Source organism: Dermacentor silvarum, chromosome 1 (assembly GCF_013339745.2).
Source record: "Dermacentor silvarum isolate Dsil-2018 chromosome 1, BIME_Dsil_1.4, whole genome shotgun sequence".
Classification (NCBI taxonomy): domain Eukaryota; kingdom Metazoa; phylum Arthropoda; class Arachnida; order Ixodida; family Ixodidae; genus Dermacentor; species Dermacentor silvarum.
Genome location: NC_051154.1, coordinates 427,697,903 through 427,769,991, shown reverse-complemented (window position 1 = coordinate 427,769,991; position 72,089 = coordinate 427,697,903). Strand labels below are relative to the sequence as shown.

Sequence of the window (72,089 nt, the reverse complement as noted above, 5' to 3'; positions counted from 1 at the left end):
TGTGATTAGTGGAAATCGTCGTTTAACTGTTCAATAACTAGCTGACGGAGTGGGCATCAGCGTAGGATTGTGGCATCCTATTGTGAGTGACAAACTTGAGATGCGTCGTGTGAGTGCAACATTAGTGCGTGTTTGTTGACTCGCAGTCAGAAACAGACCCATGTTGAAATCAGCCAGGAACTGCTTGCACTGACAATAACAATGGAGAAGTCCTTAACAACATCATAACAGACGATGAGACGTTGGTTTATTGCTGTCATATTGAAACGAAGGTGCAGTCGTCGCAGGGGGTGGGCGAACGGTCTCCTCGTTCAAAAAGAAAAAACGCATGAGTGTGTAAAAGATCAAGGTAATGGTGGTGTTTTCTGACTGCAAAGGCATTGTCCATCAGGAATTTCTACCACGTGGTCAGATGGTAAACAAGGAAGCCTACCAAGGAATCTAGCGCATTTGCGGGATGCTGTGCGCATTAAGAAGCCTCGTGGGAAACCCAGACTTGGTTGTTGCAACATGACAATGCGCCAGCTCACGCGTCGCTCCTTGTCTGCAGCTAACTAGCAAAACATCACACTCTCGTTGTGCCTCATCCACCATACTTTCCAGACCTAGCCCTTGAAGACTTTTTCCTGTTTCCTGAATTTAAAACCACGTTGAAAGGATGTGGTTTTCAAGCCATAAAAGAAATTTCAAGACAATGAGACATGAGACCTACCTGCCATCCAAAAGTGTTCTAAAAGTCACACGAAGTTGACCAAGCGGAGATGCCGCTGCTAGCGGTAAGCAAATTGGTCAGTGGTGCGATGATAGTGGCACAATTGCGCACAAAACGCCAAAAGTAAGATCAGAGCGCTATAAAGCTGCGGAGTGCTTTAAGAGTAGTGGGCATCGGAAACTCTGCGACCGCGCGACGCTTGGCTGGGTCAGGAAGTACACCATCCTTCGAAACAACGTGTCCCAATATTGTTAACTTGCGGGCAGCAAAACGGCACTTTTTGATGTTGAGTTGGAGGCCGGCAGAGGTGAGGCACGTCAGGATCTCACGCAAGCGAACGAGGTGCGTCGGGAAATCGGGCGAAAACACCACAATATCATCTAGGTAGCACAGACATGTTTTCCACTTGTAGTTACGAAGGATGGTCTCCATCATACGCTCGAAAGTAGCGGGCGCGTTGCAGAGCCCGAATGGCATTACGGTAAATTCATACAAGTCGTCCGGCGTGACGAAAGCGGTCTTCTCACAGTCGTCTTCAGCCATCGGCACTTGCCAATAGCCGGAGCGAAGATCCAAAGATGAGAAGTACTCCGCGCCTTGTAGGGAGTCGAGGGCGTCATCTATCCGAGGCAGCGGATAGACATCTTTACGGGTGATCTTATTGAGCTGACGGTAATCCACACAGAAGCGTATTGAGCCGTCCTTCTGGCGTACTAAGACTACAGGAGACGCCCAAGGACTGTGGGAAGGCCGAATGACGCCACGATGCAGCATATCGTCGACTTGCTCGCTAATTATCTGTCGCTCCGCTGCCGACACTCGGTATGGTCGCTGGCGTAATGGTGAATGGGAACCAGTGTGGATGCTGTGAGTGACGGTCGCCGTACGTCCCAGGGATGGTTGGTCACAATGAAACGACGAGCGAAAATTCTGAAGAAGCGCGAGGACTTGCTGGTGGTACGGAGGTGGCAGATCGGCGTCCAAGGCAGATTCAAGAACGTCTGACGATGACGACTTCGACAATGATGATGATGATGCGCACAGCAATAGAGAGGTCAGGGCGTCGAGCTCATAACAGGCCGTGTCGTCATAAGTATCGAGAATCTGAAGCGGGTCAAGGGGCTGAACATGACCAAGTGATTCTCCACGCAGTAAGGTCACAGGGGATTGAAGCGAGTTACAACCAAGCATAGTGCATAATCCAGATACAGTGATGAGGACAGCAAACGGGAGAGGTAGAGCCTTGCGACGTAGAAAAATAGGCGACGGCGTAAAAAGCATCGTTACGTCTGGCGCGGCGGAACAAGATACGGGCACAAGAACCGACATTTCAAGTGGTATGTTCGTATCGGAGACAACGGTGAGCTCGGCGGCTTTACTTGCAGAAGGCTCAGGCAGCGGGGCTTCCGAAAGAGGGAAAAGCGCCACTTCGGCCCGAGCACAGTCGATGATGGCACGATGATGAGACAAGAAGTCCCAGCCGAGAATGATGTCATGTGAACATGAAGGAAGCACGAAAAATTTAACCACATAAACAACGCCGCCAATGAGCACTCTGGCGGTACATTGAGCAAGCGGTGCTATATGCTGCGCACTCGCGGTACGCAGTAGCAAACCAGACAACGGCGCGGTGACCTTGCGGAGCTTACGACAAAGCTTTTCGTCCATAACAGAAACTGCAGCCCCAGTATCAATAAGCGCAATTGTGGCAGTTCCTTCGACCAAAACGTCCAGTAAATTGCGTGGCGACTGTGCAGGCCTTGTAGAAGTCGCGAAGCTGGCAGTTCGTGCCTGCAGAACTGCAGCAACTAGTTTACCTCGCTAGGTGACTGGCGACGACGTAAGGGGGAAAGGCAGCGACGACACGGTGATGGAGAACGATGGTTGGCGAAAGGGCGTCGAGGAGACGGCGAATACTCTGGGTCAGGACGCATGGAATGCCCGGTTGCATCGTGGCGTTGCCACAGCAGGGTTAGCAGGTGGCATGCGACGATGGCAGAAGCGCGCGACATGGCCGGCGAAACCGCAAGCGAAACATATGTGTCGGTTGTCGCGTGTACGCCAAGGGTTCTGAACTTGGCTTCGAGGCGAAATAGGAGGCGTCGCGGGAGTTGGCACTGCTTGAGGTCGCACTGTCCCAGGAAATGCGAATGTCGGCGGCGCAGGTCGCGCTGCGACTGTGGCATAGGTCAGAGGTGCCGCCACTGGAGGACAGGGTTGAGCCAAAGGTAGAGAGTCGGCAAGTTCCTCGCGAATGGCTCTCCTAATGGGAGCAGCCAGAGATGTGTCAGGCAGAAGGGGTTGATCGCGGAGAGGCAGCATAGACAGTTGACGTGCCACCTCCTCACGAATAAAATCCTTAATCTGAACGGAGAGTGAGGATTCTGGCGAGGAGTTGGAGGGAAGCGTGAGGCCCGAGAGAGAGTGGCCGGGTGTAACAGCGCTGCGCGCAAGGGCCCTTTGTCGACGCAGCTCATCGAAGCTCTGGCAAAGAGTGACGACAGATGCGACAGATGAAGGGTTTCGCGCAAGGAGCATTTGAAATGCGTCGTCCTTGATGCCCTTGAGGATGTGTTTCACCTTGTCCTTTTCACTCATGGTAGAATCGACGCGGGCGGAAATGTCCACGACATCCTCTATGTAGCTGGTGTACGTCTCGCCGGGCTGTTGAGCGTGCTGGCGTAGACGACGTTCAGCACGGAGCTTTCGTAAGGGTGGACGCCCGAAGACTTCCGTGAATGCTGTCTTGAAAGCGGACCAAGTTTGGAGTTCCCGCTCATGATTGTGGAACCAGAGATTCGCAACGTCAGCAAGATAGAAGATGACGGAACGTAACTTCGTCGGGTCATCCCAATTGTTGTTCTCACTGACGCGCTCATAGGTAGAGAGCCTGTCTTCCACGTCAGTCTCAGCGGCTCCGCTAAAGACAGGAGGGTCCCGCTGCCGCTGGACGGCGCCGCAATTGACGGGAGTGGCGGAAGCAGCAGGCGGATTGTCGGTAGGCTCGAGCAGGGTAGCGGCGGAAGCAGTCGGCAACGTTCGGCTGCGAAGTTCCAGGGTGAGGTCGGGGATTGCAGCACCTCCACCAAATGTGATATGACGATTTATTAGACAATGACGTCTCACGCAATCGAGGCAGTCCACGAACGCCGATGGTGCGCACAGCGACAGACACAAGAGCACTTCTTCCTCTTCTTCACTACACAAAGGCTTTCCAAAAGTAGAAGAAATGATGGGGAAAATATATTGCCAGAAGAGGGGACTACTTTGAGGGCGACAGTGCTTAAAATGCTGTACAATAAGCAGTAAAGATGTTATATCAAAAGTGAACTCGACGCATTGAACAGGAAAGCCAGAAACCTACGCAAATCGACACACTACACAGAGGAAAGTGCGTAACACACCAGAAAATTGTTCAAAATAAAACCGTTGTTTGACAAATTGCAACTTCTAAAAGCAATGAATTAATCACGCAAAGCGCACGAAAGGGATGAAATTTTTTTTAAAAGGCACATTTCATGGTAAGAAGGCTACACGCGATTACCAGCGGCGATATAAAACGCAAGCCTTAATGAAAATTCTGGCATGAAATTTCAACATATGGACACCTGCCTACGCAAGCAAAAAAAAATCGCCAGGAATCATACAATTGGAGGAAACCGAAACGGAGCTACGCCTGCAGTTATAGCTACTTCACACGCCAAATCTTCAAATGCGCGTGTTCGCATTAGTACTACACGTTCAGATATTTAAATCACCGATATTCGTTATTTACTGGTTCACAATAATGCAATGGTAAAAATTAAGCATTTAGTAAGCGTAGCGTATGGGAAGCAAAAATCGACCTACCGAATAGGCACACGTTCGCAGCTCTACAGTACGCACTCCTGGGCCCGCCGATCCAGCGCACATGGCGGCCCGCAGCCACTGATCGCTCGTGTGGCCGTCGTACTCGCACGAGTTGTCGAAGTTGCAGTGCTTTTTTGCAATTTCCGGTAACAACGGTGGACTTGAACATCACTGACATCACCGAGAGCATTCATCGACGCGGCCGAATACGGTCGAATACCGTATTCACAAAACGAATACGGTCGCATGAGGTCGCCGGTACAAATATATGACGATAACTGCCGCACAAAACAATCGCCTCGTCCACCGACTCCGCGCCATGTTCTCGTTCCTTCCCGACCGACCCAGTCTTTCCTCCTCCTCCGCCATCAAAGCAACGCAGAGCCGACCAGGAGACGATGACTTCTTTCTCTTCATACTCTCCTTTTTCCTTTCGTTATGCTTTCTTCCTCAAAGCATCTCCCACCGCTTCGTGCAGCTTTTGCTTTGTAACACTCTCTCAATGCTTCGGCGCAGGGCTGCATATAAACGTTGCGTCCACTCGAGGCCGCATATAGCGGGCCTAGCCTGCCGCCGCAGCTATTGTCACGCATAATATTGCTTGAAAGTTCGTTTATATGCAGTACTTTACGCAGGAACGAAAATTTACCGCATATAGGCCGGAGGTTATACGGGACTTGACTAAGAGCGTACGATTTTCTTTTCTATTTTTTGCTGAATTTCGTCCCCGGTCGTCTCAGGAGGTGAACCGGAAGTGCTGCGCAAGAAACAAGAGTGTCACCCTCGATTCTCGTGCCACAAAAATGCTTCAACGACGGACGCGAGAAGTGCATACATTGTTTGGCATCACGCATGCAACATACAGCACAGCATTGGTTTCAATAAAGAACAAGTGCTAAACAAAGCATCCAAACCACATGATTGAAGATAAGGCGCTCCTGCTCAGAATGCGAAGCACATAGCGTTTCCCGCAAACACTTCCCGGCAAAGAATACTGTTGCGCAAGCTGCCGCGGTGACGCCAGCTCGCGACATGGAGCGTGAAGTCACTAGCCTTTCATACATAAAAGAAGCAGCCTTGCAACTGATTTCATTGTTGTTGCAGCGCCGCTATGGGTAGGCAATATATGGTTAGAAGTCCCGAGGGGCAGCGGGAATTTGAGGAGCCGCCGTGGAATTCCAGCACAGGGAAAGTCGGCACGTCCGCATTCTCCTGTGGCTGAATAATGCACCGGAGCAGGAATTGAGCACTACGGTAAGGCATTGCATCACCCCCTCAGCACAAGTAGTGGTGATTATCAACAGCTTAGCTGGACTTCCACTTTTGCATGGCCGGGATGGCGAGCCTTTTTTTTTCACTATATGTGTGCTTTTTTAGCCAGGAAAGTCGCAGTTTCGCCTGAAAGGCGAAGCATTGATTCCGCTAGCAAATTATGCGACATCTATACGAAGTAAGGATAGTAGGTAGTTTTATCGGCCGTATACACCTGTTTTCCTTCGCTTACTAACTAAATTAACTAGCATGGTGTCAAGCGGCCGCAGGCATACATGAAAACATCTCACTCGATGACCGCGGACAATCGCTGTAAGAACGCTCGCTTGAGGAAGCGAGCGAATTGACCTTCGTGCTGCCTCTCGCTTCAACGCAAACAAATCTGCGAGAGCACACGCACGTGAAGCTGTCAGCCCTCAGCGCGCTCTGTTCGCATCGCAGATCCCTTTGAAGATAGGGCCCGCGCGGTCACGCTCAGCCGCGCCCTACGCAGCCGCCGCCAGGGAAGAAGCGTAGAGAAAGAAATTCAACGAGAGCGGACGCTCCCACAGAGCCCAGCGGCCGAATTGACTGTAGCGCACCAATCGACTGATGTGAATACCTGAACCACAGTTCCGATTTGGCCTTTGAGCGCGCGCGTTTTGAACACTACCTGGTATGCGTTAAGACGGTGGCGCGTTTTTTTTTCTTTTTTGTTATTGCGTTACTGTTCAACCGCTCGTGGTATTGCTGCGGAATTATTTCATTATTTAGTAAAAGTGATTTCAAACCATCTTTACAAGTTTACATTGAATCTGTGCCACGTGAAATGTCATAAAGTAGACTCTAGCAAGACGCCTTGAGAAATGATGAAATGCTTATTTTGCTCTATATAAATGCTCATCATTTCTCAAGGCGTTGGGCTTTTTGTGCGTTCATCCAATGTTGTGGCACCAGGTAAGCAGCAGTAGTTGCCGTACGAAGCTCCACCTCAAGGCATCAGCTGAAAAAAAGTAAATAACAAACATATACGTCTTTTTGGTGTTTAGACTCGTTAGGAATACTCCGTGCAGAAGCGAAACATGCGAAAGTGGGGAATGAGCGGCATTACAAACAAAAGCAATTCTCTTTTACATACATGGCCTAGAAAATACCCGGCTCATCTCAAACAATACCATAAAATATGAAGAAAATATCTGATGTCCAAGCATTCCCCCATTCCGTGGCATTATTTCCTGCACTTAAAGATCACAAATACACTAGCGACTGCACGTCTTCGATACAACTTGGCCTCAGCTGACGCGATGGGACGCTACGTACACGCAGGAGGCCACAACACAGGCTCTAGAGCCAGACCATGCTAGACGCTCGCCGAACGCTTTCTACTCGCACTCAACATAAATGCGTGGGTGCAAAGCCTGTTTTTAGTTGTTCAGAAGACGGAATTTTCGAATTACAAGTTCCTGGTATTTGAGCTTCTCGGCGTTATCTTTTGCTCATTGTGCCGGCGCAAGCAACACTCCCGTTTACCACACTTGGAAGTTGCTCGTCGCGTTTTCGACAAGCGTGAGTACCGAAAGAACAGTACACGCCAAACTAACTTTGTAACCACAGCCGAGCTTTTTTTTTGCTAACTGCGTCACAACGCCAGGTGCAATGAGCGTGCCTGAAAAGTATCCCAAAAAGCAACTAAATATTTACAATAATGTTGGGGGTCAGAGAAAGCGTCACGAACTTGCACAGTAAGATTTATTACACGCGAAACTACGTCACAAAGCCCGGTGCGGCGGGCGTACCCAAGAACTACTGAAATAAGCTACATTAATGTTGGGGCCTATAGAAAGCGTTGCAAACATGTCCAGTACGATTCATTAAATCAAGTTGCCTGCGCCAGCACAGCCGAGCAGTTTTTCGTTAACTGCGTGACAACTCACTGCTCCATGCCATAAGCCTAAATGCTTGAAATGTGTCGCAGACTGTTCATGAAAATTTTTCACCTTGCCGTAGTCCAATAGTGCAGTGGTGCGGTGTCGAAGTGCAGAAGTCACGCAAGCATACGCCGAGAGCCTAGCAAACTAGGCTACATAAAAAAAAAACTGAAAAATTGCTACCTCCATTCCACCCTGTGAAATTGTATGTACAGCGAAGCTGTTGCCGACGTTACACAAGCCCCACCACCACAAGGCGTCGCACCGTCGAGATCAATGTAGCGTCCACGACCTCGTTCACGCCCTTTCCGCTGGTGCTTCGACGCCGCGGTGCACGTTCACGACGTCCATACGCTTGCGCGTAAGCCATGTTCACGAAGTGAACGTCACTGTAATTGTTTAACGGTCTTGCCTTGATGTCGATTACGGTCGCATCACACTCTGCACGACCGATGCAGCGGACAGAGCGCCCACTCATCAAGGACAGATACATCGTAGGCACATGTTCGCCACGCGCGCACGCAGGCGTGCCGGAGTGCAGCATAAATCCTCATTCTAGTAGACCATCCGCCTGGCGCAAGGGCGTTATTGAACTAATTCAATTTCTCAAAGTAAAGTGCGTCACAAAATTTGTAAAGTACGACTTACACACAACCTGAAGACATGATAGCATCGGATTGTAATTTGAACATGCGAGAGAACTTAATTCTGTTACGCTGAAGCTCAAAAATTGCACTAGCTCTGGAGACGAAAATTTTGCTCTGTCGACGCGACTATGTACACACACGGACGCAGAAAATTTGCCGGGGTAGCCATACACAGCTTCGCTGCAAAAATAAAAAGAAACGCTCAAATGCGCAGCCGGCCTCACTCGCTTCGGTGGCGTGTCTTACGCCTGACGCATGCATTTGGCGCGTCTGGCGTGTCATTGGCACGTTACTAAGTAACGCAAGAAAAATAACTTGCAAATTATAAGTCCATTTATACGCAAAACATTTTACTTTTTGCGGGAAAAAATAAAACGCTATCTGTTACAGTCATTTCACCTATTTTTTTTACAGCCAAGCTGTTAAGGGCTAAGACAGGGGTAATTGGAGATCGCAGGGAGAGGCCTTCGTCCTGCAGTGGACATAAAATATAGGCTGATGATGATGATGTTAAAGGCTAGGTTACAGGAGATCTTGTCCGCGTGTAGAAAAGCCACGTATACCAACGGGAGATAAGAGGAAAAGAAGAGTTCAACCCTGTGACAATGCTGTGAGAGGGTGCAGAAGAAAAGGAGAACGGGGAGGAGGCTTGACGTGAGTCGCGCCGTTCCATACTCGCATTGGATGGGGAGAACGTGAGGCGCGCCAACCAATGGTGGTGTCCCCGAAAAAAGTAGGTCAATGGAGGAGTGGGGTGTGAGAGGAGTTCGCGTTAGCGTTGGTTGTATATTTGGAGCTTTGGTATTGTCTGAGAACGTCGTAGAAAAGCGTGAGGAACGCGCTGGGAACGCCGTCGCCGGTGGACGCCGAGCCAGTTTTTTCATAGCCTGGCATGTATAGCCATCGTCGAAGTGTTAAAAAATAACTCATTGTGCTACTCGGATCCGGCACCGAAGCCTCTTTCCAGAGTACGTAGCGATGGGGTTGGTTTACCAGTTTGTAGCCAAATTCAACACAACAAATCCCCAATATAGCTAAAAACCCAACATAGAAAATACACCCAGAGCGCCAGCTTCGCTGGACTCTATCTTCACAGGGTCGAATGGTTGTGACTTTTTTTCTGATCCTCGCGACAGTTATCGGCTGATGTGAATACTAGCGGTGATGTATTTCCTGTAGCGAGTTGTCGTCGAGTGACAGCTTCTTGTTGAATTTCTTTGTCTATGGCCACAATACCTCACTGCCATTTGATGTCGTCGCGCTTCAACAGGATGCGCTTGGACTACTTGATGGCAACCGCTACTCAGGCATTCTGACTGTGTACCTAATAACACGATTGGCCAAGTTCAGCCTGTAGATGCTGAATGGTATCGTGCCCCTTATTACACCGAGCCTGAGACAAAACATCAGCTGAACGCTCTGACACCTCACCTTGCGTCCGACGCCGTGCTCTTGGATTGTTTTCACCGTTCCATCAACAGCAGCTTCGCTCCGGCTCAACGGACGCAACTTCTTGCCCTTCTGCGCGAGTTCCACACTTCCTTCGACTTCCCTCTATCAATACACACACACACACATTTATATATATATATATATATATATATATATATATATATATATATACAGAATATTTGGAATCGTATACGGAATGTTTCAGCATGTATCGTGTACTACATTGATCAGCCGTAAAGTAATGCTTTCATCATAATTAGAGCGACGTTGTAGCTTTCAGATTAGTATTCAATTTTCAAAAGTGATTGACCACCGCTTTTGACGAAAGCTCAACATCTGTCGCTCAGTTTTCAAAAGGAAATAATTCACTGTTAACGTGCTAATACTTCTTGCTCTGAATTTTTTATGTCCTTACAATAAAAACTCAGTCATCCCGCTGAAGTATTCTTTGTCTCAAAGCTGTCAGTGTACTGCAGTGCTCCTTTCCACTCAAGTGTTCTATAGGAGCTAACGCACATTAGGTTATTAGGTTTTTTGTATTCTTATTTGTCGATATAGCTCAATTGCACTTTGGAAATCGCAGTTCAATGAAGGTGATAGTGCTGGGGCGCTATAACCAGAAACCTATTCCAAACTTTTCTATTCAAATTCTGCAAGCAGCCCACCACGATTGTTCAAAAGATTTTCGGGCCACTCCCAACTTCGCCTGTCTGTCATGCAGCGTCACGAAAACCGCGATAGCTCCCCATCTGATATACCGTGTACACACTGATTATGCATGAATAAACCGCGCAAAAAAATAATCATTCCTGATTCGACGCCTCTTCACCATTAGCCCTCTGCTATTGGTCCAATGTTTTCTGGCTACGCCCACTTCGCCTGTCTGTCACGCGACCTCACAAAAGCGCGAAAACTCACCACGTCAAAGTGACGTGTACGCGAAAAAAATGCATTAATATGCTGAACAAAACTGAAAATTTTTCTGAATAGCCAGAGACTACCCCGTTCCGAAAGGAATCAAGGATGGCTGCCCAACGATCGCTCAGGCCCTCGCTACTCGCACCTTCCGGTGAGCATGTATTTATTTTCGCATGATAAACCTTTTTGCGTGGGAGTAAAACGTTATCGAGCCCTTTCGGCGCGTATACGACATTGCTCTGCCAAGTCTTCCTTGCTGAGGATCCGTTTTAGGGGCATTCTTATTCTTCTGTTGCACGCCCCCGCAATTTTCGACCAGCCACCGCAAGCTAATTATGGCGAAGCGGACCAATCGGAGAATCCGGCACCACCCTCTTCATGCGATTGTCTATTTTCACTGTGCTGGCTCTGCCCCATCGAAACTGTCTCCACTAGAGCGTGCTCCTCGCCTCTTGTCAGCCAATTAGATAACAAACACCTCTCAGTGCAGGCAATGTTATTCGTTTTGAAAGCGAAGAAAGGTGACCTCCTATAAGCGAGGAGAGCGTTTGATTGGGTTATTCAGACAACGTTGCGGATCACCGCCCGATGCTTACGTCGGTGGTTACGCAAATTTGACATCAGGAGATTGGAATACAAACAGTTTGGAATAGCTTTACGTTGTAGCGTCCCTACCACGTGATGTTGCTTAACTTCTTTTCCTTAGCGAAATGAAAAGAACTTTCCTATAGCATTTCTTGATATAGAGAGAGAAACAACTTTTATTGATAACGGCAAGTGTAAGAGGAGTTTATCTCCCCTCCCTTAGATGGCGGCCAGGAGCCCTTGGGTCCTAGCGGCATCTTCGGCTTGCCTGATGACTTGTAGTTGTGCTTGCTGTCTGAACTGAGCAGCGCGGTCTCCCACTGCTCCGCGTTTGTATATGTGTTGCTTGGCCACTCCACTAAGTTGGGGCAAGCCCAGGTTATGTGTCTGAGGTGTGCCCACTGATTGCTGTCTTTGCATTTATCTGAGTAGAGCTCTGGATAACAATGATTATAAGCGATTGGGTTTCCGAAGGTGTTTGTTTGTAGTAGGCGCCATGCTGTCGCCTGCCGTTTATTTAATGAGGAGTGGGGTGGAGGGTAACGCTGCATCCCTAATCTGTAGTGTTTAGTGACTTCATTATAATTTACCATGCGCTCTCTCTCCGCACTCGGGCCCCACGTTGTCCCTGCTCCTGCTCGGCTCACTAACTCTCGAGCTGGGTGTGTGCGGTTTCGTTGCCCGGGAGGGAGGAGTAGGCGGGCGTCCGTCTGACATGAACGTCACGCTCCCCACGAAAGTTACTGATCATCCTTAGCGCCTCTTTCGAGACTCTTCCCTTAGCTAAGTTATGAAGTGCACATTTAGAATCACTGATTATGATGCTGGCCGTTGTGGAGGCAAGCGCCAGCGCTATGGCCGCTTCTCCCGCGATTTCTGATTTTCCTGTTTTAATGGTGCCGCTGGCAAGCGAGAGTGGCCCGCTTGATTTGAGGCGACCACTGCCATGTGTCGACCGTGTGCATATTCCGCCGCGTCTACATAGACCACGTCCACATCGTTTTGAAACTTCTTATGCAGTGCTTTCGCTCTTGCATTCCTCCGCTCTCGGTGATGTGCGGGGTGCATGTTTCTGGGTAAGGGGGGTATGATAATGCACTCTCTGGTTTCTCTTGGGATGTCGTATTTATCCCCGCTTTGTCCAGCGTACGTGACACCGAGCTTGTGTAGGATGTGTCTTCCCGTGTTGCCTTCGTATTTTGCGATTGTATGAGCCTCAATGAGCTCGTCTAGCGTGTTGTGCATTCCTAACGCTTCTAACTTTTCGTTAGACGGGGTGATCGGTAGGCCGAGGGCTTTCTTATATGCCTTTTTGATTGTGCACTGTATTTTTTGCTTTTCCGCCACGTGTAACTTCAGGTATGGGGTCACATACACTATGCGGTTGACGACGAAGGCTTGGATGAGCCGCACTAAGTTGTGTTCTTTCATGCCGCAGTTCTTGTTGGCGATTCTTCGAATCAACCTGATGGTGTCCTGGGTGCTGTTATCAAGTATTTCTCGAGGATGGTTGTATTGTGAAGTTCTGGAGTTCAATTTGCAATGTTCTTTTTTTATTGCCGAAAGGCGCACTCTGTTGTACGTATAATATTTTATAAGCGTATTCTATCTAGCTTATTTCAATCACAGGAATGTAGCGGGGCGCTTCTTATAGGGAGCATATTAGGAATGGTGATTTCTTGGTGAAAATATCACAGATCTCTTACACAGCACATTGTTCTTGCATAAGTGGAAGCGATTAGAGGAATTCCGCTGGATTCAGTTTCATAGTGTAATTATATTGACAGACTTTTTCGGAATCAGTGAACTGTAAAAATCAAGGTGTTGCCTTCTTTGTGCATGGATTGCTGTGAAGGTACAACCATGAACAGAAAATGCATGGCTGGCGGTTTCCACACATGAAAGTACGTTGTCATCATCCTCAGCTGTCGAAATACTACTATTATGCATACCAAATCAATACACAAAATGGGGTTGCGCTGGGCCACATAGTGCCAAAAATCAAGTTTATTTCATTTGTAACTCATTGAGCACAGCAATACAAGAAGGACAGCACATCAGTGAAACAGCGCTGGTGTTGCCTGCTGTCATCTTTGATTACAATGTGAAATTGCCTGTACTGAATTTCTCTCTTTTTATGAAATAACATGTGTCTCAACAACGTTGATTAGACAGGGCAAAAGGGCTTACAGCAGACAAAAATATATAAGCTCTGTACAGGTTCAGCCTTGTCAACTAACAAGCCTTGTCAAAACGAGGCCCGAGCTCTACAGACACAGTACAACATTGCAGGCCTCTTCACAACATTCACTTATTGTCAGTCTGATTCCCGGTGTCAGCAGTGTACTTTCATTAGGACATAAACTACATTTCCCCCACTCCTTGAAACATCTTGTAAGCTCAGAGCAACATCCTTTACGGAGACAGGCAGACGCTTATGGTGTTCTATAAACGCTCTGTGAGTTGTTTCTGGCATTCATTCCCAGAGTACCTTTTTTGAGCCAGACCGGATTTCAGTTTGACACAATGTGAGACATACAATGAAGTCGCTACTCACGGTAGAAGATATCTTAGAGATATCCTAGAAATACTGTTTACACAAGTACCCCATGAAGCACCATTCTTTCAAACGCTAACAAAGCGCCACCAACAACCATTTATACCCATTTTCTATCAGCAACAAAGTTTGAAAAGTGCTGACGCTTTGTTGAGCTATTGGTGATATCTCAGCGTTTTCACTTATTTGTAGCAAGGATAGGTACTTTACACGAAAGGACTGGAAAGGGTGAATTGTTCAACGAAGCTGTTACATGCAGATACGATTCGGAATATGGTGTACAGGTCCACGAGGGTCTATAATGCACGTGTTTTGCACCAGAATACAGGGCTCACCATTCAGGACGCGCTGGTGGGCCGAGCGATATTCTAGACAATAAACTAGTACCCAATAGAGGACGCCATCTCTGTACAATGTCCTGCAGGAAGTCAAGCCTCCTCCTCATCATGAACAAGAAGCTCGACTAGAAAAGCTGGCAAACATCGATTTTTACTGCGACAGAAAGAAACTGGGTTTGCTTTTTCCGTTCGACTGCTCTTACCGCTTCGCCGATGGAGGTCGTCGTCTCTGTCAAGTCGTCGCCGTTACCCTGTCGTCGTCACGCCAACCTCCTCAAAGTTTTAGCGTTACGGTATTCCGCAATAAGAAGGCGGACTGGTCGTTTTGGCGGATGATTTGGTGGACATTTTCGGCAGCGGCGTAATCGTGAACACGATTACGCCTCTGCCGCATATTTGCACCAGCAGCGAAGTAGAACACACTTTGTAGCTGCAGTAATAGCTCTCTGTTTCTTTGGTTGAGCTCTGCGCCAACAGGTGGCACCACTGCTCCGGCCGCTCGCGCTTACACTCCCGCTGACCCGGCATTCCGCGCGATCCGCCTGCGTTTAGCGGAATCGCAGACATGCTAAAATTATCAGGTTCACCAGCGCCATACGGTGAAAAAATACAAAACTTGTCATTCACTACGGATGGAATCACACATTGCCAAAGGACGATGTGTGATGGGAGCTGGACGCGCTAACCACAGAACAATAGAGAGATTTAGCTGAGCATTTATTCTTCGCTTCCCTCGGAATTGTGTATTCCGCCTAGTGAATGAAGGGGAAAGCGACTGCGTGTGCGCGCAACGCTCCTTTCGGTAGCAGGAGGCAGAACGCTGAGCTGCAAAGTCGAATGAGCAAGTGGACGCGCTGTGACAGTACGTCCGCTTGGTCCTTTTGTCGTTTTGCGGACACGCTGACTGCGCATCACCAGCGTCCTTGGGTAAGCGCAATGGTGCACTTCAAACAGGCGAAATCAACGTAATTTTCAGCAGTGCTTGAGTGCGTGAAACTTCAGCAGAGCGGACCGTAAGGGACGCTCAGCTAGTGTTATCTAATATCGCAAGAATTAGCGTGCCCATGCTCTTTGACTATGTAACCCAACCAGGCTTTGCGCATCCTTCTTAACCTGAATGTACACCAATTTTAGGTAAATTTCGTTAAGCGAGTTTTTGCGAATTTAACGCATTTTTTTTCCTTATAACTTACTACTGAGTAACCGCGCTTGCACAAGCCTCTCTTGACTGTACCGCTGCTCAAGTACACGGGTGTAGCAATAACATACTGTACGAGCAATTTTGGTCCTCGCCGTCTAGACCCGTACGGAGTACTTCCGTAATAAAGCTTCTCGGCAGCACCGGATACTCGCTCTCTACATTGCATGGGACTTTCTTTCGCTGTTTCATTCTCGTTCCTAATATATAGGGTGTCCCAACTATCACGCACCAAGACTTAAAAATACGCAAATACCACGTAGCTGAACATAACCAAGGTAATGTTGTTTGCCGTCGCTTGGAGATACTGAGATTATTTTTTGCATTTCGCCTAATTACATAATTAGACTTAATTAAGTATTCAACTTCTCCAATATTCAAATTAGATGAAAAGTGTCAATGATAAAATTGCAGAGCTACATAAAAAAACTCCCGATACAGCTTTCTGTTGCTCAATACCTGCTACTTAAAAGTGTTTTTCCGAGCGTGAAAGAAGCCCGCGGATATATGCAAGGTGCCTCGATCGGGCAGTCAAGCGGCAATTGGTGCGTGATAGTTGGGACACCCTGTATAAGCTGCAGGCATGGCATGATTTCAATTCGTTTAATTCTATATTTTCTCCCTAATATTTAGCCTATAGAGAAGAGTTGTTATTTACTTCTCTAGAATCTAAGATGTGGGTAGACAAGCATTGGCATCAACTACTGCTTTATTCTGACAAAAATAAACAGAGGAGTTGTTTTCGTCGTTTCCTTGGCGACGGCTATCCCTTTTCGTTTGATTGATAATATAGTATAAAAATTAAGTAAATGCCCATTTATGCAAGCTTTTGTTTTTCAGCCTATTTATAAAAATGTTGAGGCCATATCTATGCGGTATGCCTGCCCATACACACTCCAAGGAATTGGGATACTGGTCTTTCCTACTTGGTTGCCAGTGGATTTTCTCTTCGACAGTCTACTTCATAAAACTTAAGGTAGCTAGACCATCCTCTTTTTGTTTTTTGAAATGCCCCCTTGTAAAGTGTACACAAACAGAAAATCGCCAATTTCGAGATGTCTGGGCATGCACACAGATGCGATTAAGGGTTGCCGTACCAACGTAGTTAGATCTATCACGCGCCTATGATGTCAATATCCTCCGCTTGCTCATAAATAATGTTTGCAATGAAACCTAAATAGTAGATTTAATCGCGACGCTTAAGAAAGGTGAATTATGTGTTTTAGACTAACACATGCAAAATAGCTCAACAGGCAATTTGTTCTTTTCTTCATTCACTAGAGTAATTTGTGGAGCCACTCATCTGCATAGTCTTCAGCGGGTGCAGCGGCTGATAAGAAATGAAAGAACAAAGCGGAATTTTTATTACATTACACTACCCAAGGTATAAAAGTTAATTGCGAGAAGGTTGAGTTTCTATTCAACTGTTCCTAGGAGCCTAACAAGAAGTTGCCTAAGAAAAAGTTCACCGATGATTAGGATACTCCTTAATATGAAATTAGGAATTACCGCGTGAGCGTGATTCACAGCAGCCGTCACACACAGACCTCCGCTCGTGCAGCGCTTTGTTTCCATATCTGGTAGCGGTAGACGCGCACACCGCATGCCTTATCGTTGGCGTCATCGGTGAACAGACGACGCGCGCTACTCTGGCGCCATCTCGTAGCCATCGTCGCCGCAGAGCCCGTCTTGCGCGGCACTATACGCTTTTCTTCTCACGCTTTCTCCAGACCCTCCTCCCGCTCTCTTCGTTCTCGCCATATTTCTTCCCCCGCTGGGCTCCGCGTTCGCACTTTCATCCTTCGCTGTGCTCGTTCGCTCGGTTACGCCGAGGGCGCCGACACTCGTTGCAGGAATGGGCGCCTAAGACCTGTGCTCTAAAAAGGTCGAGCGCTCTCTATGTATTATGAGTAAATTTTGTTCGACCTCCAACACTGTGAGTAACATTATGCACCGTTCCCTCTGTTAGAGAACAATATATGATTCAGGTTCGGCCTATACAACAGCGACCGTATTCCCTGAAGCAGCATTTATGCAAGGGTGGTCCGAAGAGAGGCCAATCGTTGCAACGAATATACCGGGCGATCATTTTTAGGTTTTCCAGATTTTCTTTAAATTACCTGTGGCAGATAGGATATTGCTGTTCCCATTTGCAACCAATTACCAAAAATTCACTAAATAACTATCGCAATAAAGAACTTTACAGCACATATTGCAATTTACTAACTGTAGCTGGTGAGTTTGCAAGACGTATCCACTTATAATCAATTTTCAGGCTGACACCAGCTTCGAGATATTCATTGCCAAAATGTGCGATACGTAATACGTAAGCCTTGCGGTTATTTTTGTGCTTCAGTGCATAAAAGAACGTTTTCTTAAAACATCAGGGGAACCACAGTGTATTTTTTACCGCTAGTTTGTTGGCGCATATCACGAAACCCATACCATCCCCAATATTCATACATATACCTTGCACTCAGCGGCTACAATTCGTAAACTGCAATTTGTGCCGTAAGTAGTTAATTAAAACGTTATTTAGGTAATTTCCGTCGAATAATTGAACATGTCTTTCGGTTTCTCGTGCATGTAATGTCGTTCTCTGAATAATTCAGCTCAAGGATTAGAATTTAGCTATCTGCCACAGGCAATTTTTTTAAATTCTGTAAAAGTTAAAAATAAGAACCCCGTATTTTACATAAACATGGTCATCTATAGTCACGAACAGCTCATACAATAAAAAGGCGATGCAAATTCAGTAACTGCGCTCGGCATCTTAAGTACGCTAAATTAGTTATTCAAATATTCGCCTTTGTGACTGCTCATCTAACACTTCCGTTTCAAATCAATATGCTTGATTCAAGGATTTATACTTTAGTTTCTTCCATAATTTCTTTATAATCGAATATACCCAACTACTGCGGGTTAATGACTTTGCATGGCTGACAAAAAGCCATACTGATGTGCACAGACTCATGAAAGCCGGCGTCCTGAGCTATCTACCCCCGAAACAATTTTTGGCTCTAGCGGCCACTTTTACCAACGTTCTTTTCAAACCTTATATGACCATGTTGTCAGAATTCCTTCCTGTACAGTGTTCAATTATGCAAGAGCGATAATCGGGCCACATAGTGGCCGGCACGTTGACGCGTTTCAATCGCAGAGCAGACATGTCTGCACATCATCACCGTCAATAATTTGGACTCAGTACACTCCCCTCTTTATACGAGGCTTGTGTCATGGTTGTGGTTGTGACCCTTGCCGAAGCCTCCATTATGCGCGGTCACCCTGTCCTTGCTTGACAGGACAGCGTGTGAGCACATGGACACTCTCATCGTGTGCTGTCGGTCTGTCCAGCTGGTCTGGAAGGGTACAGCACGGCCGTTCGCCGCGAGGGTCTTTGTAGCTTCTGGTTTCGGGATGCACCAGCACAGAGCTTGCCGGAAATACGATCTGAACCTGTAAGTAAGGTCGAAAATAATCACTGAGGGCCAAATGCTGGTCTAGGGCTGATACACTCGCCCAGAGTGGGAGCCCGTCAACACAATGTCAACGAAAACAGAATCAAGCCGCTTCGTCATGTTCTCACACACAAAAAATGGGCAAACATAACATTGTGAATGTTAAGGTACAGGTTCAGAACAATCTCATAAATCACCTTACTTTGCTCGATTGACGTCCTCTTCACCAGACACCATGAAAGTATTTGATAATCTGCCTGTTACACACCTCACCGCTTCAGGTGATACAACCCTCGGCATAACAAAAACGAATGTTATAGGAAGATCGACAGCGTGCAAGTATAAAGAGTGACATTAGGATTGCGTGAAATCATTCAGCTGCATTTTATGGCGCTTTAAGGTAATTAGTTGCTAGAACCATGATTATTGCTTTCATGATTGAGCTAACGAGAGAAAATTAAACGCACGCCAAAGCCGGCTTACGTCAATACCGTGATTTATAAGCACTTTCAAAAATGGACAGTCACTTTAGCATACGCCAAATAGTGCGAAGGCGAAAGCCTTGCGCGCTGAAGAGGCATTATTTAAATTAGTTGACATTCCCATTCGAATTCGTTGTTACTTCTCATTACTTGTTTTTTTTCGACAGAGGTTGTGGGTTCGTGTGCCTTAATTGAATCTACCACAATTAACTTCGCCTTAATTAACACCAACGGTCATGGGTTCGATTGCCACATAAGTTCGAGGGTTCGACTCCCACCAAAGGTAGTGGGTTCGAGTGCTTGAATTGACTCTATCTTAATTAACCTTGCCTTTTTGCATAATGAGCGGCATCGGAGCCAGCTGTAGAAGAAGACGACGACGAACGCGCGAGCAGTGGCACGAGCGCGAGCAGTGGCACGAGCGCGTCTCCGCGCTAGGCGAGCTCTCATCACTTTCTGTACCACACGCCGCGTTTTCAAGGAGACCGTCTGACGAGGCCTTTAAGTCTTTCGCTTAGAAGTGTTTTCCTTGTATCCTACTTCCTGCCGCCTGTAATACTTCAAGTGTTCCACTGAGAATAGTGTTCAAGATGTGGAGCGCTGACTGCAACAGTTAGGATTGTTCAGAATGTAGTCTGCGATGTGTGTGCTTGTTGGCCTAATTATGAAAGCATATCACTGGACGAGACTCATACCCGACCGAAACTGAAATAAGAAACCTTACTCATCTCAGTTCAGTATACGAACAGCACTGTTTCTATTAATTACCCCAGTACAGTTTGGTTACATTCCGATAAACGTTTTTTAATACCTTGAAGCCACATACGGTGGTGGCCATTCGCTCTACTGTATAAGAAACCATTACTGAGCTTCTGACAAATCATGCTCCCTGAGCTTTATCCAAGCACGGTAGCTCAGTGGCCATGCAGCTACCATGACCAATGTTGTGGGTTTCATTTTTGGTGAGGCGGCTGTATTCTGCTGGAGGAAGTGTAAGACTAAAGATAATTATCTGCCTGGTATACCCAGTGCATGTATTGAGGATTACTTGAGAGAGCGTGCTCAGTTCGTTTGAGTGGATGGGAACGATTCGAGCTGTCCTCCTGGTCCCATCAGCTGTGCCCCAGGGCAGCGTTCTGGGGCCTCTGTTGTTTTTACTTTATGTAAAGGTCATTGGTAACGTAGTAACACAAGGAACACAAATCACACTGTTCGCGGATGACTGTGTGCTATGGAGTGAAGTCATTTGTACCTGTGTCCAAAACAATTTGAACTCAAGTCTTGATCATACACTAAAATGATGTAATGTATTTGGTAGGGTGGTTAACACTGAAACAAAAACTATCTATCTCCGCACAACCCCGTAAAAAAAACATTTATTTATGCGTACTAACTTGGTTCACGAACCCTAAAACAGGTTAGCAACTACAAATAGCTGGGTGTAACAATAACTAGTGATCTTTTTGGAACCTCTACATCAATATCATCTGTTTTTCCGCCTTTCGTAAGTTCTGCTTTTTGAAGCACAAGCTCCGGAATTCCCCTTTGAACCTTAAACTTCTCAGTTATTTCACGTAAATAATATCGAGGCTAGGATATTGGTGTGTCGCATGGGATCGCTTTACTAACGTTAACATAAAGTTTCTTGAAGTTGTCCAAAGAAATGTTGTTAGACTTAATTATTCCAATTCTACTTTACCGACTCACCGACGGAGATCATGACTGCTAATAATATTAAAAACTCGAGTTACGATGAACAGTCTTAACCTTCTTTATTTGATTATTAACGTTAAGTTAGACATTAAATTAGGAATATATATTTACCTCCTCTGACCACAAGGCATACATGACATCATCGAGCCGATTCTCTAACATCGTATTTCGCTAGAACTAACATTTTGCTTGTTTCCACGCGCTGTATCTGAGTGGAACAGTCTATCTGGGCCTTACCAATTATATGCACATTCCAACCTTCTTTATTCTGTCTTGTACAATCTATTAGCGTCATCTTTTGAACTGTATTTTGTACCTATTTTGCATTTCTTAACGCATGCCTGTCTTGCTTGGACCACATTTCTGTCTACAGTGTGTGAAATAAAAAAGAGCAATACAAATAAATGCGCGTACTTATACAAAGAACACGTTGAGAAGAACACAAGGTAGCGCAAACTTTTTTTTATAACTTGCCGTATTTTTGCCATTGTGGTACACCAATCTGTAACCGACTGCCCTCTAGAATGCTTTTGCGTTTGAGGGTACGTGGTATATTTAAATAAATTATTTATTCATTAGTTTCAAGCTTCCGGTTATGGATAACACATGAATGTTGGTTCTTAAGCGTTAATCCTGAATAAAGATATCAGCCCTCAGCATCCTGGAGTAATTAATGTTATCAGTGAATGCAATCAAAGTATCCAAGCATGCTCACCTTTTGTTCATGCAGTAGTACACGATGGGGTTGCACATGGCATGGGACATGGCTAGCCAGTACATTGCCAGGTACACGTGCTGGATGTGGTCCAGGTATGCCACGTGCGGATTGTGCGACACGTACACGAAGTATGCGTTGTACGGAAGCCAGCACACACTGAACAAGGTCACCACGGCTATTAACATGCGCACCACCTGCATCAAAAAAAGGATAATAAAAGCAGAATTAGTCTATGTAAACATTCACACGATGATGTGCATTCTCGAAAGAAGCATCAAGCCTCAATATTTATGTGTCAATAATTTAAATGCAGTTCCATTACGTTAGCATGCTTTCCTTGAGATGCTTTGACAAATCACGAACCTTTTTTCTCTATGTGCACATTTCCCCAAACAACTTGCCGCCGTTATCAGTCCCTTGCTGGCGTAGATTCTGTTTTGATTGGTTCTTGTGCCTCCTTGGTCTTGACTACATTTTGTCTTTTTCTTTTGAATTTGGAAGAGAAAGAAGTGCTCAGGGCTCACCGGTGCTCTGGGCCTCTCGCTGTTATGCAGTTTTTTACGTTATTGCCATTTTCGGGAAAGTGATTTCATCAATGATGAGCAAGATGACGCTGGAATGACCACGTGAAGGAGGTCAGTCGTTTGCTCCATCGCTCATTTTTGGACGACGTGTCTTTGGAAGGTAGGACCAGCTAGATTTCTGGGAGAGCTCAACGCCGGAAGTCATGGACTCTGACAGGGATTACACTGCAGCCATGGGCCGCCGCATGAAGAAGTTGCGCCAAATGTGGAGTGAGCCGACTTCATCGAACCAGAGCGATCAGGAATACTTTATGGTTTCTTACGTGCCGCTTTCGACGTCAAAGAGCATGAACTCCCTCAGCAGGCAATTTCTAGCAAAATATTTCGACAGTGTGGCACCTGGGCCGGTGCGACACAGTGGGTATGCGGTCCTCAAGAATCTTTTGAGGTCATCGGTCCGCGTTCTTGAGATGCACCGCTTAGGGAACTCCAGGTGCACCAAGTTAATTCTTCGACATTACCAGCGTCTGTCAAAGTGGGCCACAATGTACACCGCGTACGACTATTAGTTCCGAGGCCTCTGCAGGGCCGAAAGTGTCTAAAGATAGGCCTTGTGAGCGCTGTGCGTAGAAGTGAAGTGGTGGTGGCGGACAGCATAGTACCGCTGACTGTGATGCGTCTAAATTTAAATGTCCCAACTTTCCTGCGTTTCATAAAGCGACTTCGAAGGAATAGCCGAAGATGCAAGCTGAAGCTCTTATTCTTCGAAAAGTGACAAGAGACCAAACTTCCCGTAGAAAGGCTTCTCAATCTGTTCGCCAAAGTGAACAACACTAGCGAAAGAAGCGCCACCAAGCCACTTCAGAAGAAGTGCATATCGGGGCGCCGGCGCCACGACCACCTCTACCTGTGTCTGCATCGAGGACTGTAACCACACCTACAGCTAATTCATATTGTCACGTTTAACCCTTTGATGCCCAAAACTTTATTTCAATAAGGAGCATCACAGGAACTTTAGCATGCATAAAGGACGAACAAAATATGCGAATTATGCTGTCAGAAAAAAATTATGTTTATTCATGGCTGCATAATGAGGTGTTGCTCCAGAGCAACGTTGGGCATTAGTGGTCCTACTTCACATAGAATGCCTTGAAGCAGTTGCGGCTTGGAAGGAGGCATAGGTCACTATTTATTATTCCGCTATTATTGACTATTATTTTATTATTAATATTTATGCTAATTATATTATTATTTATTATTGTTATTATTATATTTTATTATTTTATTATCATTTCTTATCCCATTATTATTCATTCCAGTCAATGTCATCAACTGAAAGGTCTTCTTCCTCCTTGTTCTGCGAACGTTTTGTTTCTTTTTCTTGCGCTGAGCCACCAAGTCGCCACGAGAAGTTACCGGCAAAGCTGAATTCACATTAGCGTTGACATTATCGTCATCCTCTACGCATGGCTCTTTATCGCGAAGATTTGTCACTATTTCTAGTGGAAACGCATCAATCAATTTTCGAGTATCTCTCGGATCATAGCCGGGGTCATCCGGTCGCTGTCGAAGTCAGCGTCGGACAATTCACCGTCCCGAAGAAAGATAAGCTCCTGAATTTCTTCATCAGTCAGTCACGTTTTTCTTTTGACATCGCCATGTATATATGAAGACAAAAAATATGACCTTATGACGAACCCTTATTCTACTCGGTAGAATGAACACTCTAGCTATTGCTTGCTTTACTTTCAGCGCAGCAAAAAACTGCCACAAGCGATATCTCCCTACATGTGATCACGCCTCCGCATATGCCCGTTGTTGCTCCTGGGCAACACCACTTTTGGCTAAGTAAAAGTTTGTTGTACAAATTGCGGCGACACCGTTTAGCCTCCTCATAAATGTCGTACAAGGCCTTATGAGCTATTCTAAGTATGGCAGTTGTCATAGTAGTGTCCTATACCGCCGTAGCTGAACAAATTTACTCGCGTGTGGGATCCTTGCGCTGGCACCTCTCAGAACAGTCAAGAAAAACAACAAAAAAGGAGCGGTGCTGCCATCTCTACGTATTTACTTTAAGCTCAAGATGCTCGTAGTCTTGGTACATTCCATAGATGGCGCCAGCGGTATCGTTCAGCAAGGTGCGTTCAAGAAAAAAATTTGTTTTTAGGCTGTTGCTCCTGGGCAACAGTGGGCACCAAAGGGTTAATATACAGGCGGCTTCCAAAAGAGACCGTTAAAGTAAGTCCGAGTCGTCGAAGGGGCAGCGCAGCACCGACAAAAGACCATGGGTGAGCTCGCCTGAAAAGACGCACCATGTCTTCCACGTACATAGCCACACTCTCATTAGGCTTCTGAATGCGAGACTGGAGGGCCCATTCTGCTCGTTCCCGGTGATCGGAGCTGGCGTAGGTGTCCAAGAGCCTGCGACAGAACTCACGCCATGTTGTCAGGACGCCTTCGTGGTTCTGGAACCACGTGCGAGCACCATCCAAAAGACTGAAGTAAACGTTCCGGCGCTTTGCTTCATCGTCCCATCCATTGAACTCAGCTACGCGCTTGAAGTCTGCCAGCTAGTCTTCCACGTCTTCAAAAAGGTCGCCATGAAAGGGACTTGGCACGCGTGGCTTTTGCAGCGTGTAATGAGGAGGTACCGGAGGTACCAGAGTAGCCGTCCCAGGGTTAGTCGTGGTAGTAGCGGATGTAGCATCCATACCTGCCGATGTTGTCGTTATCCTCGCAGGTAAAGGCTCAAACTCGGGGACCAATCCCTGGATTCTCCGGCTGGCGCGGTGTACTGGCGTGAGCTCCGGTTGCGATCTCGCGTTCCTGCTGCTAGGAGGGGTCGTTGCATGGGTCAAGAATACCCAGCACCTCCACCAGAAAAATGTCACGTTTAATAGACAGGCGGCTTCCAAAAGAGACCATTAAAGTAAGTCCGAGTCGTCGAAGGGGCAGCGCAGCACCGGCAAAAAACCAAGGCGCTAGCTCGTGAACAAGACCGTCCTCGTCTTCTTCTGAGAGCATGATGGCACAAGCGCGTGGCAATATCATCATCATATCTTTAACAGTGAACTCATTCTAGCACCTACTTATCTGTCATCTCGAGTGGATCACCGTTATAAAGTAAGATGCACTTTAGTCACACAAACAGGTTTTTATATTCATTTATTCCACATACAACGAACGACTGGAACCACCTTCCTGATGCTATCGTGTCAATCGAAGACAGCGCACTTATCCGCCGAACCTTGCTTGCTTTTTTGCAACTGTGACCATGCACGTGGCCACATGCGCTGTATTTGCGCAAGCGCTGTCGCGCCGTATTTTTTTTCTTTTGTCCAGTTCATATGTCGCTAGGTTTATATAAATTGAATATCATAGTATTATTGTCAACTGATTTCTTAATGATTCCGTCCACTGCACATGTCGCTTGCATTTATAAATTTGTAGTAATCGTTGCTATTGTTTTTCGCGTGTACCCCACTCCCCTCTATAATGCGTTGGCGCTTGAGGGTATGTGACATAAGAAATAAATAAACTAATAAATAAATAAATAAATAAATAAATAAATAAATAAATAAATAAATAAATAAATAAATAAAGGCCGGTGAGAGCTAACGGCGAATTTTCGTCTCCACCGGCTGATGCAGACACGAAATGACCTTTGCTGCCCTCTGTACCCACGGCCTTGACAGCGGGCCGTATTGGTGCTCTGCGCCAAGAAGGCGACACAACAGGCAAGCTTAGAGATCGACATAATTACAAGGAAAGCGTTCAGAAAATGCTGAAGCTCCTGATAGAGTCAATGCGCGTGATTCTCTGCGGTGTCGTGCTCCCACGAACGCTGACGGAGTGTGATTGCGCTCTGACAAACGATTGTGGAAGCCGTTTTCTGGGACCAAACATGGAAGCTACAGACACGACCTGATTCGTCAACTTTCAAGGAACCAGGAGACAGAAGACTTGTGAGTGTACACCCAATATTCACAGTGAAATCGAACTCTAACTGTTCTGACCACAACGGGCAGGCAGCTGAGGCTGGAATGCCGTCACCGGCGGCGCACGTGCCGAGTGGTGCGATGTCGAGCGTGCGGGACTCGAGCGACGCTGCAAGTACAACGAGGACGTTTAAAACAACATCACCGAAGGCGCCTGGGCCCAAAATGAACTCTGAGCGTGATTTAATGGATTATCAAGAAGGGGATCCAGTGCGGGCATTTTGGGGACCGCGGGTCCTTCGACTGCATCGAATGGCAGAGAACCGAACGAAACACAAGAAGACGGAGACTGGCAGACTGTATTAACACTTCGCCAAAGGAAAGACCTAGCGAAACAAGAAGAATCAAACAAAGGGATCGGGTCAGGTCAGCGGAGAGCTGCGAGCAGCGTATCAGACCGCAGGAACCAGTCCCTTCCCTAACAAGACACCAATCTACAAGAAGCTGCCACCGCTACCCAAAGAAGATTTTAAAGTGATTGTCAGACCGCACAAAGGACTCGCCATAAGGGATTTCAGCAGCCCCCAACTAGCCGAAGCCGTTACCGAAGCGAGCGGAGGCCAGGTCAGTGGTGAGTGAGTGAGTGAGTCAGTGAGTGAGTGAGTGAACTTTATTGGGTCCATAATAGACGCGAGTAAACTCGACGTCACCTGGCTAGGCCCAGTGGTGAAAAATTTCTCTTACGCCGAAAGCCACGATCTAATATCTTTATCGTATCGACACCGGAACAAGAAATGGCGGAAAAGGTCAGCAAAGTAACTTCGGTCAGCCTCAACGGCAAGGTGCACGATATAAACGCTTACGTCGCAACCGGAGAAAGAACGCTTAAAGGTGTTATACACGGACTGCAACCAGAGACGGACCCCGTGATGGTGAAAAACAACTTACGAATAAGAACTCAAGGAGTAGAAATCATCTACGTAAGAATGCTCGGGGAATCAAAGACAGCCATTATAACATTTTATGGCAAAATTCTTCCCAGGCAAGTGTATTATAAGGGGGGTGAGTTCACCTTCTTTCCTTCCAAATGCAATCCAAACATGTAAAATGTGTTACCAAATAGGGCATAGGACCGACGTCTGCCCGAACCCCAGCCTTCCTGTATGCCACGGATGCGGGATATAAGAGCCCGACTCCATGATTGTGTCTCAAACTGCACATCATGCGGAGGAGACCATCTAACAGGAGCAAAAGAATGCGCTAAACGACTAAAACCAACGAAACCAATCGCAAACAAACAAAAGCAAGGGCACTCAAGAACCTCGTTGACCAAAATGGCGCGAAGACATAGATGGTTCGTGACGGACGACACTGAATCGGAGGACGACATTTGGCCAAGGCTACCAGGCAGAACATCACGAACAAGATCTCCATTGCCGGAGGGACACCAATCCAGATCAAGTTCCAGATCGAGATGAAGACAAAGACCTGACATAGACTACAAGAATCAACCCAAATCAAGATCCAACTCCAAATCAAGACCAAGCATCAGTGCATCCGAACAAACTCTTTTCCCTTACCCAAAATACATTCCCAGGATCCAGAAGGCCGGTGCCGCAGGGAGACACACGCCCGGGCAGGGAGAGGAGGACAAGAGTACCAGGGTGAGATGGGCGGAGGTGGCAAAAGTGCAAGCTCCCATAACATCCAACATAGCATACCAAAGAGTGATAGCGGAAAACCGCGCACTCAAAGAGAGCTTGTCTGAGCTCAGAAACGAGATCGCGTCTCTTAAACAACTATTCGGCAAAACATCCATCGCGAACCCTTGCACAACGGGTGGCGCGGAGAGTAACACTGCAGAGCCTAAAACAAATTCAACAGAGCAAATGGTGCAACAATTAGTTCAAAAGCTGCAGGGAGTACAGAACTTCCAACAACAGATGTTTAATGAATTTCAAAATCTTGAAACTTACGTGGACGAATCCATCAACAATCTACGGCAAATGAAAAGGAAAAGAGCCGGGGACAATCCCGGCACTCCACAACCGCGAAAAACGAAAAATGTAGTAGTCTCCGACTCCTCCGATAATGAATTATCGACCCCACATGGCCAATAGATGACGGGTATTGCAGGAAAACATCGAAATTTGGCACTGGAACTGCCGCACCTACCAAAACAGAGCAGCAGCCCTACAACAATTCATTAATAGATCGTTAACCCGGCCAGATATAATCTGCCTCCAAGAGATGAAAATAAGCCGGTAAAGCTACGGGATTACTATACATATCAGGACCCCAAGCATTCGAAAGTAGCGACGTTGGTGAGAAAGAACATCGCAACTAGTATACAAGAGCCCCTTGAAGGCTCAACTCATCACCAAATTATGGAAATTCACACGAAAAAGAGGGGGAATCCTAAGTTTTTTATTGTTATATATACAACCCCCCAAAGAAAAAGCACAGATTTTGAGAATATCATTGAATTAACAATTAGCAAAATGAATCACAAATAAATTAATTGTAGCCGGTGACTTCAATGCACCCCACTCGCACTGGGGATACGTAAGCGATTCGGCAAAGGGCACCAGGCTGGTGCAGGCTGGCGCGGACAAGTTCGACCTAAAATTAGAAACGCTGCCGATAGCGCCTACCAGACTGGGGAACAGTGTGAGTTTAGACACTTACCCCGATCTGACGTTTACCAAAAACGTAGAGGCAGAGTCTTGGAAGAACCTAGATGAAACACTAAGCAGTGACCATTATATTGTCAGTCTATCAACCTCGTCACTAAAAATCCGTAGACAGCTTGGAACTTCCAGCATAACCAATTGGGAAAATTTTAGAAAGTATCTCTTTGCAGAAGGGCAGATAGAAGATATGAACCAGTGGTCGGAAGACGTGCGAACAGCCCACTCGACTAACTCCAAGAGCATCACTCTGACGGTGGAACCTCCCGCTGTAGACCCACATTTATTACACTTATGGCACTGCCGAAGAGGCCTCACAAAACGCTGGAAGCGCCAAAGACTTAAAAGAAAACTTAGAGCAAGAATAGAGGTAATTGCACAACAAGCAAAGGATTACGCGCGGAAACTTGAAACAGACAACTGGCTGCAGCTCAGTGATTTCCTAAGGGGACACCTCGTCACAAAGAAAACCTGTAACATACTTAGAAGTATGTTAGACCCAGCAGCAACAAAATCAGAATCGTCACGTGCCCTTGAAACCATAGTGGGAGAATTCCAGGGCACAGAAGGCGAACTCATAGCAAAACTCAAAGAAAGATACATAGGGGAACCAATTATTCAGTCCTACTCAAAGCATACGATGGGCCCCCGAACGAAATTTTGGAGGTCCCCATAACGGAAGCAGAGCTTTTCTTAGCAATCCAGGCAGCTATAAAAAATACAGCGCCTGGGAAGGATCGGTTAACTAATGCAATGCTACGGAATATAAATCACGAACAAATTAAGAAACTAACTGAATACTTCAACAGAGAGGTATGGCCAACCGAGAAAATTCCAGAACAGTGGAAAGAGGCAGAAATCATTTTGATACCTAAACCCGGCAAGGCTCGTAACATACAAAACCTCAGGCCGATCTCACTCACGTCATGCCTGGGAAAACTTTTTGACTGAGTCATCCACACAAGAATTAGAAACTATATACAAGACAATAACCTCTTGTCAAACTATATGTATGGCTTCAGGCCACACTTATCGACACAATATGTATTCCTAAGACTGAAGGAATAGGTACTGAGCCACATTCCAACAGGTAGTGAACATTTACTAGTGACCGTAGACCTCAAAAGCGCATTCGATACCATCGCGCACGAACTAATATTGAAAGAACTTGAGAAAACAGATGCGCTGAAAAGACTTACAATTATATCAAATCTTTCTTGGAGAATAAAACTGCCACTATCGGCATAGGAGAAACCCTATCCGGTTCTTTCAATATGCCAAATAGGGGCACACCACAACGTGCCATCCTCTCACCCCTACTGTTCAGCTTGGGGATGAATAACTTAGCCCATAGGCTGGGAAAGGGTCCAAATCTGCATTTTGCCCTTCATGCAGATTACATTACTCTTTGGGCGACAAAAGGCTCAATCAGAAAAAAAGAACAAGTTTTTCAAGACGCCATAAACATAGTGCACGATTTTGCCACTGAGAACGCAATGAAATGTGCACCTGAAAAATCAGAACGCATTACGGTACACGGAAAATATTACAACAAATCTGAAAAAGCTGAACTGAAGCTTGGAGATTCGACACTTGAAGAATCCCAAAAAGTGAGGATTTGAGGGCTGTGGATACAACACAATACTAGAGCAGACCATACCCTAAAACTAAAAAAATTCATTAAAACAAATAAAGAGAATGATAGGAAGAATTACGTTGAACGGGAGAGGACTAAGCGAATCAGACGCATTAGGACTAGTTCAAGCTTTTGCAATAAGCAGAATTACCTACAGCCTCCCGTATCACGAGCTTAACCGTAAAGAGACAGAGCAGGCAGACATCCTAATACGCACGGCGTATAAGGCCGCCCTGGTTCTACCACTGTGGACATCCACGGAGAGACTCGAGGCTCTTGGGGAGTACAACACATTTGAAGAACTCAAAGCAATGATAATGGTTACACAACGAGAACACCTTAATATGTCACAGGCGGGAAGGAGGGTCCTAGAAGAGCTGGGATACTCGATTAACCCACACTACTGCAGCAGCGAACTTGTGGACATATCGAGGGAGATGCGAGAAAAACTAAAGATCTCCCCAATCCCCAAAAAATGAACCCAAAATATTATGCAGGCAGGCGTAATGCCCGAGCCAAACAATTGGAAAAACGATTCGGCAATAACCCCGACACAATATACACAGACGCAGCGCGGGACATTGAGGGACACGTTATCGTGGCTGCGTCGGGACCCTCCGGTATTCCCAGAACCATAACAACAGCTTCAGTCCGCACAGCCTGCACCAGCACAGCGGAGGCAGCTGCAGGGGCCCCGGCCATAAAGACACGGGAGGGAGAAGACAGGCCCGCCTGCGTCCTCACGGACTCCCAGGCTGCCTGCCGACTCTTCCTCCACGGAAGAATCCCTAGGATCGCCCTTAACATCTTGGGCGAGCGACTAAGACAAGAACATCACATTGTACGGTGTCCGGGGCATGTTGGTGTCACTGGTAACACAGGGGCAGACGCTCTTGCTCGCGAGACTTCAATCCGAGCAAGGAATGACACCCCAATCGGAAACAACAATCAAATACTAGCATGCGATGTCTTAGAACATCAACGTCGTTCTCGCCAAGAACTCGCCGCGCCAAACCCGCAATTAACAGTGGAGGAGGTTCGGCTATATAGAAAAATCCAAACAAACACCTACCCACATCTGGGGCGATGGCATGCCATCTGGCCAACCAGATATGCCAGTCAAAGCCCCTGGTGGGGGGGGGGGGAGGCCATCCTTACCCCATGTGACATGGGAGTCCCAATCACGAACCCAAAATTCAAATTCACCCCGTTTAGCACAAAATTCCTTTAGGGAGCTATGGGCAGCCATCCTCCCCCGGACTGACCTGGAGACTCAATTGAGCCTCCTCGACCAGGCACGGCGCGTGGCGGTGGCCACTGGAGTCCTGGACTAACGATCCATCCTCCGGCCCCTTAACCCTATTTTTCCTAAATAAAGTTATTTCTCTCTCTCTGCGGTGTCGAGAATCCGGCCGCTAGAAGTGCCCTGCAGGTTCTCGCCGTACCGGAGATGCTCATCGCAGCTCTTTACAGTTTGTAAAGCGTATACTTCGCACCTGTGCTTCTGACGTAGGAGAAGCCCGTCTTAGCGCCTTTTATATGAAGGTTCGTTTGAACTAGTGACCACAGACAAGGTTTAGAAGCCGGTGGTGGTTTCATGAATGATATGTCTGACTGTTTATGAACAGAATGTTCAACTTGCTTTCACCGTTGTGCATCCCTCTTTCTGTGTCATCACCATCCCTCATCACACCTATATGTCCCCGTTCCCCCTCTCCCTGTGCAGAGTAGCAGGCTAGAGCGCGCTATAGCTCATGCCGACCTCTCTGTCATCTTTGAAATAAAATAACTGTGTATATATCATGTACTTTTTTTTCAATAATTCATTAATGCATTTGTTTGCTCAATGCTGACTGCTTTCTGTTGGCCGCTGCCCTGTATGCAGAATTGCAATTGCTATATTTTTTTTCGTACGGTTTGTTTAGGTGCCTGTAAGTTATCGCATTTTTATACTCTCCCAAACACGATACAGCTGCTCCATGAGCTGCAGTTTATGTAAATAAATAATTAAATAATAAATAAATAATTTCATCGGCCCTTCCACGCCGTGAAGATGGTTAACCAGCGAAGCTGAAACGTGCGGCCCCGGTATTTATGACTGAGTTAATCCCGAGGGTTCATTAAAGTATTTCTCAATTATGAGGTTACACACACGTTCGGCTGAGACGGAGAGAACGACGTCACTAATGACATGCCCGCAGTCAGCCGTTGTCGCTTGCGTTCGATGTCTCGAGTTTGCTCGGCGGCGTGGTTAGCAGCATTCGCTCGCCATTGCTGCTTATGCGATTCTTCGAAAATAAAGTGCTTCAAAATTAGGTCTGTCCGTTACGTAAGACAATGATGGCTCATATCCTCTTAAGCAATGGCTCATACCCCCGTAAACGCGACCTTCCCATTACAATGACAGAAGAGAAGTGAAATTCTACGCTGGGATGATGAGCGGCAACGCAGCCAGCTGTGGAAGAAGACGACTACGACAAACGCGGGAGAAAGTGGCACGAGCGCGTGCCAAGCCCGAGCACGAGCGCAACCCGGGGGGCTCCAGTGAGTTAGCTGCGGAAGAAGACGACGACGCTCGAGCCAATGCTGATTATGATAGTTTTCTGTACACGGGCGATTTCGCCTAGACACATAAAGCTTCGCTTTAATAAATAAATTAGAAGTGTAAACCCACACGGCTTTGTAAACACAGTACAAATCATATGTTCTTCTTGAAACAACAATGTCACATTTTCTAACAACGTCACTGTGAACGGTTTGCTTCTTTTACGAACGGGTCACGTTTTTGTAGAAAAGTGTTACACAAAAAACTAGCATTACATAATTATTTTTAGACTTGAACTAATTATTATTAAACAACGTGATCTGGCTTAACAACGCACCTTGAAAAACGAAATTTTCCGTCATCATCGTTTGTATCCTGCCTTTACTCTTCCGTGTTATACAATTCTTCCGCACCAAACAACTCTATCAATATTACTGAAAGTCAGTCATTTCAAGACCCACTGTCAAATTCTTCACCGACTGCGCCATACCCTTCGACAACCCCTTAACAAAACCTGATTGTATTTTTTTTTCGAGGCACTCGTGTAGCTACATCCAGTAGCCGAAATCGCTGGCATAATTAGCACTGCTTCAATCTTATGCGAAGTATGTCATCATATAAAGATTTCCAAGCATGTATAATTTGTGGTCTTTTTTGTTATCACTAAACCACTAAAGCTAGTAGTTGATTATTCCTTAAGCCCCAATTTTAAAGTAACGCAGAAGTCTTTCTGTGAAGGTAATATACCAGGAAGCAGTTCATTAGCAAGCGCGAGCACACGCAGGTGACAGCGCTCGCACCGCCACGAAAATGTGCCAAAATATAACAGTGTCGTATATAGTTTGAAGCATTTTGAAACACTGTCAATAACAAAGTGCGAAGTGGTGTACGAATGAATGAATGAATGAATGAATTTACATTCACAGATATCAGGCATCGAGATATCGCCAAAATTTAACACCTGAATATGCGTGAAAGCCACTTATTCCAAAAGACCATCTCACTTGACTACAAGCATATCCACGTTGTCGCACGCTGTCTTCTATTCTTTATTCTTTTTATGAAGAACTTCTCAAAGAGAGTTATGCTTGTCGCGCAAATCTGCTAGCACTCCCGCCCACAAGTGATGGACCACTAAAATGTAGCTCACGTCATTAGGAGCGTCGCTAAGGGCGCACACTTAACGTCTATCGCATTTACGGTTCTACAATACTCCACAACTTGGTCATTCGCACATTGCTTAGTCTATCCGATGTACATTCGACCAAAAATGCTTACGGACCAAGGGATCTGACAAAAAGTTGAATATTTTCGCAGCCTCAAAACGCAGCCTGGTATTCCCATTTCCAGCATCTACTGGCATATGCGAACAACATTGTGATGTACGGTTTTACTGGCTACTTTTAAAGGCTGCTTGGATATTTAGCGTTGTCTGAGATCCCGTGGTCTGTAAACTTTTTTGGTCGATAGTACAACTTGCTACAGGTCAGAGAAATGGAGCGAACAAACAGTGGAGCACTTATTGAAAGCTTGTTGATTGTGCACTCGGCAGCTTCATTTAAATCATGACATATATATACATATATATATATATATATATATATATATATATATATATATATTGACATGCGAGGGCATGCCGTTCCCAAATTTCGTGGTCGTTGAAAACAAGTCGCCCACCATGCCTATTTGTTGCCTTCTTAGGATGTGCTAGAAATATTGCATATAGGACAAACCTGGCCTTCACAAGATTCAACCTCATATCTATGACCAGCAAGCAGTACTTTCTGTATTCTTTTCACAATAGCCCAATTGCTAGTGATAGCCCCTCCTCGTCGTCGCTTCTGATGTGTGCCCGTTTTAATTTAGATTTTTTTCTCGCTCAGACTCTCCTTAATAACAGTGAAGGCAGTGATTTGGCTTTACAGCAAATAGGTGCTTATGTCATGCTGCCTTCATTTTGGTGAACTTGTAAAGGTGGCAGCACGCTTGATAAATATTTGTATAAGCCAACGCGTGGCATACAAATTGTCATGGCCTAATTTGGTCCTGGGTCTGATTTCCGAGCGCTCTGTAAAAAAGAAAACACACAATTACAATAAATTGCCCTACAAGCTTTTTCTCGGCATTGATAGCGAGAAAAACAGAGGGCCCTAATTTCTCAAATATACTGGAGCGGATTTAGGTAACGCAAGTAAAAGAGTAGTTGGTGTCACCCTTGTAGACACAAATAGTCGCGCTAGAAATCATTTTGTTCATTTTGTGTATTACTATTGATCTTAGGCCATGTGTTGCATGGTCTGACATCAAGAATATTGCACAATGTCCTGGATATCGTCAATTTTGGGCTATACTGGCTTGCAATACACGGTTAAGTAACACATCTATTCCAGGTAAACATTCTCTCACGGTACACAGTGCACATATAGGTTAACTGCAACAGCAATTTATATTTATTTAACAGTGAGGAGGACTGGAGTCGACGCATATCCAGCGAAGCCCTCAAGATCAACTCCTGGCCGTCCGGAGAGCTCACGACATCGGGAAAGCCTTTGGCCTAACGGTGCCTACGTGGGCGGAGCCACCGACTTAGCCTGGGGGCTTTTGCCGTCGGGCCCTAGTTTCTCTGGACCAAAATAAAGATCTTGCCATGCCATGCCATGCCATGCCATGCCATGTTTGCGAAATGAATTGTTAGCCAACTAACCTCACTATGGTGTAGTGCTATCTAAACGCTCTTTCACGACTTAAAAAAATATCCGACAGTGGGTTTTGAATCGTGTTCCCTCAGCAAAGCAGCCCGATTCTAAGTCCATTAGGCCACTAACGCCCGCCCAGAAAGCATACATAATACCCTTACTTCCTTCAATCGTTCAAGCCAGCGCTTTGAGACACTTGGCGTGTGAGTCGTGTCATATTTTAACATTTTTACTGGTACTTATAGCTGCGAATGAAAACTAGCTTTACGCCTGAAAAAAAGGAAATAAAGAGAAAGCCTATGCAATTGCACCTAGATATGATTAACCCCTATTCAACTCACGCACGCGCACTGCGACCCAATCACAGTGCAACACGTTGCCCTCTAAATGACCTTAGGTGGTACTTATAAAAAGACCGCTTACAGTTCCTCCCTTTCAGTATTGACATGACACCACCTAGGAAAGCTTTAGTGCCTCTATATGTCAAAGAGAGGAAACTATGTCGTGCCGAGGCAGCTCGGTGTCGATACGCCGTTTAACGGAATTCATGAAGAGGCGTTTGGTGCGCAACGAGCTTTCGCCGATTACTACCCACATCAAGAACAGGTGGGATACTTGACCAAGCCGTCGTCAGGGAGCTCAAACACTTCAGAGCCCTCAAAGACGTGTCCAACTTCACGATCCATCCTCCCCTATTGTGATGCCATAGTGGACGGTGCCGAAGCGGCGAAGGTGGCATCGACATGTAAATAATGTTGTCAAAATGCGGTGGCCAAGATGGTTCTCCATCATTATAGGTGGCAACATTACCTGATTGCTAAGCTCCTTAACATCAGTAGTCATCGTGAAATGGATTCTGCTAGAACATTTACTTGTGGCTACAATTGAGGCTGCCAAGCCAGACCTAGGAAGACAACCCACGGATCGGTCCTAATAAGGTTTTGCAATAAAGTTTCCTTTCATTGTAAGCAGTCATTTGCGCCTTAAGTATGATGGAAAGGGTAGACATCGATGCATTTATTTCGGTTGCAACTGGGAGAATCAACGCAAAAGCAAATGTAACCGTCTTTTTCCGAAACTAGCCAGACTAACGGTGGTGAAGAAGTAATGAAAGACGCAGGACGTCAGTGCCATGCGGCGTCCTTGGTTTCTCAGCAATATCGTTCATGTGATTCCGGTCTACAGCCAACATGATGACGTAGGAATTATCCAAAAAGATAACCTGCCCCGATTTAATAGCAAAACTAGGAAACATTACTCGCAGTGCGAAACTCCAACGACCGCTCAGCGGCGCTCAATTGGACATCAATTATTTCGCATTCACCACTCATAAGAAGGGCCTAGCAGTCCTCACACATCTTTTGTGGTCTTAAGCAATTTTTCTAAACTTTGGCAAAGGTTGACACTTTAGATAATGTCAGCCATTTTGTCGCAAAATGCGTCAGGAATGCGACATATTCAATACCCCTGAGCATGTAAAGTCATGCACAAGCTAACCTGCAATGACCAAGAGACGATCGAAAAGTACCGATGGTGCGCGGCGCAGCCGCGAGAACGTGAACCAGGAACGAGATAAACACCACTACGAGAATGCAGACAGGTGCATTTTCAGCCAACCGTTTATTCCCTTACACATGTGTTTAATCTTGATTATCACGGACACATTTTTCTAGCGACACTCGCAATAAATAAAATTTGAGAGGCGAAGCAACCTCCTGCTGAAATCGATGAAACACAGTCTTCCAGAGTGATTTGGCCGGCGATAGGGCGGTAATCTCAGGGTTAAGCACTCTATCGCCAAACACCTCGCGTGAGGATAGTATGAGGAGCGTCGGACTCTTCAATTTCTTGACTGCACCATCTTCGAGATAGGCTTACATTTCTAGAGTGCACTATTTTCGGTATCGGCCCAAACTTTGACGTATGATGACGTGTTAATTAGTTTGAAATAATTTCCTGGGTTCTACATGTCAAAACTACGATCGGGTTATGAGGCACACCGTTGTGAGAGAAAAGCGTCCATGACGTAACGGGTACAGTATCGGACTTCTGTGAGATGAAAAATCACAGTTTCGATTTCAAGGCGAAGTAATGAATACGATAGCAACCTGTTAGAATGTTACGTGAAGTAAGACTCTTAACTTTAGTGGCAGTATGAGCTGCAGTAAAACATAGGCTGAATAAGTAAACACAGTCATGTGGCATGCGCAGAAACACATGAACAGAGAGAGCTCGATGAGCACGAGCGCCATCGGTTAGAGCTACAGGATCTTGTCGGCGTTGTCACCTTGCGCCGCCCTCGCATTCGCGTACTGAGACATGCTGCGTGCAAAGACCACGGAGACCAAGGTGGGCCCGCTAGAACACGCGGGTCCACCTTGCTTCAGTGCGATTAGCGTTTCGCTGGAGGTCCTCGGCCGGCGTTCCGACAACACGAGGGTCAAGTTTGCGCGATATGAGGGACGCGGTGTTGCCCTGCAGATTAGAGCACTGCACGGGCCGGATTTATCGGCCCGAGCCCGGCCCGGGCCCGCGTTACAAGGCCCGAGCCCAGCCCGGGACCGTAATACAAAGCCCGAGCCCGGCCCGGGCCCGGGCGTACATGATCGAGACCAGCCCGGGCCCGGCCCGCGCCCCGTTGTTCCAAGCCCGGGCCTGACCCGGGCCCGTGCTATTGAGCCCAGGCCCGGCCCGGGCCCGGGCGTTCATTACTAAGCTTAGCTACGGCCCTCGTGTGCATGACCAGGCCCGGCCTGTAAGAGAAAAAAAAAATCTTTTTTTTACTTACAGATTGTACGGATCTTTCACCCTCACGTTCCGAGGTTTAATCAGCTGCAGTATATAAGCAATAAAAGGCCGAAATCTTTGTTTCTCCCACGGGAACATCAGTAATCCGGCCCATTGCCTGTGCTGCTATTTTTCCGCTGGTGCGCATGCACTTACCTTGATTTGTACGATATGGTTCTATGATGTCATTTAGTATGCGGGGTGTTTGATTTTAGCTCAACCAAATTTTAAAAAATGCCTGTTGCAGATTGCACAATTATATAATAATCCTTGATCTAAACTACTCGATGAGGCGGTCATTACTTCCACGAGAAAACAAAACGACTATTTGAAGAATTAACATAATTACGCTATTTAACTTTTTCATTAATTATTTTATGGCACATCTATCAATCTACGAATTATAGCCGCTGAGTTCGCAGGCGTATCCTTGGAACGAATTCTCAGGACTGAACCAGTTTCGAGATAATCATTTTCAAAGTGTCCGACGAAATCAATCAAATCAATTTATTCTCCAATTTACATGCTGGACGGTCATTTTGGACTAAAAGCTACATACGTAGCTTGACGTGACCCAAAACACCAGGCAAGGCAATAGTACGTCAGTGAACAGAGTGCGCACATGTACAATAATTCACATATATTTCCAGCTGTCACTGGAATTCCTCACGGACGAAATAGCTTTGAACGAAAAAACAGAGAATATTTCCGTCACGGCGAGTTAAGAGAATTGGGAAAATTTTTAACAGAATGCATTTTAAACAACATTACAATAGCAATCATCATCATCATCAGCCTATATGAAATATACAATAGCAATACTAGCTATACAAAACAACGCAACACCAGCTATACAACCTAGCATGAGACTGAATTTTACAAGATTAATATTTGCTAAGATAACGAAACAGGATGTACATTATATACTCAGAGCCATACACGAAGGCAGAATAATAATCACATCAGATACATTACAAGCTACCAACGTATGGGCTGAGTTCTTTCTTACTGAAATTATCGACATTTTTGCATTTGTTCAAAGTGAATGGTAGGTTATGTATTAGCGACTGATGCTTATAGAGTGTTCTGAAGTATGGAATTGACCATATCTCAGGATTTCTTGTGTTCGCATTAATGCGATGACGCTTTAAGGAGGCTAATTGTTTTATGTAGTTCCAAGCTAATTCTGACATAGATGGCCTAATGGATGGTCAAAACGCCTAATTGAATATTTAACATAATTACGCTAATTAACTTTTTAATTAATTATTTTACGGCACATCTTTCAATCTTCGAATTATAGCCTCTGAGTTTGCAAGGCGTATCGACTTGGAACGAATTCTCAGGACTGAATCAGTTTCGAGATATTAATTTTCAAAATATCAGACGAAATGCGTGGGTGTTCCAGTTAACATTTTGAGGAAAACGCTGTTTTATGCATTGAAGCACAAAAGTAACTGGCCTTAGCGCTAAAATAATGCAATAGTATCGACACTGGTAATAGTGCAATCGCAAAAGCGGTAACATGGAAATGGTTTGAGGAGTGGCTTCTTTGTATAATTTATTTTTCCTTACGCGGAAACAATGCTTGTTTCCAAAATAGCGTAGCTTGCAAATAGCGTAGCTTTTTCGGCAGTGCAAAAAAAACTAGCGTAGCTTGCACTGCCGGCGCAATGCTAAAGAGACAGCGGAGCTGATAGGCACCTAGCTAGTCCTGCCTTTTGGGCTAGGCTAAGCACTACCAAGTCATCCCCAGCATTTCCCGTAATTTATTTATAATTGATTGATATCGATTAGCTATTGATTGGCTTTCGATTGTCTATTGCAAGATATTGGCCACGTATTTGGGCTAGGCTAAGCACTACCAAGTCACCCTACAAAATTTTCCGGAATTTATTGGTCATTGATCGATTATCGACTAGCTATTGATTGGCTATCAATTGCCTATCGATTACTGACTAAGTTTAAGTAGTCCCCACCATTCTCAGCTAGGATTATCCAGGCTCAGCTTCGCTAGTTGACAGGTGTATGTGTCATTGCGCTTGGATCCTTTCTACACTGCTACTAGGATCGGCACCCTTTTTTGGATTCAGCAGACACATTGCGCCCGGCTGAAACCGCTCGGCTGTTAAAATGAGAACATCATCTGTTTTAACATTTTCTTCGATAAGATATACAGTCATCCGATAAGATATACAGTCAAGAGAGCGGTGTGAATCAGAGAACGGGGATAACCGATATTTTAGTTGACATTAAGCGGAAAAAATGAAGCTGGGCAGGCCAAGTAATGCGTAGGGTGGATAACCGATGGACCATTAGAGCTACAGAATGTATACGAAGAGAAGGGAAGCGCAGTCGAGGACGGCAGAAAACTAGGTGGGGAGATGAAGTTAGAAAATTGGCAGGCGCAAATTGGAATCACCTATTGCAAGACAGGGTTAATGGAAGATCGCAGGGAGAGGCCTTCGTCCTGCAGTGACATAAATATAGGCTGATGATGATGATGACAGTCATTTTGCACGTGTCACTTCAGCTTGGCACAGAATGCATTGAACCATGCAATGCATAACGGTTGCGTGTGCTCGAAGGCCTACTTAGGTCATTTAATGAGCGGGCCCGAGTCTGGCCCGGGCCCGTGGCTTCAAGCCCGAGTCCGGCCCGGGCCCGTGGCCTCAAGCCCGAGCCCGGCCCGAGCCCGCCAAAAAAACGCTTCGGACGGCCCGGGCCCGTGCAGAGCTCTACTGCAGATACCTCGCACCGGCAGGTAGTACCATGGCTACTTCATGGATGAAAACGAGCGCACGAGCCAGTAGGCTCTCCATAGGCTGTGTTACAATTTGTTCCGGCAAGCACTGACTTAACGGCGCCGAATCGCTTCGCTTATTCCCTCAAGGGCGACAGCACCAGTCTGTGCGATTACAATACGAAAACACCTAGACATCTTTCAAAACCTGGCGTTCAAATTCTTAAGCAAGGAAAATCGTACAGTTCATTTGAGTAACGGTTATTTAGAAAACGTGCTAAAACTAAAGAAATCAGTATTTTATGTATATTTATCGACTGCGGCGAAACCTCACCAGGAGTAGTGAAATAATTTGTATTGAAATAAAACGGCACCGATGATATGAACGCGCTGGCTTTCACGCACAAAATTCTTAAGGACATTCTATTCCGCGGCTTGGGTATGCGCCAGTGTCATTGGACTGCTACGCTAGGGTCCTCTGCTTGAATTCTACCACTTAAAATGTGCTTGTATATATACACGGTACAGTACGTGGACTGCATGTCTCATGGGCACATATCCAATACAGGGTGTTTCACTTTAGCTAAACTTTAAAAATGTGTAAATGATAAGAAGCTGGACAGCACCAAGGTAATATTATTTGCCGTTGTTAGGAGATACTCAACATATTTCTTGCATTCCACCTAATTAGATGCAAAGTGTCAAAGAGAAAATTGCAGAGCAACATGAAAACTCCTCATACAGTTTTCTGTTGCACAATACGTGCTACATGAAAGTGTTTTTCCGAGCGTGAAAGAAACCAGGCGAATACACGCAAAATTGCCGCGCGACTGGCCGTTCGAGTCACTTTGCGTGTGTTCGCGGGCTTCTTTCACGATCGGAAAAACACTTTTATGTAGCACGTATTGTGCAACAGAAAACTGTATCAGGAGTTTTTCATGTTGCTCTGCAATTTTTCCAAAGACACTTATCACGTAATTATAATTATTGAGCAGTTGATAATTCAATTAAGACTATTTAATAAGGACCGAATGCAAGAATATTCTGAGTATCTCCAAGCGACGGCAACCTTGGTTTGATTCAGCTGCGTCGCATTTGCATATTGTTAACGTTTGGCCCAAGTTACGTGAAACACCCTCTATCAGCCCACATTTTCTAGACTGCCCCACCTCCGCGATCGGCCACGATAAAGGCTAGAAACACACCCGACATGGGAAAGAGGTAGTAACTCGCTACGAAAGAATTTTTCTTAAAAAAAGCAGTCTTATTGTTCAAATGGCAACAGAGCCAAAATGAAATAAATCTGGACGTTACATCAGCTGTAACGTGAAAATAGACGGGTACCGGCACTTGGAGGGCTGTATATTTGCCAAGAAGCTAAAATGTCACATGTCCAGATTGACGAATTGTTGTTCGGATGTGGCAGAACAATAGCGGTAGCGCTCATCCCGTTGTCGGTTCATGCTCCGTAATTTCTCGTTAGCTTGTCCACCACTGTAAAGCATTCCAAATCTAAACAATATCGGGTGAGCGTCGACCACATGGCGTGTCAGCGCCTTATAACGATTAGGACCGACCGGCTTAGGGATGGTATGCTCATTCCCGCAAAGCACGCTACAGTGTGAACATGGTTTGCTACGCTGTTCACTTCAGGAGGGCACATGCCTTGCTAGGGTTATAGGCGCGGCGCATATTGCGAAAAGGTGATGTGAAGCTCAACTGCACGTGCATGCTCAACTAAGACAAAGTTCATCATCATCATCCGCCTATATTTTATGTCCACTGCAGGACGAAGCCCTCTCCCTGCGATCTCCAATTACCCCTGTCTTGCGCTAGCCTATTGCAACTTGCGCCTGCAAATTTCCTAACTTCATCATCCCATCTGGTTTTCTGCCGACCTCGACTGCGCTTCCCTTCTCTTGGTATCCATTCTGTAACCCTAATGGTCCACCGGTTATCCATCCAACGCATTACATGGCCTGCCCAGCTCCATTTCTTGCGCTTAATGTCAACTAGAATATCGGCTATTCCCGTTTGCTCTCTGATCCACACCGCTCTCTTTCTCTCTCTTAACGTTAGGCCAAACATTTTTCGTTCCATCGCTCTTTGTGCGGTCCTTAACTTGTTCTCGAGCTTTTTTGTTAACCTCCAAGTTTCTGCCCCATATGTTAGCACCGGTAGAATGCAATGATTGTACACTTTTCTTTTCAGTTGCATGATAGCAAAACTCTGATAGAAGCTCATACTACAGTATTGCACCCATACGTCTAGCACATACAGCTTAATGATGATGGAGGCACCGCGGTGCCATCTACATTTCGCGGGGCCAACTTTTCGGTGGGTAAAAGATCCACGCTTGTCGTTCGAGACTCGTTGCGCCAAGTCGGCCACTGCACCAGCTCACATCTATCGCCGGCGCTACATAAGCAGTGCTCACACCAAGAACACAAGCAAGTGAGAATATTTGCCATAAACATCGCGTCACAATCCGGCACGAACACAGTACGTGCTTATTTTGCTTAAAGTGTTCGAACAAAATTGCGCTTACTGCAGCCCTGTTCTTGCGAAATTTTTCCAAGAAGTTCACATTTTGGAGTTCATGTCGTTCAGTGCAACATTTGAAGCGAAATATGCCATCCGTGTAGAGTTACTGGCCCACCTCTATGTAATGCCCTTAATCTATAAGAGCAGGGATTAACACCGGTGAGCCTGAGAGTTTTTTAAAGAATTAAGAGCAGTGGGCCCATGCAGATTTTCAACTAAGTACCACATGCAGGTGTCCTTAGTACCAATACACATCCGTTATATCGGTGTCAGGAGAAAAGAAACACTGCATCGCACTAATTTACAAAACCACACTGTCATCGACACTAGCACAGCACCACGCCACCTGTATTTTTCTCTGGTATGAACACATAGCTAAAACCTGTTATTTAGTGAAAATGCTGTTCAAAATTCAAGTTACTGATCAAATCTTATAAGGTTTATATGATATATACTGCCATTACTTTTTTTGTTACGGAGAAGAGAGTTCTGCTGACATCACAGTGGTAAATACGGCACTACCATCGCGGCATATCTCAGCGCGCATCGCCACGAGCAGGCTGCAGAATGTCTGCACGATTTCGCAGCCGTAATAGTTCGTGAATGGAAGCAAACAGCTTGTGACTTCGCATTTTCTTATTCTAATGACATTCTGTGTACTTTTACAAATGCTTTATTAAGTGCCGTAATGAATGATAATTTTCCTCAACTTGTGTTTTACCCCGACAGATGTAGTTCCGCTGCTATCGCACGAACCGCTTTTCGGCCTCGACTTTGCAACCTTTGTGAACAGACAATAGACTTTCACTAAGATGTGTTATCTCCAACGCGTTTTCCATTTCCGTTTTGTATTACTGGGGCGCTATAACGTAAAATGATTCCAAACTATTTTGATTCCAATTTCTGCAATCAACCTCCACGATTGGTCAAAACATTTTCGGGCCGCTCCCAACTTCGCCTGTCTGCCACGCGACGTAACGAAAACCGCAATAGCTCCCCATCTGATATAGCGTGTACACACTGATTATGCATGATTAAACCGCACAAAAGAAAAATAATCATTCCTGATTCGATGTCTCTTCACCAGTAGCTCTCTGCTATTGGTCCAATGTTTTCTGGCTACGCCCACTTTGCCTGTCTGCCACGCGACGTCACAAAACCGCGAAAACTCACCACGTAAAAGTGACGTGTACGCGAAAAAAATGCATTAATATGCCGAACAAAGCTGAAAATTTTTCTGGATAGCGACAGACTGCCCCGTTCCGAAAGGAATCAAAGATGGCTGCCCGCCGATCGCTCAGGCCCTCGCTACTCGCACCTGCCGGTGAGCATGTATTTATTTTCGCATGATAAACCTTTTTGCGTGGCAGTAGAACGTTATCGAGCCATTTTAACGGCGTGCATACGACATCGCTCTGCCACCTCTTCCTTGCGGAGGATCTGTTTTAGTGACATTCTTATCCTTCCGTTGCACGCCACCGCGATTTTCGACCAGCCACCGCTAGCTAAGTAAGGCAAAGCGGACCAATCGGAGAAGCCGGCACCACCCTCTTCATGCGGTTATCTATTTTCACCTTGCTGGCTCGGCCCCATCGAAACCCTCTCCACTAGAGCGGGCTCCTCGCCTCTTGTCAGCCAATTAGATAAGAAAAACCGCTGAGCGTAGACAATGTTATTGGTTTTGAAAGCGAACAAAGGTGACCTCCTATAAACGAGGAGAGTGTTTGATTGGGTTGTTCTGACAACGCTGCGGGTCACCGCCCGATGCTTGCGTCGGTGGTTTCGTAAATTTTATGTCAGGAGTTTGGAATCAAAACGGTTTGGAATCATTTTACGTTATAGCGCCCCTGGAGGCTAGTGCGCGCCACCAAATTAAGATGAAATCAATAATAACAAATGAAATTTGCCGGCACGAACGGGGCTCTGTAGGGGAACAATGCTGCTTCACTGATAATAAAGGGAGTGTGCACTTCTGAAGTGAAAAGCGTAGCAGACGACCCTCGCACTAGAGAGTGCTTTGAACGCCTGCGGGTACTAAGGTAGTACTGCTGATCTCGCCGCTTCTCGCCGTTATCATGCTTCTGCATGCACTGCGCACTTGCTTTCGGAATTAAGCGTGTTTATTTCTCACCGCTGCTTACAGCTCGTACTTAAACAACTTACTCGCCATCACACCGCTGCGATTGTGGATGTCCAGCGAAGTTGTTGAAAACCACCACTACAACTGCTGAGGGGGGTTTGCAATGCTTTATTGTTTTAGACTAACGGTAATTTAGGCAGCACGTCGCAACTGGTCATTATGCGGTTTCCTTTCCCTTTGCTGCTCGTCGGGAGTCCTAACTATGCGTTGCCTACCCATTGCTGTGCTGCATCTATAATGAAATCAGTTGGTGAGCTGATTCTCTTATATATGAAAGGCTAGTAACGTCTCTGCCCATGTCGCAAACTGCCGTCGCCAGGGCAGCTTGCGCAACAATAATCTCTACCGGGAAACGTAGGCAGAGTGCGCTAGGTGCTTCGCAGTGTTCTCAGGAGCGCCTTATAATCAATGATGTGGTTTGGATGGTTGTTTTGTGCTTGTTCTTTATTGAAAAGAATGCTGTGCTGTACGTTGTATGCGTTATATCAAACAATGTATGCACTGTTCGCTTCAGGCGCTGAATCTTTTTTTTTTATTTGCTGAAGGTATTTTTTCCGTCAGGGCACGCCGCGAAAATTCCCGGCCAACTAAAGGCCAACCGCTTCGCTGTAATATTATGCGAATATTACCATCGCATAGAGGGTCATGAACCGACATCATTGATTGACATGAACAATGAGTGCAGTGAAATTTCATAAGCAGAGACAAAGAGCTGACAAAACGTTTGTAAGACAAAAATTTGCGGTAGCTCGCCGGGACGTGCAATCTAGGATTCGATTCCACGTTCCTGCTGCACATTCACCGACACCTCAGGGGTGACTGCAGATGTACAGGCTGCCGCGATGACCACCAACAGCGAAGAAATGGCCGCTCATGCTCACTTGCAAGATATCCAAACCAGGCATTGTCACGAGACGTCGTACGTGCTAGACAAGCGATCTAGAGGAGCATGTTTACAACTGTATTATAGCAACCATGTAGGGTACGCATAAGCTTCAATAATTTACCATTGTTGCAAAACTGGGTCAGATTGTGCGTACCAGGGCAAGATTATGAGAATATTCGGCACCTGCAAGTGATGCAACAGCAATGGGAAATTGTCTCGCATAGTGGTAGTTTATGCTTGCATATTTGCTTTTGTTTCGGCCGATCCTTGGTTTCGGCTGCTCTATCATCCTTAAAGACATCCTTTCCTGCACTTCAGTGGCTATATTCATTGAGATTTAGCGTGCAACAAATCCAACAATGTTACGAATGACAAAGAGCATATTTTGCCTTCCATGTCTTCCCACCTAACGCCGAGAAAACTTTACGGCAAGACATCTTAGTGCCTTGATAACCTAAAAAAATCCTTTCACGTGAATTGTTCTGCAACGCCGAGTGGTGATATCTTACCTTCCGTTTTGCTTGCAAGACGTTCTGCTGTCTCTCAGTGGACTCTCCTATTCCTTGGCTTCCCCACAGAACGGTGCCCATGCCGGTGTAGGTCACCACCATGGTAGTGACTGGAACCAGGTAGGTCAGCACGAGGAACAATACGTTGTACCTATGTAAAAAAATAAAACAGGGTTGTGCTAGTCTTCGGGCAATTCCTAAGGTAATACAACTGGGAAAAAGAACTCTTCTGCTTTTGAACTTGAAGAAAAAAGGTATTGACATTGTATTACACCAACACAGTCATTTATACTTCAAGCAGGTCAGTTACTCGCTATAGCGCCATAATTGGGCTTAATATTACCAATAAATACGTCTCGCATAATTTGTTTCTCATGAAAAAACAGTAGCCGGCACTATCACTTGGTGCCAACATGTCCTTGTTTGTCACGTTGGTAAAAAGTAAACAGGACGTAACATTATCGTGCACATAACAGATGTCTCGAAAGTAAAATATCACGATTTCCTTAGGACATTGAAGTTAAATTACTAAAAACGAAATATACTCGAAGGACCACTCCTTCTAACATTCCCTATTCGCTGCTATCAATAAAAATACTGCCTTCGAATTGCGCGACCACAAGGGAATGTTGGTGTAGCAGTAATTAGTGCTTCTTCCAATTCGCTGCATCGTCGTGAATTTGTAACTGAGTTAAGGAATATTATTTTTGTAGAGGATTTAATAAGGAAACAAGGTTGATAAGGATTGACTGACCACTTGACTTTAAATATGAAACGCCATCTAGGGGCAGCGCTTTCTATTTCTTAGACGAATTCAAGAAATGTCATCACAGCTGGTTGCTCTTTAAACTCTGACCTTTGTACCTTAATCAAATTCACCTCGACAGTGCACGGTGTTTCATCTCAAAAATGTATTCGTGGACAAGCGGAGCATTTGTGTGGTTCTCATTCTTTCAGAAGAGCATCAATGCATCATCTGCAGAACCACCGCCTCCTATTTTAATTTACAGCTATATAGCGCAAGGCATATATATCTATTAATGTAGTATTCTACCTAGCGTTTGCCCTACCGCTGTTCACTTACATGATGGCTGCAAGATTCGTTGTTCCTGATATGGGACCGACAGGTTTCTGTCTAAATTGAAATGTTCTTTTTTTATAAATAAAGAATTTGAGTAATAATTAGTGAAGAAGTTCAGTAACATTTATTTCGTGTTACTGAACTTGTTTACATTTGCGGGTGCATAATTCATACATATCTGTGCATCAGTAGCATAAAATCTTTTCTGCCACAAGTACTTGAACAGTCAGCTGTGACGAACTATTTTCTGGGCTGCTCAATTTGCGAAAACACTCCATTAGCCGGTGGTCTTGTGTTTTTGGGTTGCATTTCAGGTGTGAGTTAGCAAAGGGCTTATTCGCAAGTCAACGTACTATCTTAGGTAGCTCTTCGATCGAAATTAGTAAGAAACATGCTCCAAGCGTAACCGTAAGGTCAGCAAGAAATAGTCATTATCAGGAGTAGCGATGCTACGTCTTTATCGCAATTTATACGACACGTCCGGTTGACAAAAACTGTCGTCGTACGAACTCTGAACCATTCATAGCATAGAAACTAGAAAATATATCTTGATGCTTGATCTATTTACCAGCCATTTACAATTCTTATTTTTTTTCTCTGTAAAACAGGAAAGGACTGGATCCGCCATGCCATCTATCTTGCATCCTGAGGAAAATGCTGAGCTGTTTCACAAACCCAGATTTTGGTGGTAGAACAACATGAATTACGTCTTGGATTGCTTTTAGAGCGCAGCTCTTGGGCGCACGTTCTCTACGGCGAGCATCGGCGTCGGCGTAACCGAGCGAACGAGCACAGCGATGGAGGAAAGAGCGAATGCGGAGCGCAGCGGGGGACGCGAGGAGGAAAGCGGAGGAGGAGGGTGCAGCGGAACCATAAGGCGGAAAGCGGAGGAGAAAGTATGGTAAAAGCGTGAGAAGAAGAGCGTAGTGGCGGTGACGATGGCTACGAGATGACGGCAGAGTAGCGTGCGTTCGTCTGGAAGCTCTGTCTGTGGCGGCTGCTGTGAATCACGCGTCACCCACACGCTGGGTCTCGCGATCACCAGATTCGCGAGGCAGACGCGCCACATTTCACTCCGTTGGCAACGTGCTGCACGAGATAGATTGTCCGCGCCGGCCAATATATGGCGAAATCAAAACACGTATAGAGCTGCGCATAAATTTTGCGTTATGGAATATCGTAATCGTTGGTGAATTATTTATTAGATCTGGGAACAAGCACTGTTCCTTTAAGCAAGAAACTAAAAGGTTTAATCAACAAGACTGTTTTTTAAAAAAGCACCCGTCATCATGGAAATTACAAAAAACAAAACATTGTGGCCAACCACGAGTTTCACTTACGCAATGTATTGTAACATGTCATCTATACAATAAGAACTAGCAAACATTTCAATCTGTTTCCTCCGAGATCTGGCAGCGCCAGTGCCTTGTCGGGATCGCTGGCAAATCTCTTGGCTATGTACAGCTAGTACAGCCTCTCTCCTTAGGCATAAAACGTCTCAAATTGACAAAAGATCTCAGAAAGAGCGCCGAATGGTCCCGAATACTTCGCTGTCAACAAAGTAAAGAAAGGGAGGTAAACCAGAGAATATCTCCGATGGCTATCCTGTATCGGGGTGGAAAAGGGGGGCCAAAGATGAGAAAGAAAGAAAAAAAAAGAATGCAAGCGTCAGTTGGGAACTAACGGGCTATACAGTGCACGACGACGACTCGATAGATGAGAAGCGGACGGTACCCACTTCGGCGACGCCGCCATGTGTATTACTTTTCCCGCCCTTTCATCTGCTCGTCTCGTCCGTCGTCTAGATGCTCGTCCCAGCCGGGAGAGTGTGGAATAATTGTCGGCGGAACAGTTCTCCGCAAAGCCGTACGGTACTGTGGATACAGCATTATAATGCGGCGTGGATCAGTGGTCCCATCCGTCTAACCTCTACTAATTAACTACAAAGCAGCTCATTTCTTCTTCCTCAAGCAATGAGTGCATCAAAGCTGAGCGCGTAATGCAAGGAGCACCTTCACTGAATGAGGAGTACTAATGGCAATAGAACAATAACACCCTTGCGACATGAGAGATAACTGGACAAACAACAGTAAGCATGTAATGCAAGTACCGTGATTAAGGATGGTTTCTTTCCTCATATGTCTAACCGTAGTCCACAGCGGTTCATGCAAAATTTAGGCCAGGTTGCATACAGCTAAGCATTTCGCACACCTCACCGCGTACTGTATGCATAGCGCTTACCGAAACTGAATGCCTTTGAGGTAATCATAACTGTAGCCCAAGAAATGGTGATTAGGGGCGAAAGATATATTAAATTAATAGGGGAAATTACTTGTACTTACTAATTGAATTAAAGAAATTATAAATAAATGCAAAATGAAAACGGATAAAAAAACTACTTTCCGCAGGTGCGGAACGAACCCACGTCTTCGCATTACGCGTGCGTGCTCTCACCATTGAGCTACCGCGGATGGGCAAACGGCTCCGCGGTATAGCTCAATGGTGAGAACATCGCACGCGTAATGCGAAGACGTGGGTTCGTTCCCCACCTTCGGACAGTTGTTTTTTCATCCCTTTTCATTTTCCATTAATTTATCATTTCTTTATTTCAATTAGAAAATACAAGTAATTTCCCTTATGTTGTTCTTGGTGTCATTATTTGCTGGCTTCTTATGATTAATAAAAATCGGGCCCCTCGGTTCCCTTTCTTCTCGTTCATTAAATGAATAGGTAATTTTGCTCTGCAAAAATGTTTAGATAAATTAGGGTCAGCTGTGAAATTGCCCCCAAAATGTTGAAAGCCTAACACTTCCCGTTGAAAATTGGTTTTGTGAGGAATCACATGCACACGCACACACACGCACAAACACGCTCACACATGCACACATGCACAAATCGCGAAACGCTACGCATGCATAGCTTGTCGCAAGCACAGCATGAGACATTGATGAAAGGGCAGAGGCTCAACCGTATACTTTACTTCTCATCACAATGGGCGGAATCTCCCATAACAGCTACAGATATTTGCCTACTGCTAAGCGTAAACGTGACCTTAGACCGCTTGCCGGAACACTCAGGCTAAGCCAAATTACAGAATGCGCGGCTCACAGAATGCACTTCAATAAACAAAAGCAAGTTGTCATTAGACTGGGAACGCTTAGGAGTGAGTATCAACGGCAAATATCTCAGCAACCTTCGGTTTGCAGATGACATTGTCCTATTCAGCCACAATGGGGCTGAAAACAACAAAAGATTGAGCACCCTAACCGAGAAAGTGTTGGGTTGAAGATTAATATGCAGAAGAAAAACATAATGTTCAATAGCCTGGCAAGGTAACAAGAATTGAGGATCGCCAGTCAGCCTCTAGAGTTTGCAAAGGAGTAAGTTTACCTAGGTCAATAACTCACAGGCGACCCTGATCATGAGAAGGAAATATAGAGAAGAATAAAATTGGGTTGGAGTGCATATGGCAGGCATTACCAAATGCTGACTGGGAGCTTACCACTGTCGATGAAAAGAAAAGTATACAATCATTGCATTCTACCGGTGCTAACATATGGGGCAGAAACTTGGAGGTTAACAAAGAAGTTCGAGAACAAGTTGGGGACCGCACAAAGAGCGATGGAACGAAAAATCTTACGACTAACGTTAAGAGACAGTAAGAGAGCGGTGTGGATCAGAGAACAAACGGGGATAACCCATATTCTAGTTGACATTAAACGGAAAAAATGGAGCTGGGCAGGCCACGTAATGCGTAGGATGGATAACCGGTGGACCATTAGAGTTACAGAATGGATACCAAGAGAAGGGAAGCGCAGTCGAGGACGGCAGAAAACTAGGTGGACTGATGAAGTTAGGAAATTTGCAGGCTCAAGTTGGAATCAGCTAGCGCAAAAGAGGGGTAATTGGAGATCGCAGGGGGAGGCCTTCATCCTGCAGTGGACATTAATATAGGCTGGTGATGATGATGAGGGTGATGATGATGAAGTTGTCATTACAAAAGAGAACACATACGAATGAACTAACTATGCAACACGGACACAACAAGTAAAATTAATTTAAATATGCGGTTTTACGTGCCAAAACCAGATCTGCTTATGAGGCTCGCCGTAGTGTGGGACTCCGGAATGATTTGAACCACGTGGGTTTTTTTTTTACGTGCACCTAAATTCAAGTACACGGGTGGTTTCGCATTTAGTCTCCATCGAAATGCAGCCGACGTGGCCGGGATTTGATCCCGCGACCTCGTGCCTATAGCAGCCCAGACCATAGCCACTAAGCAACCACGGCGGGTAGGAAGAAATAAACGAAACCCTGCTTATTTATTGCAATATAAAAAGCCTAACGTAAATTTCAAGGTTATGCATATGGTCTCGCACATTCCGGAAAAACAAGAAAGCCCAAAAATTACTATGAATATATGAAATTTCTTGAAGACAGGGCACATCGTCAAAATTCTCTTTAGAGATGAGGTAATCTGCTCTCTTGGGTACTAACTTCTAGTATATAATCCGATATCTTTGCAGTGTTTAGTGCTAGAGCATGTTCTAAATATATGTGTAGGACTTTCTGGTTCTAGTTGAGCTAATTGTTTTCAAGGAAATTTATCAGCAACATTCTTTTAGGTATATCTATATCAGCGATAATGACATACTTTATTTAACTAAAGTATTTTACTTGAAGAACAGTTCCCTTACGTGAAGGGCTGTGAGAATATTTTCGCAAATGATCTCTTTTGCGTAATGAGAATTTTTATGCATGGTTTTTGCCATCGGGCCCCATGATGGGTTGCCGTGATTGATGAAGGGAGTTAAATAATATGGCAAAATGGGACAATATAAAATAGCCTACAAAAACCCGCACTCATTTAGTAATAGTTACCTGCGAGGAGGGTGGAGGGGATAGGTCTCATGACTTCAGGTGGCACGCATGGTGCGATAGTTCTAACTCTGTTAAACTAGCAATATTTTGTGAATTTCAAATATTTAGAATTTTAGCGCAATAATGAAAAGTGTATGCTGCGAACGCCGTTAAAGCTCTTCTCTACCTCGCCCCTATCTAAGCTACATTGGTGACCCGGACGTGATCACCGCATTGTGCACACATCTTGCAGCCTTTGTACGACCTACTGGCCTCATCCTTGAAGACAGCTGAGATGACGTGGACAAATGGGTCTCTGTATGCTTTCGTGAAGATCAAGGACGCGCTCAGTCGAGCTACGCTCTTGGTTTACCCGAAAATGAACTTGGGCCTTTGCCTTGTGGTGGACGCGTCCGACTGCGCTGTGAGGGACGTGTTACAGCAGCGCAGTGAGCGAGTTTTGTAACCCATTGCTTTATACTCCCGCAAGATAAAGCCTATACAGAACAGCGCTACAGCAAGTTTGGCCGTGAGCTCTTAGCCGTCTATCAAACAGTTCATAATTTCCGCCATTTCCTCGAAGGAGCCATCTTCCACATCGTAGCTGATCGCAAACCTCTCATGTTTGCTCTTCGATGACTGAAGTCAGATGGAAGCGCACACATAGACAGAGAACAGCGACAAATGTCGTCCATACCAGACTTTACAACACATACCCGCCACGTTGCGGCTGCAGCAGTGTTGTCGCCGATGCACTTTCCCGATCCGCGGTCATAACACCCCAGACGTCTCATCACGTCGGTTTGGACTTCACGGCCCTCGCCATGGCCTAGACTGCGGACACTGAACTCACCGTTCTCCGGAACACGGCACCGAACTTGTTATTTCCGGAAGTATAAGCTGCCCTCTGTGTGGATACTATCACATGTCACAAGTCGACTAGATCGCTCGCCCTTTCGTGCCCGCTCAGTTTGGACGCGCAGCGTTCAAGGCACAGTGTTCGGTGCGCTGTACTCCCTAGCCAGCGTCTCGTTTATTTTTTCAAGGCCAGTGCAATCGCTCGCTCCGCAATGGGATCCGTTGGTGCGCCTTAGTTCAGTGAGTTGCCGCGATGTGACGCTACCCAGAGGGTAAAGGCCAACTTATACTCCGACGTTTTCGGCGCGCGATGAGCGCCGGCTGAAGTCGGATACGTCAGGTTGGCGACGCTGCGCCGGGCGCAAAACCGACCCCCCTATACTCGGACGCAGTCTGGCGGGCGCAGCGACGCGCGACTGGCGAAGCGCATGCGCATGCGCAGAATGTGCAGAGTACAGCACGCCGCCTGCCGTAAAACTCGCGAAGCAATCCCCATAGCTGCTCGCTCCTTTTCTCCCCTGCTCCTCCTAGCTCACTTGCACGGAGGTTTCGCGCCTTTTCGTTGACCGCGACTGCAGCGTTTCCAGTTTTAGCACTTCGTGTTAGGAGTCGGATTCCTTCTTCAGATGGCGTGGACATACCCAGCGCGAAGAAATATAATCATCGCCTTGCTGCTGCAGCGCTTGCCCCGCAAGAGGAGGCGGTCACTGTACATAAGAGAAATATTTGACAAACGTCCGTGGTACGGCGAGTACCATCACCTCGTCCAGGAGCTTCGACACAATGATCCGGAATACCATTTCAAGTATTTCAGGTAAATGGAACGTATATACATATAACGCGTGCTGCTTTTCCGTTGTTGTGCAAGTACCCTTCGGACTGCTGTTGCTCGTGCTGAAGTGTTGTCATGCAGAATTTCCGTTTATTTATTGAACGCAGGATGACGAAGGCTTCATTCGATAAGCTATTGGGCCTCGTCTACGAGAGAATCCTGCACCCCCCAACGCACAGAAGGCCCATCTCTCCAGCAGAAAGACTTGCAGTCACACTGAGGTAAAATGCTCGTAGTTGTCCAGAAATCAGCAGGTGCGACTGCGTGCATGCGTACCGTGTTTGCACGTTCATCCGCCACATCATTTGCTTCAAAGCACACCTCGCGTGATTTTCGGAAGCAACGTATAAATGCATATCGCGCGCGTTTTTTTTTTTCGTGGTTTTCCATGTGTCTTCATCAACCACAACCGCAATGCTCATGAACTGCGAGGAGAGCCGACCTTTCGACAATCACGGGGAAAGCACACGGGCCATTGGAAAGGAAAAAAAGGAAGGAACTTTTTACGAAAAGTTTTTGCTGCCTAAAGAGATGAATATGGTGTTCATCAATATTCTAGTTCTCTGCTACTCCCTAGGGCCTTGTTCTCAGTCCTGATTGTGAAACACGATGCATGTATTTTTCACCCTATTACTAATGTTGCAGCAATAAAGTTCATTGTGATAAGCATTTGAACATTAATATGAATCACTTGTTCTGTTAACATATTTTTGTAGATTCCTGGCTACTGGAGGATCGATGCAAGACATCGCAATCAGCTATAGAATTCATGCTTCCACCGTGGCAGGGATCCTAAAGGAGACTCTTCCAGCAATCTGGGATTGCCTGAAGCCTGTTGTGCTGGGGTGCCCAAGTGAGAGAGAGTGGGAAAAAATAAGAGAAGATTATGAAGACAAGTGGAATTTCCCAAATACGATAGGAAGTATTGACGGCAAACACTTCGCTATCAAATTCCCAGGCAACAGTGGGTCAGACTGTTTCAATTATAAGGGGTACCACTCATTACTAATGCTTGCTGTTGTAGATGCGAATTATCGCTTTATTATGGTTGACATAGGAGCCCAAGGTCGGCTTTCAGACGGCTCGTTCTTCGGAAAGAGCGACCTCAAGAGAGCCATAGAAGAGAGAACCCTGGGACTCCCTTCAGGAGTTTCTAGGTGGCCGGTTTGTTTGGTAGGGGATGCAGCATTCCCTTTGGAAACTTATTTGATGCGCCCTTACCCTGGGAGAAAGTTAGAAGAAAGAAAAAGGTTTTCAATTATCGCCTCTCAAGAGCCCGAAGATGCGTTGAAAATGCCTTTGGCAACTTAGTTTCGAGATGGCGAGTGTTTTTGGGTACAGTGGAGGGTGAGCCAGAGCTCCTGACCTCTATGATAAAAGCAGCGGTGGTCCTTCACAATTTCCTGATGGCTGACAATGCATACTGTCCTGATAATTATGGGGACAGGCCATGTGAGGAGACTGTGCAGGATGGAGAGTGGCGGCGCATGGTTGCCCAAATTGGTTGCAGTGCACCACCATCAAACCACCGGCCTACCTCAGCTGCCATGGCGATGAGGGATGAAATTGCAGACTACTTCATTTCTGCTGAAGGCTCATTGCCATGGCAGCTAAGTGTTGTCAGGAGGAGCTGATACCATTACATGTGGCATTTCATATTTTATTGAAATGAGATTGCATATCACAGTACAGGTATTTGTTCGTACTCTCTTATCACAAAACAATCTTCAGCTTATTTTTGATTGGTGCAACACTTGGTTAATGACCCTAAATTCATCTAAATGTAAAGTCATCTCTTTTACTCGCAAACACTCCATATCTACGTTCTCTTATCACATAAATAACCTGATTTCCCCAGCCACTTCATACAAGCACTTGGGAATTAATTTCGTGCCAAACCTTTCCTGGAACCATCACATTACTACCATATGTGCTAATGCCTCAAGGTCACTGGGGTACTTACGTCGAACCCTGCGCAAATCACCCTCCCACATCTGTAAGCTAGCTTTCCAAACATTTATTCGCCTGCAGCTCGAATTCGCCTCTCCAATCTGGTCACCTTACCATAAGAACCTAACCAGCTTATTATAATCTGTCCAAAATAGGGCCGCAAGGTTTGTCTCATAACTATACATACAATTCTAGTATTTCGCAAATAAAACTGGATATTTTACTCTCACCCCTCAGTATCCGTCGTGACTTCGCTCTCTTAACTCTGCTTCATAAGTACGTTCATGCGGATAGGAAATCTTCCTTGCGGCTTGAATTTGCACCATGCACATCACGCAGGCTACATAATCACCTCAGCTTCACTCGGATATACGGGAACACTCACGCATTCAATTGGTCGGCCCTTCCCCGTGCCATTCGATTATGGAATGCCCTTCCTGCATCCATAGTCTCCGGAAAAAATCCTGACAATTTTCGGCAGCTGCTCATCTTGCATTTCATTGCGTAATCTCGAAAAAAATAATGCGTGTCCCTTTCTTCTTATGTTTCCTCGTGATATGCCTTCTGTTAGCTTTTTTGTTTATGGTATCACTTTGCTCTTTTTCTTGTATTACTATGTTTCTTTTTTTTTCTCCGATTAGAACGTCACCAGTGCAATATATTTTTTATGCAATACTGATGCAACCCTTCCGTTTATGGGTCCATTGTTATTTTTTGTTGTAGTTGCTATTTTTGTATTCTTATGTATACGACATTGAATTGCCTATTCTTATGTGAACTGTACCATTTGTTATATTTGTGTAATCATCCAGCGTACGCAGGAAATTATTCATTATTCTGTCAGTCAATCGTGCATGTATATTATGTACCAATTATGCATGCTGTTTTCCTTTTTTGTGATGCCCCCCTTACCCAATGCCTCTCACGAGGCCTGTAAGGACTTTTTAAATAAAATAAAAATAAAACATGTGGAATTTCATATTTTATTGAAATGAGATTGCATATCACAGTACAGGTATTTGGTCGTACTCTCTTATCACAAGCTTCGGCATGAAAAAGGGACCGAACATAAACAACTAACCCTGTCATACCCAGGCATTCAAAACATCAGGTGAAAGTTATGTACTTAAGGATTGTCACTTTGATGTCTCAAATATAAAACCAGTGCAATGTGCTTTTAACAGGAGGTCCCCCGTGACAGGTCAACTTTGGGCCGACCATCAAACAACCGCCCCACTTCAGCTGCCATGGCAATGAGGGACGAAATAGCGGATTATTTCATGTCTGCAGAAGGCTCATTGCCGTGGCAGTTGAACGTTGTCAGACGGTGCTGAAATCCCAGTTCTCCTCAGAGTATCCTCAGAATCCCAGAATATTACTTTTTCCTCTTCCAGCGTCATAACAATTACTTTGGCTCCTCTAATTATGTACGATTTTGCCCTTACTATTTCCTTTCTTGAACTTTTTTTTCTCTATTTCATGGTGAAGAACTACTGTTTAAAAGGCTTTATATATGCCAGTGATTTGTCTCACTAGAATTTGCGTATGAACTGTATTTTACATGTAAACATGTATTTTTTTCTGCATTAACGAGAGAAGGGGAACCGAGGGGCTTGATTTTGTTAATCATGTGTATGTGGTCTTTTTTTTTCTGCATTGTCACTAAAGCTAACCCAATGTGCTTTTTACCAGGTCTGCCTGACAGGTTAACTTCGGGCCCTCCTTCTGTGCATGTCATTTTCACATTAAGTGTACATCGCTGTGTTCCGTGAGCAGGTTGCTTAAATATTTACAGCATGTACATACATAGAAAACATCACATAGAAAAAAATATGGAATTTAATGAAACGTTTGAAATGAAACATAGAAAAAATCAAGATCAGTTACATTTAACCAACTATTCACAACAACACTTATTTCTGTACAACAGAGATACAAAATGCAACATGTGCAAGAAAAAAATGCAGGAACACTGTGAAAATTCCTTTCAGATGTTGTATATGTGTGTTCTTTACAACTGTCAGTTGGAATTTCCCTTGTCCTTTCTCTGTTGCTAGTGGATATTGCGTTGGAAGGAGCTGAATAAATATTACTTATTGGCAGTAGAAGCCCTGAAATATGTGGAATGAGACATTCATCGTCACAGTGGAACTGAACGTTGCAGTTTTACGCTGTGTACTACTGTCTGAACAAATGCAGCTGTGCAATAGAGAAATGCTGTACTTTTGGTACTATATAATGCTCAAAATACCTTGAATGCAACAAAAATAGAGCGCTTCATTTAGCGCACAATAACATGAGAAATAAGTATTACATATGTATCACATATTGCGGGAAATGCCCATATTCGAAAAACAAAATATTAATGCAAAACAAACGCATGAAACAAATATTGCACTTTTTGAATCATGTCATGCTGAAAATGCCATACAAAAGACAAATACAACTCTTGAGTTAATGCAATTATGATATCTGGGTTAGTAATGAAGTACACATGACTATCAAGAACCATGGTAGTTTCACACATAGTGTGAAACTACCATGGCGTAGTTTCACACTATGTGGTGCTGAACATCAAGTACTACCTCGAATCACGAAGTACAGTGATTAAATAATCAATCTGATTAAGGCATTTAGCGAGTTAGATGTTGCTCTGGTTTACCCCTTATAAGGCGCGAGCTCGGCACATGTATCACATGCATACAAATACTAAAACTGCACTCAGAATGACTAGAAATGGAATTACCCGCCGTGGTTGCTGAGTGCCTATGGTGTTGGGTGCTGAGCACGAGGTCGCGGGATCGAATCCCGGCCATGGCGGCCGCATTTCGAGTCCCCCACTACAGCGTGCCTCATAATCAGAACTGGTTTTGGCACGTAAAACCCCATTATTTAATTTTTTAATTTAGAAATGGAATGACAGAACTTTCCAGCCATTGCGATTGCTGCTTTTGTAGAAAAAAAGGAGTACACACTTGCACCAATCGCTCTGTAAAAAGACATAAAATGTGGTACGTATCCATACCTAAGTATTTTTGGCGTATAAGGAAACTTGCATAGAACTTGAAGATTGATTCAAGAAGTATTGAGCCAGCTAATGGGAAAGGCTGAAAAGCTCAACACATTTTCAAATAAAAATTTTGCTGCCAATATGAGCCTCGTCGAACAGCACCACCTGCGCATGTAAAAACACTCAGAACACCAAGGAGGCCTATTAGTAAAAGATCAAAACACACTGAATAGTGTCTTTGATTGTTGGGGAGTATTCATCGTGCTAAAATATGGTACGCAGGTGCACCCTTGTCCATTTATCGGCACTTGAAAAGAGTGGGATAATTGTGACCCTGCAAGCCACAAAATGGTTAAAGGAAGTGTCACCGAGTACGCAAAGGAACTGAACTAGAAGGATGCAGTTTTGTACTTCGTGAAAATTAGATTCAATATTGCAGCGTTAATATTTGTACTATTTTATCACACCATTGGTTAACAGCATATCACAGTCTACATGGCAGCGTTAATATTTGTACTATTTTATCACACCATTGGTTAACAGCATATCACAGTCTACGCAACTAACATCACAGCATATCACAGGCTTATACCTCAAGCAATTATGCAGTTCTGGAGAAGAAATGAAAATAATAAAATTGAGAATTTTGCCGTCTTTGTATGGATAAGTCGAGTATTAAAGCATAGCACTAATAAAAAGCAAACAAATATATTAAATCGTTAACATAAACAAAAGCTAGATGCACGCATCTTATATATATGAGTGCCTTGGCACCTAAACTAAAAAATGGGGCTATAAACCATGCATTAATTGACTTGCACGTTAATCAATTTCCTCTTCCACATCTGCAATGAGCTGCATAATTCTAACTTTACATTTTGATGCCATTTTACGTGGCATCTTATCCAAACTTAGGCCTACAGACAAACCAAATGCCTCATTCTCAGACATTTTTTTCTCAAGTTGGCCCAAAAGTTCATCTTCAAAACTGTCTCTCTTTCTTGTCTTTTTTTTTAGCTTGGGTGGAGCCTCACTATATCGCTCGGTTACTGACGGTGGTACTGCCAATGATGCCGGCGTTGCTGGTGATGGTATTTCGGGTGGAGGATCCAGAAAGCTTTCAACTGCTGATGGTGACAGTGGTGTGCTGTACATTCCTGATAAAATGCTTTCGGCGGTCTCGCCAACATCATCACCACCCGAGCAGGAAGGGGCTTCCAAGCTGCATGTAGTTCTGCAGAGAAAAGGCTGACATTATTCGAGGAAAAACAGGTGCGCACAATTGTAAGGCCAAACAAAGTTGGTTTTGCAGCCATTTCATTTGGCTGCGTCGCTCACTGAGAATGCTGAAGGCTTCTTTGGAGGAATAATATTGTTTGTATATAGAGAATAATATCGCTGTAGACACTTCAGAAAAAATGAGTTTGAAAAGTTGCATGCACAGTCGTAGTTAACCCCAATGAGACAGGCAATTCTGTCGAGGTATTCAGTGTTCAATTTACAGTTTCGTGCAAGGACTAAAGCGATATGAGAAAAATAGCACCCTGAACATTTCGTGCTAAAAAGAAGGAAAAGGGCAGATGCGACCAGCTACAGCAAACTCATGTGTCCTAAATGAACACACATAACAAAATATTAATGACATGAACTTGATAAATGCAAAGCGCAACGTGGATCACAATCACGTAAAGAGCAAGCTAGGTTTGCTTCACTGAATAACAGCAGTGTCATGCGGGGAATTTTTAGAAAACGAACAAACGTATGATCTCGGAATATAGTCATCAAAGTAGACAAAACACTAAGCAGCAATGAATGTTATCGCAGAACTCTGAAAATGAATAATAACTCACTTTCTCGGACGGCCGCAATCTCTGTAAAAGGCCATCGACTCTGCGAACTCCCACGCTCGCCGAGAAACATAGCCGCTGCCGCTCCTTTTGGTTTGTTCAATCGCCTTCAATTCACCTGTGTAGCGATCTCTCAGTCGCTTCCACAGTTTGAGGCACTCTTCAACTGAAACAGGAAAAACGAGGTATAATAACAAACGGTGATTGCATACCAGGCTCGGAGAAGTATCCACGTTTCAGTATGTAAACAAAGTATGAGTACATCGACGCACCTGTCGAAAGGCCGGCGAACAAGCGGATCAGCTCCCAGGCGTTGTTCTTGCGATCCACATCGCGATAATCCATCCGTTTCGTGTCATACACGCAGGGATGTTGTTGTACGGCGTCCAAAAATCTCTCGATGACGGAACCAGAGAGGTCCACCACGTTTTCGTTGGAAGCGGCCATTTTGTACTGGCGATGAGTAGCGACAGCGACGAGAGAGGGCGCTCGGTGCTGACGTGTTCGGCGCGGTCGGCGCGAAATGCAGGCGGCTCTATTCGGAGCCGAACGACGTCCGAGCGCGTCAGGAGCCGCCGGTCACGTCGGCGGTCGGGAGCTGTCGGACTGTAGAGGGTGGTGCTTCAGCCGACGTAACGTCGCCGTGCCGCGCGCGCGCGCGCGCGCACGCTACGTCGGAGTATATCTGCACCTTAAGACTAAAGTCCCTATATAGTAAAAGTACCGTCATCTACTCTTTCCTCCGCCGTCTCCTCTCCTAAAGTGCTTGCTTTTTTCTTTATTTGTTGCTTGCGTAAGCAAGTAGACGGTTGCGGCCCTAGAAAGTCTACGTTGAAGCTTTCAGGCCGGGCGCGCGCCGCCGCCGCCGCCGGAGACTGCGGCTGCGCAGAGTGACTTTCAACATGACTCGGAGGCGAAATATATATATATATATATATATATATATATATATATATATAAAGAAGTCAAAGCGCGCGCTATCATCGTCCAATCGGAGATACAGTAGAGAGCGAAGCGGCGTTGATCAAAGGATGGCGGTACTTTTCTTATATGGTGACTTTAGGTAAGACTGCTTGCGTCATGCGTGCGTCTGAGCGCGCGCGGCTGTCGTTCTGGAGGAGAACGCAATAATCCTGCCGTCTGTCAGGATTACTTCCTCTGATTTCCGTCGTGAGGCGCCACCCAGAGGGTACTCTCCCCCACGAGCGTAAAGCCGGCGCGAGCGCTAGCCGACGGGAGAGAGTAGAAAAGGGCGATCGGAAAGGGTTGTGAACCGTTGGATCGGCTGCCTCTGGCTGGCATTGAAACAATAGAGGCGGTGCTGCCCTAGCTCACCCACCATCTATGAGCGACCCAGCAACTCATCGGCTACCGCTACGTGTGGCCGAATATGAACCGCAATATTCGCCTATGGACCGGCTCTTGCGTTACGTACCAGCCATGTAAGATACAGCGCCACAGGTTTCCGCCATCGGTGCGCTCCCCATGCCGAGTCCGCGTTTTGAACCCGTCCACTTGGACATCGTTGGTCACTTCCGCCGTGTCGTGGAGCTGAATGCTTATTGACGTGCTTAGACAGTTTCACGCGCTGGCCGGAAGCTATTCCCTTACCGGATATTATGGCTGACACCATCGCATGTGCGTTCACACACCACTAAAATTCCCGATTTAGCTTGCCCACAAAGATTACTACCGACCGTGATCGTCAGTTCGAGTCACCTGACACAACTCCTTGCTACTACGCGAACACGGACGGCCCCCTATATACCACCCTGCCAGTAATGGTCTGGCAGAGCACCTGCATCGCCAACTCAAAGCGGCGCTTAAAGCACAGAACCCGTCTGCCTCTCATGACGCCCTGTCTTTCTTGTTGCTCGGCATCCGAGTGGCCCTGAAAGCCGACATCGGTTGCAGTTCAGCAGAACTCGCATACGGATGTGCACTATGCCTCCCAGGCGAGTTCTTCACCGTTACACCAAGCTCCAACCAGGATACTTGTGATTTTCTCACCAAACTCTGCAACACCATGCAGCGCTTACGACCGGTTTCCACCAGTCCAGCAGGTGAGCGCCCGCCTCTTCCTCTAGCCATGCTGTAATTTCTACCACACGAAGCACTTAAGTGCGGAAAGAAAGGTAAAAAAGTACGAAGGAATAAACCATGACAGGAATACACCAAGAACGAGGCAGACACCATGAAATTAAACCAACTCGCCCACATCACTATTCTTACGCCTGTGGCCGGCCTTGCGCCGCCTGCGCCAGATCTTGGAGGTGATCATCGGCGGGCGCATAGCATGGGCTCGCCTAGATGGCTGGTGGCTGCATCTAAGCTGTCTTTGGGCGCGCCTAATGCATGGAGTTCACCTAATCTCAAGTTTCAGAGACGCGTTCAAACGACAGGCAGCAGAAGCGTTCACTCCCCTCTGTTTGCGCTCTTTATCACGCCAGCGTTGTGACAGCGTGAGTTCGCGTTCGTCGAGTGAGATCTGTTCATGTTTGCTTGTGTGCGCGTGAACCCATGCTTGCTTCTTTATTATTAAGCGAATGTTTAGGGCACTTCATACGACCGATGGAACTTCTAAGATTACTTCGTGCAGCGATGCAATACTTTGCTATCGCTGTCAATGATTCATCTTTCTGCCGAAACTCCGACTTTTATGACTTATGGCATGTCACCCATGTTACTAGAGCCGACTGCGCATATCAGGATCATCAATGTTTTTTTTTTCTTTTTTACCACATTGGTATGCTTTTGGAGCATGTGACAGTTGAACCAATTCACAATTAACTTCTGCGAGTAACGAATATTATTTTTTGAAATTGTAACATCGGCGCAACCACGAGCATCCAAAAGGAAGAGGTTATATATTATTCGAGCCTGGTAATTTGCTTTTTTTTTCTAAGTGAGTCCCATCATTGCTAAAAGCGTAGGCTTACGGCCGTAACTAACACTGCAGGAGTACACAACGTACCTATTAGCGTACTTTGTTTTGGTCATTCTTAACACTATACGCAAACTCGAGTCGTAGAAGCAGCGTAGCTATAGATGTGTGAGTCAGAAAATGTTGAAGGGGAGCAAACGCTCATGAAAATTCCCTGTTCTTATTTGTTACTTCTCAGTCGTGATCGAAGTACACGTCACGTCTGTCGCCGTGCTGATTCAATGGAATCTGAAGTTTCCCAGAATCTTTCATGACAGCTTCTCTGCGTCGTATTGTGTAAACGGGCAGTTGGAATTCCACTATAGTGTAATTTTGCGTTGAGCTGTCTCCAAGCTCGAATCATAGTGTTGAGTCGCACGGTTTTCTTTTCGCTATGACCCAACCAGGCGCATATCTAGAAGGGGGCGGGGGGGGGGGGGCGGAGGTGCCCATCAAGCACATATGATTTTTTTGCGTACCAGGATGCCGTCTGCCCAGTCCCCCCTCACCGATTTCCTCCCCAGTAAAAATTCCCGTCGACGCCACTCGGCATAACATATGCAGTCGCGAAGCTAGACTATGCGAAAGCACCTTCGTGATAACTGGTGATTTTGTGTTTCCCCGTTTCACGTTATTCTTAAAATACTACCCTTCAGTATGCTCAGGAGCCATGTTTAAAAAAAAATCAATAAAGCACATTTACATGCTGAAAAAAATATATCCTAACATCTCTCATTTACAATAGCTTGTATAAAGATTTGTTTTTGTTAGTGGAATTTCAATATTACAAGAAAATATGCTTTCTTTTCCAGCGCTAAAGTATTCTTTCGACCACGTTTACTTAGGATAGGATAATGAGCAAGGCAATACGTGAATATAATACGACGGGAAAAATTTTCAAAATTAGCAAGACTTCTACTTAAAAAGAAAAAAGCGTCGTTGACTCATTTCAAGCGGTTCTTCATGATTAAAACTTGTGCGCTGAAGATATTCGAAGGACTACTGTTATCGGGATCGAAAAAATAAAAGTGCAGGAGCAAATTTAGTGATTAAACGATAATAAAGTTTTGCAGGTGTTACACTCTTGTAACACAAGAATGCGAAAGCCTGCTGCACATTTGGTAATACATGAAGATATACGATCGGGGTTAGACTTCTTTGTAAGGCACATTGGTAACGCATTAAGTTATACGATCGGAGCTAGACTTCTTGCAAGACATTACAAGCCGCAATGGGAAGTACACGTGTGACACTAAGGCGACCACTTTAAAACCACGTATGGACGCTTAACGTCGTACCTAAAGAGCAGCATTTTAGTGCACGCACTAGGCCACACCTTTAGTCAGCGAGATGGCTGCGACGTGACGTGTGCAATCACGCACCTACTAGGCAGAGCTTTAGGAAGCCAGAACCGTGGAGCAGTCGTCGCTTCAGGTTAGCGTGCTCGTCTCTGACTCCTGAGGCCCGGGTTCAATTCCAACCCAGACCGAAATGTACCAAATTTTATTTTCAAAGCCACTAGTTTACTTTGTTTACAAGAACCTCTCTGAGAAATGTGACGTCAATCCGAGCATTTCTTGCGGCGTCGGCCACTTTCCGTCACAGCGAAGTTTCGCCAAGGTCAACGCCAAATGCACCGCCAACATAGACACCTACGGCTATCGCCTGAAAAAGCACAAACGCCAGGAAAGGAGCCCGAGTAGAGAACAAAGTGTGTGGAGAAATAATACAATACAGAGTACTTGCACAAAGCAATTCCCTACAGCAATTTCAAAAATGGTTCTCAACAAAGCATGCAGAAAATTTCTCGTCATTTCGATTTTGTCGATGAAAAAAAAACAGCTTAAATAACCCAAGTACTTAACACCACTCGGTCTTTTTCACGCACACCTTGGCGTTTTCTCTTATGCCTGAACAAGAAGCGACAAAGCAACGGATGAACTACCAGCACCAGAAAGTGGTGCAGAAAAAGAAGTGCATTTGCACAATCGCGGTGGGTAGCAGATCACTGCACAGTGAAACAAGGAAGGTAGAAGAAAAGCGTGTGTGTCAACCATACAGTGTGTTAAGCGTGTGTGTCAACGATGATCAGCCGCCGACTTTCGGTGAGCACTTCGGATTCACGAAGCACGAGAAAGTTGACATAAGCAATGACATGAACGGCACCTCAGGGGAAACGACCTAAGTCAAGAACGGCGCAATGAACGATTGGCGACGGAAAAAAAGAAAATTCGCTTCTCCCGGAGAAAGGACCGCAAATGCGACAGTCCCACTAGAGGGAATGGCGGCAGATTAACGAGCAGAAGATAATGTTTTCCGCAGAAGACAACGAACTTCCTCCCATTGCGCGGTTGTTGACGTCGAGGCATTAAAATGTTCACTGTACAAAACTGTTCAAAATGTACAAAAATGTTTGCGCATTATACTGCGACATAAAGTAACATTTCACTTTGAGATAATTTTGGCGTCCTAAAAGAAGCAACTGCACCTTTCCTCTATTTTACAACATAACTGTTGGTTCTTGGTGATTCCTGTGAACAAGTGTCTATGGCACAAAATTTTGCCGATCTGTGCAAGCCTTTGTACAGCTTTTATGTCGTGCGCAATGACACCACTCCATTTAGCGCGGCAGTTTCGTGCAAGGTTTTTTATTATCATTATTTCTTCGCGTGTTTATGCATGGCGCGGCGTGCTCTTCACTTAAAAATTTACCATAGCTATTCATTGTCATAGGAAGATGTGACTGCAGACTGTGCGTTATCGTGCATCTTGACGCTGCTGGATCCGACGTGCTGTGTACCGGCGTGACGATGAAAGCTGAGCGCTATGCGAGAAAACGCCTCGCATTTTTTTTCGCCCTTCGTAACACATGCTCTGAGCCATCTGAGTGCACTACAGGCAGCAAAAGTGGTAAAGGGAAATGCTTTTTAAGTCATAATTCGATGCAACGCTGTCTTGTCTGATAACTGTCTCATATGAATACATATAGCGCTGCAAAAAATTTGCATGGCTTCAAGGATTCTGTGAATATAAGCTTCGCATATACTGCAGTATTGCGACTATGCGCTGGCCAAACCACTTTTCATCAATTCAAACATATTTTCCTATTTGGTCATGTACATTGACTTTGTAGTTATTTGGTAATAAAAGTGAAGTGGCTTTTGAAACGTCTTCCGCACTATCATTCAATTTAATCCTGGTCGCTCACGTACTTAAGGAACGTATGAAAGCAATGGACGTCAATACCAGCCAAATTATGTTCACATCGAGAGACAGGCTATTCTTATAGAAACAGGCTGGCGCATTAGCTGAGGCGAGCTGTAAGCTCAGAAAAAACGTGCGTCCAAGTAGCGGTCGAAATGCCGGATCCTAAAACAATTGAAATATTGACGCCGAGGAACATACGTCCCGACGTCACTTGCAGTTCCTGGAGTGACGTCGTTATTATTTTTTAAAATTAAGTTGTGCCCTCTACAAACAGGTAGTGATGGTTCCAACTCGCCGCCAATTTATGGACATCTGGCCTTACTTGGAAGCTTCGCTACCAGTTTACATATACCTTGTACATTACTTGCACGCGTAATTGAAACACATATTGAACTAGTGAACAAATATTCACAATTGAAGTTTTTAATTATTTCAATGGACACATTGCAATTTATGAATTGTAGCCACTATGACCTTTGCAGGGTGCATCCACTTCGAATGAATTTACAGGATGACACCGGTTTCGAGATATTCATTGTCAAAGTGTGCGATGAAATAAATGGGAGTTCCAGTTACATTTGTGCTTCAATGCAGAAAAAAAGTGTTTGTTAAAAAATAAGTAGAACAATGCGTTTTACCGATATTTTGATAGAGCACATTTCGTAACTAATGCCAGCCTCAAAATTCATTACCATGTAATTCCCACCGCCTCCTTGTCTATTTGTGCGTACCTCACTTATGTCGCTGTCATAGCTCGAGATGCGTAGGCAACTAACCACGAAGTGTCTCCATGACGCTGCAGAAGGGCAGCTCCTAGTCGCCATTTTGAGGCATCTGTAGATATCTTTGTTTCTCTGGACGGGTCAAAGATGGCAAGAAGTGGTGGATTGCTTAAACGTTTACATAGAACTGTCCATTCGTTGGCATGCTGATGTGTCCATTCAGAAATGCTGACTTAAGGAGACTGCGCAGAAGCCTCGTTCCATCGGCTAGGTTGGGTAGAAACTTTCCAAAGTAATTTGCTGCTCCTAGCATACTGTGCACTACAGCCATGTCTTGTGAGTGAGGCATTTCGCCCAGTGATGAGCTCATGACAGAGTTCCGATTTATACCATCTTGAGATATGTCGTCGCCAAAGAAATCAATTTCCGGTTAACCCGAACTTGCATTTTTGCTCTTTTCAGCATTGAAGCCAGCCTGTCCTGCCAGCTGCTAAACCTTGCGGAGGCGCGACGCGTGTTCAGCTTTGGTATCTCCCAAGATTAAAATGCCATTAATGTACAGCCTCCCGATCCTTTAACAGTACCGCGCGAGCGTCGTCCGTCGTAAAGCCCCTATAGCTTCGGAAAAGTACCGCCACCCTTTCAGCCAGTTCTCTCTCTCTCTCTCTCTGCTGTATCTCCGATTAGACGATGATAGCGCGCGCTTTCACTTTTTTATATTTTTTTCCGTCTCAGAGCCATGTCTAAATTCACTCTGCGCAGCCGCCGTCGCCGGCGGTGGCGCGCGTCCGGCCTTAAAGATTCAACGGGAGCTTTCGGGGGACGCCACCGTCGACTTCCTTTCGCAAGCAAAAAGTAAAGAAAAAAAATGTCGCAGTTTCGCCCGAAAGGCGAAGCATCCATTGCGATAGCAAATTAGTAGAGAGCTATTCGGAGTAGGAATAGTAGTTTTATCGGCTTACTAACTGAATTAACAAGCGTGGTGTCAGCGCGCACAAGCAAACATGAATAGATCACATTGAATGACCGCAGACAACGACTGTCAAAACGCTGGCAGCAAGCGCAGCCGCCGCAGCGGGCGAAGGTTTGTGCGGTCTATCGCTTCAACGTAAACTGAGCGGCGAATGCACTGCGCATACAAAGGTCAGAGCCGTGTGGAGATAACAGACGGTGCGGGCGACCGCCACAGCCGCGGACAAACTACGAGCGCAGTTGTTGGCAGAGTAGAAGCTGCGCCCCCCCCCCCCTCCCTTTCGCGCTGCCTTCCGCTTTCTTGCTTTCGCGTGGGAGATCGAGTGGCAAGTTCCCCTTACGCCCGGTTGCGAGATACGCCTTTGGTGCCGGAGCACAGCGTCGCCCCGGTTCCCTCTCTCCCATACCCCCATGGCTTTTCGCGCGTCGGTCGCGTTTGCTTTCCGCCGTGCGTTCGCTCTCCCTGATAGCGCGCGTCCCCCGCGCGCTCTCGCTCGCGCATACGGCGCGCGGCGACGATTTTATCGCCCTTGGACTTTATACGGCACCTCACGGCGACGGCGACGCCGACGGTAGAAATGCGGTTGAAGTGTCCATATAATTGCTATCTTAATAAAACGCGTTTTAGGAGAGGAGACAGCGGAGGAGAGAGTAGAAGGCGGTACTTTAACGATCTAGCAACTTTAGACTGTCCAACCGGGGCCCAGCGCCTTTAAAGGCGTGAAGCGAGGAGATCAGCAAGAGTAACACATAGTAACACATGTGCACAGATTTCAGTGAAAACGCGAATGTTTCGTCTGCTATGATCTTTCCACCAGCTCGACACATGCCCTGGTACCAATTACCTCGCTGTAACTCCCCGGCTTATCGAAGATAACGGCTTCTAGTGAGCTTGGTGCGCATGCGCAACTCCTGCTGATCTCGTCACTTCGCGCCGTTAGAAGGCGCTGGCCGGTTTGACGGTCGATGCTTGCGTGGTACTGTTGAAGAATCGGGAGACTGTGCACGTGTACTCCAGCGGCCCGGTAGAAAATTTAGCTTACTGCTTTCCCGAGAACTTTCCGGTGCTGAAGCTATTCTGACCTGGAGCCCCAGGAAGCGGTAGCGCCCGAAAAGTGCGCGGAAAGTGCAGATTTTTGATGTATCGTTTGCAGGGAGTCAGTGAAAGCCGGAGTTTGCGCCAAGGGACGAAAAATATTTGGCCTCGGCCAGCTCTGCATCAATAACTTCACACTTTCGCATTTGATAATGATTTTGCTTTAAGCGGTCGTTAATCTTTCATGGATCCAAACCCATGCACAGGCTTCAGTGTTTTTTTTTTTTTTTGAATGATGATTAGTGGGCTCAACCAGTCCGTCGGTGCATTGAGCTCCTCAATGATGTCACCTCGTTCCATCAGGTCTAGCTCACCCCGCAGTGGTTCTCTCAGTGTCATTGGTACTCGTCGTGGTGCCATTACTATTTGCGTTGCGTCCTTGCGCAGAACCATATGAAACCGTCGTTGCAACCAGCTGGTTCCCCGAAATAAATCTTGGAATTCCTTCTTAATTTAATCGGTGTCCCATTTTTTTCTGTGCGATTAATCCGAGGATCGCCAGGTTACTCTTCTTCACAATGAAAAAAGATGCTGCTGCACCTTTCAGAGTTGCAAATCCGATGTGCTAGATGGCACTACTACTATACTACCGAAGAACTGCGCTGCTTGGTTTTAGTTTTAGGTCTCCTTTACATCTTCGATAGACAGAGTAGGTCAGCTAATTGGCTTGAGAACCAGCCAATTTTAGGACTACAGTTTTACCCGTAACTTCTTCCTTAACCGTCCAGTCTGCCTTACTGCTAACAATTCAAATCACCACATCCAGGACATCCAAGTGACTAATGACTTCGTATACCTTATCTACTTCGTTCCGTTTTTTGCAGAACAGTATGAAGTGATTTTTTTCTTTGCACACAAAATACATCTTCCTAAAGGCCGGACATCTTGCACGTGAGACCAGTTGCAGTTGGGGCAGCTGTACTGTTGAGATTTTTTGAAGCCCACAACTTGGTTGCGCGGCATATTCGTCCAACTGTCACGATTGTTAGGTTCCTTTCTCTCAGCCTCTTTTCGCGCAGCTTGCAATTATTCGTACCAAACACAATTTGGTCGGAGATCAAGTATTCGGTCAAGTGCTCAAAGTTACAGCAGCGTGCTTGACATTTTAGGTCACGCAGAAAATGTTCAAAACTTTCGCACTCTGCTTGTGTTCACGAGCGGAAGAAGTATCTCTCGTAAACTTCATTATGCTGTTCTTGGCAGTATTCTGCGAACCTCTTTCCTACAGTCTCATAATCCTAATTTTTCGTGATCGGAAAATAAATTATGGGGTTTTACGTGCCA

The 72,089-nt window shown here is 45.6% G+C and overlaps 2 protein-coding genes across 2 annotated transcripts; one reads left to right on the top strand and one right to left on the bottom strand.

The window, feature by feature from the left end:
• Window positions 1–18,232: 18,232 nt before the first annotated feature.
• LOC119447996 (tachykinin-like peptides receptor 86C) lies at window positions 18,233–21,994 on the bottom strand. Its single transcript, XM_037711520.2, has 2 exons — window positions 21,804–21,994; window positions 18,233–18,891 (listed from the first exon to the last, which is right to left on the bottom strand). Exons 1-2 carry the CDS (start codon window positions 21,989–21,991, stop codon window positions 18,654–18,656), a joined length of 426 nt encoding a protein of 141 aa, XP_037567448.2. The 5' UTR covers window positions 21,992–21,994; the 3' UTR covers window positions 18,233–18,653.
• Window positions 21,995–38,157: 16,163 nt separating this feature from the next.
• Window positions 38,158–61,290, top strand: LOC125944100 (uncharacterized). The gene is made up of 7 exons (XM_049664010.1): window positions 38,158–38,187; window positions 47,517–47,567; window positions 53,642–53,812; window positions 54,873–55,060; window positions 55,186–55,299; window positions 55,795–56,235; window positions 61,056–61,290. Exons 1-7 carry the CDS (start codon window positions 38,158–38,160, stop codon window positions 61,288–61,290), a joined length of 1,230 nt encoding a protein of 409 aa, XP_049519967.1.
• The last annotated feature ends 10,799 nt before the right edge of the window (window positions 61,291–72,089 follow it).

What these genes read in the sequence shown, in the direction of transcription:
- LOC125944100 (XM_049664010.1), top strand. Translation starts at nt 38,158, where the DNA reads ATGCTGCGTGCAAAGACCACGGAGACCAAG. An exon ending in AGACTTGCAGTCACACTGAG is followed by an intron (nt 55,300 to 55,794) that starts GTAAAATGCTCG and finishes ATATTTTTGTAG; the next exon opens with ATTCCTGGCTACTGGAGGAT. An exon ending in CTCCCTTCAGGAGTTTCTAG is followed by an intron (nt 56,236 to 61,055) that starts GTGGCCGGTTTG and finishes CTTTTTTTTTAG; the next exon opens with CTTGGGTGGAGCCTCACTAT.
- LOC119447996 (XM_037711520.2), bottom strand. Translation starts at nt 21,991, where the DNA reads ATGTTAATAGCCGTGGTGACCTTGTTCAGTGTGTGCTGGCTTCCGTAC. An exon ending in TACTACTGCATGAACAAAAG is followed by an intron (nt 18,892 to 21,803) that starts GTGAGCATGCTT and finishes CCTTACTTACAG; the next exon opens with GTTCAGATCGTATTTCCGGC.